At 43.6% G+C, this 72,089-nt stretch overlaps 1 protein-coding gene and 2 long non-coding RNA genes across 3 annotated transcripts; all 3 read right to left on the bottom strand.

Annotated features, from left to right (window-relative positions):
- Positions 1-37,200: 37,200 nt before the first annotated feature.
- On the bottom strand, positions 37,201-40,988 carry LOC123066435 (uncharacterized). Its single transcript, XR_006431337.1, has 3 exons — positions 38,272-40,988; positions 37,773-37,983; positions 37,201-37,683 (listed from the first exon to the last, which is right to left on the bottom strand). It is a non-coding gene; the product is annotated as an uncharacterized lncRNA (long non-coding RNA).
- A 20,496-nt stretch (positions 40,989-61,484) lies between these two features.
- LOC123067853 (imidazoleglycerol-phosphate dehydratase 3, chloroplastic-like) lies at positions 61,485-63,018 on the bottom strand. The gene is made up of 5 exons (XM_044490466.1): positions 62,900-63,018; positions 62,603-62,707; positions 62,287-62,379; positions 61,709-61,783; positions 61,485-61,514 (listed from the first exon to the last, which is right to left on the bottom strand). The coding sequence occupies exons 1-5, from the start codon at positions 62,939-62,941 to the stop codon at positions 61,485-61,487; spliced, it is 345 nt and encodes a 114-aa protein (XP_044346401.1). The 5' UTR covers positions 62,942-63,018.
- A 213-nt stretch (positions 63,019-63,231) lies between these two features.
- LOC123066434 (uncharacterized) lies at positions 63,232-65,531 on the bottom strand. Its single transcript, XR_006431336.1, has 4 exons — positions 65,076-65,531; positions 64,111-64,215; positions 63,795-63,887; positions 63,232-63,291 (listed from the first exon to the last, which is right to left on the bottom strand). It is a non-coding gene; the product is annotated as an uncharacterized lncRNA (long non-coding RNA).
- Between the last annotated feature and the right edge of the window lie 6,558 nt (positions 65,532-72,089).

The following is a 72,089-nucleotide window of genomic DNA, read 5'->3' as shown; positions in this document are numbered from 1 at the left end:
GTCACCTCCTCCCCGAGCCCACCACCGGAGCCCTTCCCGAGCGCGAGACCTAGGGTTCAAGCCGTCATTGCCGGCCCTCCGCCGTGGCGCGGCCAGCTGGCCGAACCCTCTGCGGCCCCCACCTACCCGAGCGCGGCAGCCACGCGTCACCACGGCCACCGACCGCCCCGTGCTCCTTCGTCGTGCCTAGGAGCTGCGCCAAGCTCCGCTACGCCGTCTTGGAGGATCCGTTCGAGCTGGAGATCCCCCGTCCCCGCCGACCTCGCGCTCTCCTCTCTCGGAGCCGATCCCGTGCCTGGACTGGGGCTTCCACCACCAGCCGGCCCGCTCCCCGCCGCCCCCGTCTTCCTCAACTCCGGCCACCTCAACTCTGGTCTCCGCTCCACCTCTGCTTGCTGTTGCGCCTCCCCGGTGAGCTCCGCCTCCTCTCCGATCCAATTTTTCTTTCTTGGTTTCTTTCTGGTGATCAATGCACCCTGGCTATGAATCAGCTGATGTGGACCATCATGGGCATCTAATGAGTTCTTCTCAACCCACTTTCTGAGATAGATAGATAGATCAAGCGGGCTGTGAAGAACAAATTTATACAGTATGTGATGATCGGTGACAGCGAGAGTAGAGCAACTAGGCAGGGATTTTAGAGGATTTTTAGCTTTGGTTTGTGCTGGAAAATTATTCTAGGATGGTTAAGTAGCGATCTAAAAAAATCTTATATTTCTTTACAGAGGGAGTATATATATATATTTGTTGATTTGATGGTGATATGTTCATGGGAAACATTTTTTACTTGCTGTAAGATTTCGATTTGGAGGTCATATGTAGCAGCACTCAAGTTGCAGTTGTTTGACATACAGACATACGGCCTCCTGCATCATCCACAATGCAACCCTCTGATAAAAATTATAGTACTTGAGAAAAAGAAGTGATAAAAATTATATTACTTGTTGTATTATTCCTCTGGCTAAACCTCTGTTTTGTTTCAACATAAGATATCCTTAGTTCTGTTATAAGTTGTAACAATGGCCGTCGATTTACTTGTAGTTGGTTAAATCTAGGGCTGCTAAATAGGAATTTGGAAATATTCTGCTACCTTTCTTGTATTGTTGCTCGTGCGAGACCTGTGCCAGTGAGATACTCCTCTGTCAATTTTAAATCATTATTTTAGGTTGTGTTCTAAAAGAAAAAATGTTCTAGTTCTGTGAACTACGTATTTTTATATAAATAATGTTTGGCTCTCTTCTAGAGGAAAATGATCTAGTGGTAGTAGTAGAAGTTCTGAGCATTTAGTTGTTTGTCTATTAAAAACAAGTTCAACTAAAAAGAAGTGCAAGCCACTTTGGTGCTAAAATGTGACATTGCCATGGCTGATTGTTCTGAATGGTTCACCCACACCCAATGGGCATGTTTAAATGCAATGCAAGTGCAAATTTGAAACTTTAAAGGAACTGCACTTTTTTGCAATAGAGAGATAGCACAAGAGAGAGATAACACCTTTTTTACATGTCTGATAGTAGTTGCTTCAAATTTTAATACAATTAGCCTGAAATCACAGGTAAGTTGCCCCCTATGGGTTTACTCTTTTCGGAAATAGCACGATCCATGGCTCATACATGCATGAACTATTTTTTATGGCTATATACTTGAAGTCTTGAAGTACATATGGCATAGTTTCTTTTTCAAGTTCTTACAGGAAATTGTGTCTTTTTCCCAACTGCTTATCTATGTGTGAAAGGAGCTAAACCAAGTTTTTACAAGTATCCCCAGTCATTTAGGGTCTGTTTGGAGTGTCCACACTGAATCATGTCTGGCTTGGAGCCTCCCTAAACTGTGCCTGGATAGTGTTTGGTTGCTGTCCTGCAAAAGTTGTTGCTAGCCTGGCCTGGTTACCTGACATTTTGCTTAGCTAGGAATTTGACCCAGACAGGTCTGCTTAGCCTGGACCAGGCGCTTAAAAAAGGATGCCTGGATAGCTACTTGGCACTGTTTCCCTGCCTCGTTAAGCGGAGAGGGGAGTGCAAGTTTTGTCACCTGTTTTTTGTTACATATACTGAACTGCACTTTAAAGGAACAACATCATCACAAGTTAGTTTGAATTGGCAACCCTTGTTTGTTCATGTCAAAAAAAAAGAGAGAAGGAAACTCTTGTTTGAAGGGGCATCACAATACTTGTGATGATGCTGTTGCTATTGTACTCACTGTATTCACTATTGCTGCTGTACTACTTGTGATGATGCTGCTGCTGTACTACTTGTGATGCTGCTGCTACTTGTGATTTTGTCAAGTGATGCTGCTGCTACTTTGTGATCTTCTGAAATGACCCCTTTCTCCTGAAGTGTTGATTAATTTCTGTTTCGGTTGAGAATGGGGCACTCTTAGGTCAAGAAAATTAGCAAAGGTCATGCCCAATTTTCTTGACCTAGAAGGTGCCCGATTCTCAACCGAAACAGGCCTTAGAAAGAGGCCTTGGAAAGCTACTCCTACTAGCTAGATGGAGATCTGTGCTCTGCTGTGGCACACACTAGTTAATTAATTAACCAAAACTAATCTCTGGTCAAAATGATGGGCTAATCATGATTAAATGATAGGAGAGGGATGCATGGCAGTGGCACCCATTGGAGCCATACATATATACAAAGCTATAAAAAGATTATACAATAGTAGTGATCTAGTGCTTTAGTGGTTGGATTAGTTTAGTATTTTTCCACACACTCAGACACCCTTGCTTGCCATGTGTGTGAGAGAGATAGTGAGAGGAGACAAGAAGAAGGGAGTTAGGAAGATGCTGCCTGCTCATCAAAGCTAACCATCTCCCCCTTTCACCCCTTTTCCTTTGTCTTTTGTGGGTTGCAAGGAAGCTACTGTCTTAGATAGCTTAGCATGTGCACAAATCCACTGCCACTGCCCTGATTAAATTATCTTAGACCTTGAGAACGTGGACTTGGACCTTAGCAACAACACACTAACAGGTTCCATCCCAAAACACCTAGGCAATATCACAAACATCTCTCAATTGTTCCTTGACAATAACCAACTTTTTGGCGACATTCCTCGAGAATTAGGTTTTTTACAATAACCAACTTTTTGACCAAACTTTTTTCCTGTTTAGAGCGAACATGGCCCACAACGATGAGGCCGGCGGTTCGGGCAAGGCATTCTGGGAGCTGTCCCAGGAGATGGAGGAAGAACCTCACCGCTATGAGGACGCCGCGGAAGACACCGATCCTGACTACACAACCCCTAGTGGCGTCGGGGATGACACCACTGATGGTGCCGCCGAGGATGCCACCACTGATGATGGCAGCGCACGCACAGATGGCAGCCAACCGAAGAGGCAACGGAAGGACCGGCGCCCAAACATGCTTGGCACCGTCAAGCAGGAATTTACTGAAGTGTCCTCCAGTGGTCATCCAACGGCGCCCAAAGAATTAGTCAGTGGGTACTCGGGACAACTCGGGTGCATTCTCCGGAGCACCATATCGATCAACACCGAGAACCTAAGGCATCGTGACCGAGGGAATTTGCGCAACCTCCTCTTCATGAAGCTGCACGAATGATACAAGTTCCCCGGTAACTTCGAAAACACACGCCTCTAAGGGAATAAAGTGAACAGTGCCGCCCTCACGGAGATGAGCACGGCCCTGGATACTTGGAGAGACGTAGTGAGAAGAAGGATTCTAAGAGGTGATAGTTATGAGAAGATCAAGGAGACAAATCCTTCGATCAACAAAGCTGACTACCGGGAGTTCAAGATCAAGTGCGAGAGCAACACAGCCGCAGAATCAAGTCAGTGGGGGAAAGATATGCGGGACTTGAACTTAGGGGTCCACAAACTCGGTCCCGGCGGTTACAGAGTGGCGGAATCTATATGGGACAAGGAGGACGCGGAGCGTGCCGAGCAAGGCCTACCGCCCCTCTTTGATAAATACCGTGACAAGCAGACCAGGAACTATGTCAGGGCCCGGTACAAGGTGGACCCGGTAACAAAGGAGCTTACCACGGATCCGAAGACCAATGTGCTTGAGCTTGTTCTGGTAAGGAATACACCCTCGCGTAATTAGATCCATATGGTTGCATTCTAATTAATGAAGCCAAATTTCTAAATGGTTCACGTTGCTTCCGTGGGACACTGAAAGCAGTAGCGTGTGGTCGTCTCAGAGCTCCCCTTGGGACACCACTTTAAATAGGGCGTTGAACATAATGAAACACAAGGATAAGTTCAGTAAGCCGTCGTCAGATGGTTGGGTGGCCGGCAAAGGCTTGTCCATGAAATGGTTGAAATACTATAACGTTGGGCGAAAGGAGAGAAAGACCAGCTCGGAAAGCCAGGAGCGCGAGGTTCAAGAACTCAAGGCACAAGTGGTGCCGATTTCGTATATAGTCCAAGAGGAAGTGCGAGACCAACTAGGAGCGACGATCACCGCCATTGTGCCTACCTTGATTGAGGGGCTGCAGGCGTTGATTGCGGGTGGCCAACAGGGGCCGCCCCCGATTCCCAGCTTCACGGGCAGCAACTCGCACAACGTGCCGGCGGTGCCATTGGTGTCTCCGGTGGAGGCGGTATTGGTGTCTCCGGCGCTGGCGCAGGCATTGGACCTTAATGCACATGGGTGTGGGAAGAATATGCCGGCCGGCACCTCGGCATCAAGCGGCCCCTCCATCACTTGCACGCACGCCGTTTGCGGTGCCTCGACATTAGCCGAGCTCGACGCCATCACGGTAACTAAGCCTCTCGGCCGATGACTTCATCTCCTTGCCTTTGACTGGGCATCCCAGACTGTTGGAAATATGCCCTAGAGGCAATAATAAAATGGTTATTATTATATTTCCTTGTTCATGATAATTGTCTATTGTTCATGCTATAATTGTATTAACTAGAAACTGTAATACATGTATGAATACATAGACCACAACATGTCCCTAGTGAGCCTCTAGTTGACTAGCTCGTTGATCAATAGATGGTCATGGTTTCCTGACCATGGACATTAGATGTCATTGATAGTGGGATCACCTCATTAGGAGAATGATGTGATGGACAAGACCCAATCCTAAGCGTAGCACAAAGATCGTGTAGTTCGTTTGCTAAAGCTTTTCTAATGTCAAGTATCATTTCCTTAGACCATGAGATTGTGCAACTCCCGGATACCGTAGGAATGCTTTGGGTGTACCAAACATCACAACATAACTGGGTGGCGATAAAGGTACACTACAGGCATCCCCGAAAGTGTCTGTTGGGTTGGCACGAATCGAGACTGGGATTTGTCACTCCGTGTGACGTAGAGGTATCTCTGGGCCCACTCGGTAACGCATCATCATAATGAGCTCAATGTGACTAAGTAGTTAGTCACGGGATCATGCATTACGGAGCGAGTAAAGTGACTTGCCGGTAACGAGATTGAACGGGGTATTGGGATACCGACGATCGAATCTCGGGCAAGTAACATACCGATTGACAAAGGGAATTATACACGGGACTGATTGAATCCCCGACATCGTGGTTCATCCGATGAGATCATCGTGGAACATGTGCGAGCCAACATGGGTATCCAGATTCCGTTGTTGGTTATTGGCCAGAGAACGTCTCAGTCATGTCTGCATGGTTCCCGAACCCGTAGGGTCTACACACTTAAGGTTCAGTGACGCTAGAGTTGTTATGGGAAATAGTATGTGGTTACCGAAGGTTGTTCGGAGTCCCAGATGAGATCCCGGACATGACGAGGAACTCCGGAATGGTCCGGAGGTGAAGATCGATATATTGGACGAAGGGTATTGGAGTCCTGAATTGTTCTGGGTGTACCGGGTGACGACCAGCGTGACCGAAAGGTGTTTCGGAGGCCCCGGCAAGCGTTGGGGGCCTTATGGGCCAAGGGGAGCGGGCACATCAGCCCACTAAGGGGTTGTGCGCCCCTCCCACCCCATCTCACGTAATGTGAAGAGGTGGGGGCGCCTCCCCTAGGGCAGCCACCCCTCCCGGCTTGGGGGGCAAGTTTCCTAGGGGTGGGGGCGCCCAAACCCATCTAGGGTTTCCCCCGTGGCTGCCACCCCTCCCCTAGGGAACCCTAGGGCGCCTCCTCCACCCCCCTTCCCCCTATATATAGTGAGGGAGAGAGAGGTCATCCGCACCCTTCCCCTAACACAGCCCCTCCCTCCTCCAACACCTCCTCCTCCTCCGTAGTGCTTGGCGAAGCCCTCCCGGAGAACCACGAGCTCCATCGCCACCACGCCGTCGTGCTGCTGGAGTTTTCCCTCAACTTCTTCTCTCCCCTTGCTAGATCAAGAAGGAGGAGACGTCCCCGGGCTATACGTGTGTTGAACACGGAGGCGCCGTCCATTCGGTGCTTAGATCGGAATCGACCGCGATCTGAATCGTTGTGTGTACGACTCCACCAACCGCGTTCTTGTAACGATTCCGCGTCGCAATCTTCAAGGGTATGAAGATCAACTCATCCTCTCCTTCTCTTTCTGCTAGAATCTCCATAGATTGATCTTGGTGATGCGTAGAAAATTTTCAATTATTTCTACATTCCCCAACAGTGGCATCATGAGCTAGGTCTATTGCGTAGATTCTATGCACGAGTAGAACACAAGTAGTTGTCGGTGTTGGTTTGTTCAATTTGCTTACCACTACTAGTCTTATCTTGTTTCGGCGGTATTGTGGGATGAAGCGGCCCGGACCGACCTTACACGTACGCTTGCGTGAGACATGTTCCACCGACTGACATGCACTTGTTGCATAAAGGTGGCTAGCGGGTGCCAATCTCTCCCACTTTAGTCGGATCGGATTCGATGAAAAGGGTCCTTATGAAGGATAAATAGCAATTGGCATATCACCGTTGTGGCTTTTGCGTAGGTAAGAAACGTTCTTGCTAGAAACCCATAGCAGACACGTAAAACATGCAACAACAATTAGAGGACGTCCAACTTGTTTTTGCAGGGTATGCTATGTGATGTGATATGGCCAAAAGAATGTGATGTATGAGATTGATCATGTTCTTGTAATAGGAATCATGACTTGCATGTCGATGAGTATGACAACCGGCAGGAGCCATAGGAGTTGTCTTAATTTATTGTATGACTTGCGTGTCATTGAATAATGCCGTTTAATTCCTTTACTTTATTGCTAAACTGTTAGCCATAGTAGTAGAAGTAATAGTTGGCGAGACAACTTCATGAAGACACGATGATGGAGATCATGGTGTCATGCCGGTGACGATGATGATCATGGTGCCCCGAAGATGGAGATCAAAAGGAGCAAAATGATATTGGCCCTATCATGTCACTATTTGATTGCATGAGATGTTTATCATGTTTTGGCATCTTATTTGCTTAGAATGACGGTAGCATAAATAATATGATACCTCATAAAATTTCAAGAAAGTATTCCCCCTAACTGTGCACCATTGCGAAGGTTCGTTGTTTCGAAGCACCACGTGATGATCGGGTGTGATAGATTCTAACGTTCGCATACAATGGGTGTAAGCCAGATTTACACATGCAAAACACTTAGGTTGACTCGACGAGCCTAGCATGTACAGACATGGCCTCGGAACACAAGAGACCGGAAGGTCGAACATGAGTCGTATAGCAGATGCGATCAGCATGAAGATGTTCACCGATGATGACTAGTCCGTCTCACGTGATGATCGGACACGGCCTAGTTGACTCGGATCATGTATCACTTAGATGACTAGAGGGATGTCTATCTCAGTGGGAGTTCATTAAATAATCAGAAGAACTTAATTATCATGAACATGGTCAAAAGGTCTTTGCAAATTATGTCGTAGCCTACGCTTTAGTTCTACTGTTTTAAGATATGTTCCTAGAGAAAATTTAGTTCAAAGTTGACAGTAGCAATTATGCGGACTGGGTCATATACTGAGGATTGTCCTCATTGCTGCACAGAAGGCTTATGTCCTTAATGCACCGCTCGGTGTGCTGAACCTCGAGCATCATTTGTGGATGTTGCGAACATCTGACATCCACATTTTGATGACTACGTGATAGTTCAGTGTGTAATGTTAAACGGTTTAGAATTAAGGCACCAAAGACATTTTTGAAACGTCACAGAACATATGAGATGTTCCAAGAGCTGAAATTAGGATTTCAGGCTCGTGCCCACATCAAGAGGTATGAGACCTCCGACAAGTTTCTTAATCTGCAAACTAAGGGAGAAAAGCTCAATCATTGAGCATGTGCTCAGATTGTGTGAGTACTACAATCACTTGAATCGAGTGGGAGTTAATCTTCCAGATGAGATAGTGATGGTTCTCCATGGTCACTGCCACCAAGCTATTAGAGCTTCGTGATGAACTATAACATATCAGGGATAGACATGATGATCCTTGAGCAATTCACGATGTTTGACACCGCAAAAGTAGAAATCGAGTAGGAGAATCAATTGTTGATGGTTAGTAAAACCACTAGTTTCAAGAAGGGCAAGGGCAAGAAGGGATACTTCATGAAACGGAAAATCAGTTGCTGCTCTAGTGAAGAAACCCAGGGTTGAACCCAAACCCGAGACTAAGTGCTTCTGTAATGAGGGAACGGTCATTGAAGCAGAACTACCCTAGATACTTGGTAGATGAGAAGGCTGGCAAGGTTGACAGAAGTATATTGGATATACATTGTATTAAATGTGTACTTTACTAGTACTCCTAGTGGCACCAGGGTATTAAGATACCGGTTCGGTTGCTAAGTGTTAGTAACTCGAAATAAAAGAGCTACGGAATAAACGGAGACTAGCTAAAGGTGAGATGACGATGTGTGTTGGAAGTGTTTCCAGGGTTGATGTGATCAAGCATCGCCTGCTCCCTCTACCATCGAGATTGGTGTTAAACCTAAATAATTGTTATTTGGTGTTTGTGTTGAGCATAGACATCATTGGATTATGTTTATCGCAATACGGTTATTCATTTAAGGAGAATAATGGTTACTCTGTTTATTTGAATAATACCTTCAGCGGTCTTGCACCTAAAATGAATGGTTTATTGAATCTCAATCGTAGTGATACACATGTTCATACCAAAATATATAAGATAGTAATGATATTACCACATACTTGTGGCACTGCCATTTGAGTCATACTGGTATAAAACGCATGAAGAAGCTCCATGTTGATGGATCTTTGGACTCACTCGTTTTGAAAAGATTGAGACATGCGAACCATGTCTATTGGTATATATGCATGAAGAAACTCCATACAAATGGACCGTTTGGACTCACTTGATTTTGAATCCCTTGAGACATGCAAATCATACCACATGGGCAAGATGACTGAAAGGCCTCGTTTTTCAGTGAGATGAAACAAGAGAGCAACTTGTTGGAAGTAATACATTTTATGTGTGCAATCCAATGAGTGCTGAGGCACGCAGTGAATGTCGTTATGCTCTTACTTCATAGATGATTTGAGTAGATTCTGAGTATATTTACTTGATGAAACACGAGTCTGAATTATTGAAAGGTTCAAGCAATTTCAGAGTGAAGTTGAAGATCATCATGGCAAGAGGATAAAATGTCTATGATATGATCATAGAGATGAATATCTGAGTTACGAGTTTGGTACACAATTAAGACCTTGTGGAAATTGTTTCATAACTAATACCACCTGGAACACGATAGTGTGATGGTGTTTCCGAACATCATAAATGCACCCTATTGGATATGGTGCATACCATGATGTCTCTCATCGAATTACCACTATCGTTTATGGGTTAGGCATTAGAGACAACCACATTCACTTTAAATAGTGCACCACGTAATTCCGTTGAGATGACACCGTATGAACTATGGTTTAGAGAAACCTAAGCTGTCATTTCTTAAAAAATTTGGGGCTGTGACGCTTATGTGAAAAGTTTTGCCTGATGAGCTCGAACCCAAAGCGGATAAAATGCATCTTCATAGGACACCCAAAAACAGTTGGGTATACATCCTAATTCAGATCCGGAAGCAAAAGTGATTGTTTCCAGAAACGGGTCCTTTCTCGAGGAAAAGTTTCTCTTGAAAGAATTGAGTGGGAGGATGGTGGAGACTTGATGAGGTTACTGAACCATCACTTCAACTAGTGTGTAGCAGCGCACGAGAAGTTGTTCCTATGGTGCCTACACCAATTGAAGTGGAAGCTGATGATAGTGATCATCAAACTTCAGATCAAGTCACTACCAAACCTCGTAGGTCGACAAGGATGCGTACTACTTCATAGTGGTACGTAATCCTGTCTTAGAGGTCATGTTGCTAGACAACAATGAACCTACGAGCTATGGAGAAGCGATGGTGGGCCCGGATTCCGACAAGTGGGTTCGAGAGAGGATCCATGTATGAAAACAAAGTATAGACTTTGGAAGAACTACCCGATGGTCGTAAGGCTGTTGAGTACATATGGATTTTAAAAGGAAGATGGACAATGATGGTAAGTGTCACCATTAAGAAAGCTCGACTTGTCGCTAAGATGTTTTCCGACAAGTTCAAGGAGTTGACTATGATGATACTTTCTCACTCATAGCGATGCTAAGATTCTGTTGCAATTATATTAGCAGTTACTGCAATATTTATGAAATCTTGTAGATAGGATGTCAAAACATTTTTTCCTCGACGATTTTCTTGAGGAAAGGTTGTATGTGATACAACCAGAAGGTTTTGTCAATCCTGAAAGATGCTAACAAGTATGCAAAGCTACAGTAATCCTTCTAAGGACTGGAGTAAGCATCTCGGAGATGGAATATACGCTTTGATGAGATGATCAAAGATTTTGGGTTTATACAAAGTTTATAAGAAACTTGTATTTCTAAAGAAGTGAGTGGGAGAACTATAAAATTTCTGATGAGTATATGTTGTTGACATATTGTTGATCGGAAATGACGTAAAATTTCTGGAAAGCATATAGGGTTGTTTGGAAGGTGCTTTTCAATGGAAAACCTGGATTAAGCTATTTGAACATTGAGCATCAAGATCTATAAGGATAGATCAAAAACGCTTAATAGTACTTTCAAATGAATACATACCGTGACAAGATTTTGAATGAGTTCAAATAGATCAGCAAAGAAGGAGTTCTTGGCTCTGTTATAAGGTGTAAGCATTAAGTAAGACTCAAGATCTGACCACGGCAGAAGAGAGAGAAAGGACGAAGGTCGTCCCCTATGCTTTAGATGTAGGCTCGATAGTATGCTATGTTGTGTACCGCACCTGAAGTGTGCCTTGCCATGAGTCAGTCAAGGGGTACAAGTGTGATCTAGGAATGGGTCACAGGACAGCAGTCAAGGTTATCCTTAGTAACTAGTTGACTAAGGAATTTTCTCGATTATTGAGGTGGTAAAAGAGTTCGTCATAAAGGGTTACGCCGATGCAAACTTTGACACTAATCCGGATGACTCTGAGTAGTAGACCGGATTCGTATAGTAGAGATGTTATTTGGAATGGTTCCAAATGGCGCGTGGTAGCTGCATATAGGAGATGACATAGAGATTTGTAAAGCACACACGAATCTGAGAGATTCAGACTCGTTGACTAATAACCTCTCTCACAAGCGAGATATGATCAAACCCAATGGGTGTTGCATTCATTACAATCACATAGTGATGTGAACTAGATTATTGACTCTAGTGCAAGTGGGATACTATTGGAAATATGCCCTAGAGGCAATAATAAGATGGTTATTATTATATTTCCTTGTTCATGATAATTGTCTATTGTTCATGCTATAATTGTATTAACTGGAAATCATAATACATGTGTGAATACATAGACCACAACATGTCCCTAGTGAGCCTCTAGTTGACTAGCTCGTTGATCAATAGATGGTCATGGTTTCCTGACCATGGACATTAGATGTCATTGATAGCGGGATCACATCATTAGGAGAATGATGTGATGGACAAGACCCAATCCTAAGCGTAGCACAAAGATCATGTAGTCCGTTTGCTAAAGCTTTTCTAATGTCAAGTATCATTTCCTTAGACCATGAGATTGTGCAACTCCCGGATACCGTAGGAATGCTTTGGGTGTACCAAACGTCCCAACATAACTGGGTGGCTATAAAGGTACACTACAGGCATCCCCGAAAGTGTCTGTTGGGTTGGCACGAATCGAGACTGGGATTTGTCACTCCGTATGATGGAGAGGTATCTCTGGGCCCACTCGGTAATGCATCATCATAATGAGCTCAATGTGACTAAGTAGTTAGTCACGGGATCATGCATTACGGAACGAGTAAAGTGACTTGCCGGTAACGAGATTGAACGAGGTATTGGGATACCGACAATCGAATCTCGGGCAAGTAACATACCGATTGACAAAGGGAATCGTATACGGGATTGATTGAATCCCCAACATCGTGGTTCATCCAATGAGATCATCGTGGAACATGTGGGAGCCAACATGGGTATCCAGATTCTGCTGTTGGTTATTGGACGGAGAACGTCTCAGTCATGTCTGCATGGTTCCCGAACCCGTAGGGTCTACACACTTAAGGTTCGGTGACGCTAGAGTTGTTATGGGAAATAATATGTGGTTACCGAAGGTTGTTTGGAGTCCCGGATGAGATCCCGGACATGACGAGGAACTCCGGAATGGTCCAGAGGTGAAGATCGATATATTGGACAAAGGGTATTGGAGTCTGAAATTGTTCTCGGTGTACCGGGTGACGACCAGCATGACCGAAAGGTGTTTCGGAGGCCCCGGCAAGCGTTGGGAGGCCTTATGGGCCAAGGGGAGGGGCACATCAACCCACTAAGGGGCTGTGCGTCCCTCCCACCCCATCTCACGTAACGTGGAGAGGTGGGGGCGCCTCCCCTAGGGCAGCCACCCCTCCCGGCTTGGGGGGCAAGTTTCCTAGGGGTGGGGGTGCCCAAACCCATCTAGGGTTTCCCCTGTGGCTGCCACCCCTCCCCTAGGGAACCCTAGGGCGCCTCCTCCACCCCCCTTCCCCCTATATATAGTGAGGGAGAGAGAGGGCAGCCGCACCCTTCCCCTAACGCAGCCCCTCCCTCCTCCAACACCTCCTCCGTAGTAGTAGTAGTGCTTGGCGAAGCCCTGCCGGAGAACCACGAGCTCCATCGCCACCACGTCGTCGTGCTGCTGGAGTTTTCCCTCAACTTCTCCTCTCCCCTTTCTGGATCAAGAAGGAGGAGACGTCCCCGGGCTGTATGTGTTGAACTCAGAGGCGCCGTCCGTTCGGCGCTTAGATCGGAATCGACCGCGGTCCGAATCGTTGTGTGTACGACTCCACCAACCGCGTTCTTGTAACACTTCTGCATCGCGATCTTCAAGGGTATGAAGATCAACTCATCCTATCCTTCTCTTGTTGCTAGAATCTCCATAGATTGATCTTGGTGATGCGTAGAAAATTTTGAATTATTGCTACGTTCCCCAACACTGACGCCCTACATGTTTTTGCAGGGCGCCGCTGATGTTCCATGCACTCTCCTGCACTTCGTGGGAGGCGAGTTGATCGATGTCGCCAAGGCCAGAATCATTCAACCGGGCAACCCCGTGTTCCACGGTAATCCGATGCCACCCACCGTGTATAGGGTTCAACTGGTCCGGGTGCTGCCGGGCTGCGACGACTTGTTACCTCCGTTTCGACCCCCTGGGGCCGACGAAGATGATGTGATGACCCTCAGCGCCTGCTTAAGCTGGCCCCTGCTTTGGCCGAAGAGCCAAATTCGTTTGGGGACGGGGGACACCACCCCACAGACAACACCGCCAGTCATGCAGGCGCCAAGCCATGGCAAGATCGCCGCTACGCTACCAGACATGTCGGACATGCATATGGCACAGGATCCAGACAACGACGATGACGACGGTACATTTACGAACGTCGATAAGTACTTCAACGAACATGGGTATGGTGAAGAATTCTTGGGGCCTCCTTCTCAAGAACCCAACCCTGCAAAAGACGATCGCGATCTAGCTGGTACCGCAGAGAAACCCAGTTGCAACAGGCGTCGTCTGGCGTTCACTTCTCAGGAGACGCCTCCAGCTTCCACCTTCACCGAGCCTCAGATAGCCGAGGTGTGAAATATTATCAGCCCCAACACACTCAAGAAGGCGGTCTCTAAGCAAAACTCGATCCCATTACAGCAGAAGAAGAAGGGACGGAAAAGAAAGAATAACAAGGGTGCGAGCCAGCCGGCACCAAGTACGATTCATGCTCAGGACGGGCCACCTTCACCTAAGGATATCTCGAGGAGGGTGCATGTGGTGGGTAGGCCGATGCTACCGACTAATCTTCTCAATGCTGCAACCGGTGCTATGCGGAGTCTGCATGACAGTGTTCTTTTTTTGGAGAAGCGGCGTCTCTCCGAGAATGATGTGGCATACCCGGATTTCGTGGCCAAGGTGCCAGAGGGCAAGGGCTTTGTCGATAGCACCATCGGGGGTATGATCGTCCTGCGGTTTGATGACATCTTCGCTATGTTTAACCTTCATCCGCTGCACTACACCTTCATTCGACTATTTTCGCTCAGTATGGAGATGCGGATCATTAGAGACAAGACCTCGAACATCGTGATAGTCGACCCCTTCTACATGCGTGCCAAGATCTTGGGCGGCACTAGGGACCGGCAAATCGCGAGTTCATACCTCGAAGGCGTCATTCTGGCGAACCCAGATAAGGATAACTTCCTCGTGCCTTACTTTCCCGAGTAAGTCATCCCCTCACCGCCCCGTAACATATGATTTCTTAGATTTTGATCGTTCTTTTTTTCTAACATTCTGTGTTTTGTGCAGTGACATACATTGCACACTCATCCTCTTAAGCCCGAAATATTCCATGGCCACGTATTTCGACTCGGACCATCAGTCGAAGAAAGACTACATAAATATCAAGAAAGTTCTTGATGAAGCTCTCCCCGGCTATGCCAGATCTGGAGGCACCTTCAGGAGGCCAATTTGTAGGTACGGCAAGCACGTGTCCACCCACAATACAATGTCCCCCTGCGTCCAGCAGCCGCCTGGCGGTCAGAAGGATGCCTACTACGCCCTCTATCACATGTGGGCGATCGTACGAGACCATAATCACCTTCTGCTACCAACTAATCTCAAAGATTGGGCCGCACGCTTGTCGGCAATCCAGGACGCAGACATCAGACAAGAATTCTTTCGCATCCAGTCAGAGTTCGGAAATCATCCATCAAGATGTCCTTCGTACCTCGGGGCAGTTCTACCTTAGATATCAACCGTCCAACAGTGAGATAGAAACAACGCTACAAATGCAGGCTGACAACGACCATGATTTCATGACCATCACGATAGACGGCGGCTTCATCCACGCTCCGGTCCCTGAGTCGAGTCGAAAGTAGTGATGCTATGTAGTTCTGAAATATCGATTAGCTCATGTTCTAATTAAACTTTAATGAACTTGTATGTCTCTTTAGTTTGGACAGTCGTTCAACTTATATGTAATCGATGCTATTTATTAGTAGGACCATGAATCGTGCTATTAATGTGTTGCTTTTCTCTTCTGATCCTTTTGTTGCATACTTATATATTGCTTATGTATTGTCTGTGAATTGCTACTAACATTTTGTTTGTCTAGTGCATAGAGATGCCGTTGTATGTTGTCTACAAGGGTAAGGTCCCCGGAGTCTACGACGACTGGGAGGAGTGTCGGAGACAGGTTCACCGTTTCTGCGGTAACAATTACAAAGGGTACACCACTAGGGCGGAGGCGGAAGCTAGATACATGTGCTATCTAGCGGGAGAGAGGAGGGAGCGTTGGAGGAACCGGATAAAGACCAGTTTCATCGCGATGATGCTCATCGCGATGACCGCAGCTCTCTTCTATGTGATGGTAGTTTATATGATCGATATCGACTTGTAATGTGAAGACAAACTCGCTACTCGCGGTCTCGAGACTTGTAATGTTCTAACTTTGTTCGGTATTTTGAATTCGGAGACTAATATGATGAATTGTATTTGGAGACTAATCTTCTATTATATTCGATAAATCTACTGTTTATATGTTGTGTTGTTTATATTCTGTGCAGTAATGTATTTTGTAACCTGTGCAAATATTAGAAAAGAAAAAAAATTCCTAATATTCATAGTAGTGGCGCACCATATTGCACTTTAGTGGCGCACTGAAATAAACACACCAGTGGCACATTATCTGAAAGTGCGCCATTAGTAACCCAGAGCACAAGGTAAATATGGCCCCCTGGGAGGCATAGTAATGGCGCACTGGTGGACATAGTAATGGCGCACTGTGTGGTGCGCCACTATTATCTGGGATACTAGTGGCGCACCAGAGGTGCGCCATTACTATTTGTTACTAGTGGCGTGTTAATAGTGGCGCACCTGTAGTGCGCCATTAATAGCAAAAACAGGTGCGCCACTAACAGCCCTTTTTCTAGTAGTGACATAGTGGATACTAGGGATCAAACCCTAACAAAACTAACTCGATTACATGATAAATCTCATCCAACTCAAGCCTACGATAGAATTACTCACGCACGGCAGCGAGCATCACAAAATTGGTGATGGAGGAAGGTTGGTGATGATGATGGCTACAAATCCCCCTCTTCGGAGCCCCGAACGGACTCCATATCAGCCCTCCCGATGAAGAACGGGAGGCGACGGCGGCTTCGTATCGTAAAATGCGATGAATCCTTCTCCCTGATTTTTTTTCTCTCCGAATAGGGTTATATGGAGTTGGAGTTGAGGTCGAAGGGGCTCCAGGGGCCCACAAGCCTGCAGGGCATGCGCCAAGGGGGTGGGCGCGCCCCCAGGGCTTGTGGCCTCTGGGTGCCCCCCCCCCCTTTGGATAATTCTTGTGCCAGTATTTTTTATTAATTCCAAAAATATTCTCCGTAAATTTTTAGGTCAATCCGAGAACTTTTATTTCCGCACAAAAATAACACCATGGCAATTCTGATGAAAACAATGTCAGTCCGGGTTAGTTGCATTCAAATCATGCAAGTTAGAGTCTAGAATAAGGGCAAAAGAGTTTGGAAAAGTAGATACGATGGAGACATATCAACGAGGTAGCCAACAAGCGGGAGCGGGTCGAGCCAGAACCGCAAGAGCCTTCGGCGAGCCTAGACTTCATCAGCAGTCTCCCCAACGAGACGTTGGTAACCATCATCCCCCTCCTCCCCATCAAATCTGGCATGCAGAAAACCGTCCTCTCCTGACGACAACGCCCCCTTTGGGACTCCACCCACTCGACGCCATCGACGACTACAAGATCTACCGTGGGGATTGCAAATGCTTGGATGCATTGTCCCAGATCCTCACCCACACCCTGGCCCAGTCATACGCCTTCCTATCGGCAAGTTCCATTCCAACTGCAAGGTCAAAGCCAAGTTTCATGAGTGGTTCCTATCCCCCGTCCTAGATCAGCTCAAGAAGCTCATCTTTCAAGCTGGACATCAGTGCTCGCTGCTGATGTCAGCTCTCCTCCTTGCGCCCACGTTGCACTGTGCTAGGTTCATGGACTGCTCTTTCCCCCGATTAATGTCACGCATGCTCTTCATCTCCCTCAACTGAAACAGCTCAAGCTCTTAGGTGTCGGCATCTCGAAGGAGGATATGAAGCACCTGCTCCACGGCTATACTACGCTCGAGTACCTTCATCTTTAGGTGATGGATGGGTTTAGTAGCCTCCACATCGCCTCAACGAATATCCCACGATTTATGTGCATTGTTGGTGCCTTAACAGGAGGTCAGTTGAGGTGTTTTACGATATGGTCATTGAGAATATGCCTTTTCTTGAGAGATTGCTTGGACTTGATAAAGAAGGTCCAACAAGAATCAGGGTCATTGATACACCGAAATAAACAGTGTTGGGCTAGTCGTGCACTAAATTCTCCGAACTTGTTAATGGATTCATATCCATTCGGGTACAACAGTCTTCTTCTTCATGTAAATCAAATTTTAACTGATTTTGTTGATCTATGTCCGGCTGTCATCCAGAAAAAGATTCCCACAAGCTTGACCCCGTCTCTACACACGGTAAAGGTCTTGGCACTAGAGTCGGCCTCGATCTAGATCAAGTTGTTAGATTCCTTAGATGCTTTCCGTGCATGGAGAAGCTATACATCGAGGTGATGATCCTTTCCTGTTAAATGTTAACCATAACGAAGTTCAATTTTTTGGTATTTTTACCCAAGATTACAATGACAAATGTACTAGGATTTATAAAGGAATTACAGAGGATTTCAATACATATATTTGGTGAGATGTTAATCATGTACGATTGAAGATAGCATCTCACTCTATTCGTGTTTTGGTTTGCAGATACAAACATGCCCGAAAGTGGCAAGTGTGGCGCAATATAACAATCACATCGAATGGCTAGATCTCCATCTCACATAAATTACTTAGAACGAGTACCAAGGCACCAAATCGAAAATTAAACTCGCTAGATTCTTTGTTTAGAAAGCAAGTGTGCTCAAGTAATGAGGTTTGCCCTATATTTAGTGCACCCAAATAAATGGTTTGCAGATCAGCGCAGGCGTCTATAGCTAAATGAAAAAAGCCTCTATAGAAGCTGAGTTTCATTTTGGAAGTTCAAGTGATAGACTATCCGGAAGTCATTGTGTCAACCCGATACATGACTTCTCAGTGATTGATCCCTTCGCGGAAATATTGGAATAAAGAAACTATTTGTAATATCAATTTGAACCTTTTTATATGTTATGACCAGCTGATCAGCCCGAACATCTAAGGCTGCATGACAAAGGTTCTGTAGAAACTGAATTTCATTTTTCATATCACTGTCGACTGAGGTGACTATTATCTCTCTCCTCCCTGTCTTTTCTCTCCTTACACGGATCTCGAAGAAAGGAGTGGATGGTTGTGATAACCTCGCCCTGGGCATTGCTTTATATGAGACATTTTACCTGTCTATATCATATATAATTTTTGTACCACATTACGAAACTAAAGTGAATTTTAAGATTATGTATTTTAAAATAATTTTATTAAGAATGTTTTCATTTGTGTTAAATTTATATTCGTGTAAATAAAAAATGTTCTACATTTTACCAACAAAATATAATAAAAAGTAAATCAAAATAAAGAAATAAAAATTTGGAAACATAAAAGGAAAATAAAAGCCAAAATGAATAAAAGAAATTGCTCATATATGGTAAATATATGTTCATGCAATTCTCAAAAAAATCATACATTTACCAGAAAAAAAGAAGGCAAAAAAGGTAAAAAAAAAACTAAAAACATGAAACATAAATGGAAAAAAGTAAAAAGTACAAACGGAAACCAAAAAAGGAAGTCCGAAACCCAAAAGAGAAAAACCTTGAACAAGACCCGGAAAGAAATGTGTCTGGGCCCCACCGACGAAGGACGGTAGTTCAACCGGTGGTTCTTTATACCCTGCTCTGCGTGGTATAGAGATTGGGGACCGCATAGCTGCAGATGGATGATTTTATCGATGGTCGTCGCATGGCTACAACAAAACTGCATGTTAACTGTTAAGATGGTAAATAGATACTCGCTTCCTCGTTGTTCTCATGCTTCTTTCGGTGGCCGCAATTTAATCGACAACAGATGATGGTCGAAAGGTCTGTTTATGGAATTTCCACCTAAATCCGGGCAAATAAAATCAACTTAGTTCTCATAGTTGGTCGAAATATTGGATTGTTTTTCATTCTATGCCCATTGTGAGCCATTAGTTGTCGCATTTTAGTTCAGTTTATTTATGTTGCTAAAAGTACATGTATCGACGGCTTCGTATTAAAATTATGAGTTGTTTGAACTACTGTCAATTTACCGTCCTCCAATAGAATTTCTGTACTTGTGAAATATGTATCCAAATACCTGATTGTGATTCTCGAAGTATTTGAGCTATCATGTGATCCACAATAGTTCAAACTTTTTTTCTCGTTTAAAACATTTGTTCTCATTGTTGTCAAAAAAGAAAAGCATGTGCTTTCATTTCCATTTAGAAAATTGTCATGCACGCCACAAATAATCATTTCTTTCTATAAGAAATTATACATCAGACCTTAAAATCATGAATTTCATGTTACTCTAAAATCTAAAACCTTGAAAGTTTCCCAAATTGAAAATGAGATTTTTTTTCTTCGACAAAGAACATTTCATTCAATTGATATATCGAGGTGATACAACCGCATTGAAGAATGCCCGGTCTCTGCATAGCGTGATGCGCACAGCCAACATATCCAACAAGCCTAAAAATAAATATCGTTTTACAGCAAAAATAAATCAGTCCAGCCTAGGATGGGGCAACGCCTATCCGGAGATTACACCGCCATCCATGTTGGGAGAAAACCTCCCTGGCTGTATGCTCCAGCCGTGTAGACGCCATCATAAAAAGGTCTCTGTCCTCCGGCCTCTGCAGGATAGACCACGTACGGAGCCATCGCGTACACGCATGAATAACCTGCACAGGAGATGAAACACATTTATTGTTAAAAATCACATCATTTCTGGTGAGCCACAGTGCCCAACATAAGGCAGCCGCTCCCACGAGTAGATGTGCAGAAAATTGTTTATCGATACCCCGCAACCAATTGCCGAACATGTTACGCGCACTACGTGGGGGATATAGATTTGAAGCTACTTGAACTATGGCCCAGACTACACGAGTAAACTTACACTCAAAAATAAGTGTTTGATGGACTCGTCATGTTGGCAAAAGACACATGTCTTGCTACCTTGCCAGTTGCGTCGTGCCAAGTTATCTCTAGTTAAGATGACCCCTCTGTTTAAAAACCAGAGGAATATCTTCACCGTTAGGGGAATTTTGAGCTTCCACAATTTCTTGTTATCAACCGGTACATCAGTGTGGGTCATTGCATCATACAAGGATTTGACTGAAAAGGTATCATTCTGATGCAAATTCCATCGGAACTTGTCTGGTTCGCCTGACAGCTGAATGGCCTCCAGACGATTGAGTAATTCATCCCATGCTACCAGACGAGGCCCAATAAGGTCCCTACGGAAAGAAATATCAGGGTTTTCTTGTCCCAATACTTGTTTGATCATGACTAATTTATGTCTGACGATCCTATACAAGCTAGGATATTGCACCATAAGAGGAGTGGCCCCAGCCAGGTGTCTTCCCAGAATCGAACCTGAGAACCATCCCTAACCGAGAAAGTACCAAATTGAAAAAAGAATTCCTTGGCCTTCATCACGCCACTCCAAAAATGTGAATCACCGGGTTTCCAATGAACTTGAGAAATGGCTTTAGACCCCACGTACTTGTTACGAATGATTTCCTGCCATACTCCATTCTCAGTGAGTAGTTTGTATACCCATTTACTCAAGAGAGCGATGTTTTTAATCTCAAGATCCTGAATTCCAAGGCCCCCTTGACTTTTAGGTCGGCATAATATACTCCACCTAGCCAGCCGATATTTCTTGGATTCATTATCACACTGCCAAAAAAATCTGGATCTAAAATAATCGAGACGTTGTAGAACCCCTTTAGGTAAGTGGAAGAATGACAACATGTATAGAACCATGTTGCTGAGGACGGAATTAATCAGAATCAACCGTCCCCCATACGACAAGAGTTTGGCCTTCCAGCTGGCTAGGCGTTTCTCAAGTCTTTCTTCCACTTGCTTCCACTCAGCGATAGTTAAACACCGATAGTGAATAGGAATACCTAGATACCTAATCGGGAACTGGCCGAGCTGACAGCCAAAAATCTCAGCATACTCAGATGCGGACTCTGCAGCATCGCCGAAGCAGAAAAGCTCGCTCTTATGGAAGTTAATTTTGAGACCAGAGAGCTCCTCAAATGCACATAAAAGTAATTTGAGGTTTCTAGCTTTATCTAGGTCATGATCTAGAAAAAGTATAGTGTCATCCGCATATTGTAGAATAGACAGTTCTTCTTCTACCAGATGAGGAATCACGCCGCTAAATTGACCGGCCACCTTAGCCCGCTCAACATGGATAGCTAACATATCAGCTACAATGTTGAACAAAATAGGAGAAGCAGGGTCCCCTTGGCGAAGCCCCTTCCTAGTCTGAAAGTAGTTGCCAACATCATCGTTGACTTTGATAGCCACACTACCTCCAGAAACAAAACTCTCTACCCATCGACACCATTTTGGTGAAAACCCCTTCATGCGCAAAGTTTGCAAAAGAAAGGGCCATTTGACTTTGTCATATGCTTTTTCAAAGTCTATTTTGAATATGACTCCATTCAACTTTTTACGGTGGAGCTCATGCACAGTTTCATGTAGCACAACAACTCCATCTAGTATGTTGCGTCCTTGCATAAACGTTGTTTGAGTGGGTTTGACCACGTGGTCAGCCACCTCGTTCAACCTATTAGTTGCCACCTTTGTGAATATCTTAAAGCTGACATTTAGAAGGCAAATCGGTCTATATTGTTGAATACGACTAGCCTCCTTTGTCTTGGGCAGAAGAATAATTTCCCGAAAGTTTAAACGGGCAATATCAAGGTTTTCAGCATGCAGTTGGTTAAACAACTAAACCAAATCCTCCTTAATCATATCCCAAAAACATTGATAGAACTCTGCCGGAAAACCATCTGGTCCCGGAGCCTTGTTGTGTTCCATTTGAAACACCGCGGCTCGAACATCCTCTTCAGAGAACGGAGAGGTTAAAAACTCATTTTCTACCTCTGAAACTTGAGGTATATCATGAGTAATAGACTCGTCGAGCGCAAAAGGGCTTTGAGGTGAAGGTCCAAAAAGCTCTTTGTAGTACTTAGTAATGAATTTTTTTAGCGGTGCATCCCCCTCTATACGGCCTTCGTCTTGGTCAACAGCGAAAATACGTTTCTTTCTATGTCTGCCATTGGCCAGCATTTGAAAGTACTTCGTATTATCATCACCTTGAACAATCGAGTCAGACTTGCAACGTTGGTACCATTTAATCTCTTCCTCACGTAAAAGGCGGGCAATTTGCTCATTTAGATGGCTTTTTTGCTCAATCTCGGTAGCAGAAAGAGGCCTCACCTCCGCAACTTTATCAAGGGTGTCGATTAAGGTAGATAGTCGCAGCTTTTCTTTTTTGTATACGCCGGCAGTGTGTTTAGCCCATCCACGAAGGAATCGTCGCAAGGCGCGAATTCGATTGTTCCATCGTTGAATGGGCGTGTTACCCCGAGGTTGACGCGCCCACACTTTCTTAACCAGGTCATGGAATCCGTCTCTAGTGAGCCATCCCAGTTCAAATTTAAACTATGGACGGTTGGAGCTTGGAGTTGTTTGTCCAAAATCGGTTAGCAAAGGAGCATGATCCGATAGGGCCTCGATTCTTTCTAGTGCGTGTACTGATGCAAGGGGATATTTATATTCCCAGTCAGTGGTCACTAGCACCCGGTCAAGTTTTTCATAAGTAGGGATTGATCGGTTATTGGCCCAGGTGTACTGACGACCAAACAAAGTGAGCTCCCGCAGGTCCAGGCTGTCAATAAAAGCATTGAAGAGGAAAGTTCACCTAGTGTCAAACCGGTCATTGTTTTTTTCCTGTTGATATCTAAGGATATTAAAATTCCCCCCGATTAACATGGGATGGGGATTGTCCCGACAGGTATTAACAAGCTCTTTAAGGAAAGTGGACTTAAACTCCTCTTGAGCAGCGCCATATACAGCCACTAGACTCCAAAGGAAGTTGTCGTACTTGTTTCGAAGGTGAAATTTGATGTGATATTCACCCTTCGAAGTGGATAAAAGTTCCAAGTATGTCGAGTGGATGCCAAGCAAGATTCCACCAGACCTTCCGGATGGGGGTAAAATGTGCCATTCATAATCATAACCACATGAAAAGTGGTCAAGAACACATGTCTGGAAATCACGTTTACCCGACTCAGTGATGGCCACAAAGTCCAAGGCATGATCCTTTACACAATCGGCAATATGTTTGTGTTTAGCCAAGTCACCAAGACCTCTGCTATTCCAAAACATACCTCTCATGATGAACCATTTTTATGCTTAGGACCTTTGCCCTCTTAGATGGGCGCCCTCTTTTCTTCTCTGAAGTAGACTTGTTTTTTCGTACCGACGCGACAAGCTCACATAGCATGTTGTCGCGTACAGTATCCTCCAAGTCTACTTTGGTTGTGTCTTTAACTAGATGGGAGAGAAGCTTGCCATCATGATCGGCATCAGCATCCACATCCTCCTCATCCGACACAAGAGGGTCAGAAAAAGTAGACAACCTAGGAGCAACCTTAAGCCGGTCGAACTCCATTTGCTTAAGGGCCCTAACAGAAACTTGTACCTCTTTCTCATTACGTCCTAACGAAACACCCAAGCTAGCAATATTTGCAGAAACTCTAGAGTTATCGAAGGACAAAAAAGATTTGTGGGAGGAAGTACCTTCATAGTCGAGGTTGCGAGCTGCCGTCCTACGCATGGCCTTGGTGAGAGAGTCCTCATCAGTGGCTGCCGTACCATCGACGCCAACGGAGTGGCAGCCGCTGTGTCTCAGCGGCGAGGGGGTGACGTCGGCAGTAGCAACATCCCCGGTGTCTTCGAGCGGCAGAGTAGGCAAAAGCAGCGAAGATGAAGAGGCCCCAGAGGGCTGCACCTCAACCTCTGCGACCTCTAGCGGAGGAGATGGTGTGGGCGGCGTCGAGGCCCTGGACACCGTCGCCTCTCCTGGCGATGATGGAGAACAAGACAGAGCACGCAGCTCTGCCATCGCCGAGTCACGATCCGCCCGAACCGCGGGAGAGAATACCACTCCCCGCCGCGGAATGAGTAGCGACGGCGTCGGTGATGAAGCGCGCGAGGAAGCGACTGCGGATGCCTCCTCCTGTAGGCGATAGGGTGTCGTCAGCGATGGCGTGGCTGGCATCGTCGAAGACCGTGCTGTCGAAGTCATCAAGGATGGCGGTGGCGTGGTGATCAAGGGCGCCCTGATTGGTGCGGCTGGTGGCGTCGTGGCCGTCGGGTAAGACATCGCAGATGGCAACGAAGACCTCCCAGAAGACATGGACAACTGCATGGGCATCACGTCGCCAGATGAAGGTGACACTGAAGACTCATTGGACGACGAGGTGGGTTTGGGCCTCTTACTTGGGTCCTTACCCCCTGCAGTGTCCTCCCTGTCATGACCCATATCGCCGCCTAGATCATCTCCGTGCTCCCAAACTCTAGGCACAAAATCAGCATCAACCCGAAAGTCCGATTCTTCCAGACTGTATCGAAACTCATACCCCATCCTCTGGACAACAACGTCAGACGAGAGAGAATTAATTGGGCTCCTCTTGAAGGTGTCAAGATTAAGCACCGCCACCTGAATGCGAACAATTCCTCGACGATGCAAATAGAGTAGGTCAACGTCCAGGGTAGCACCAATCACCGAGCCGACTGCCCAAAGACCCAGGAAGTGACGAAGAGCATGTGGCACACCGTGCACGTGCACCCAGATAGGCTGTAACTCAAAACGATGCGGTACCTCCTCCTTCCAAGGCTTGAATTCAATAGTTACATTATGAGACTTGATAAAAACTGCAAACCCGGTCACCCGCTGTAAAACTTCTTCACTTGGAAAGGACATGAGAAAAGCATCCTCGCCATGCGGTATAGCCTCCCAAGTCCACTGCTGCTGAAACTGAGCAATCTTGGCCACCTCTGCCTCCACGATATTGGGAGAAATAGAGCCGCCATAAATCGATACAAGTGCAATTGGTGAATCCTAAGGTGAGAGATCCTCCCTACAAATATTATCAGGCATCTGAAAAAAACCATGTTTTCAGTTCCATAGCCACAAAGCAACGCCGTCGGCTTCGGCAACTTGAGAGCCGGACACCGACGCATAGTCATAGGATGGTTCATCTTGTTACAAATAAAGCAATACTGTTTTTTTTTTTGAATTTTCACCGGGGGGAGAGTTTCCCCCACCTGAATATATTAACCAGAGGAGGCCCAGGGCCTCAGTGATTACAAGCATGGGACAGGACACACCACACTAGAGATTTTACAGAGGTGAACAGAGAGGGGGACGAAGGATCAAACACACACGCCTGGGACAGCCATACTACATCCTCATCCCAGAGCCTGCATCCATTCGTCGACGTGGACACGGCATGCCTCTTTCAGCCTCCCGCGCCACAACATGGCATCTTCCCTACACGAACCTAGCAATCGGGCGATCGAGGGACGCTGTGCCTGGAACACCATCGCGTTCCTGTGTTTCCACAAATGCCAGCAGCATAGCATAGTGAATTCGGGAGCAGAACCGACAGCCGATCTCACCGCAGAGGCCAGGTGAGCCAAGCAGTCCTCTCCCGCGCCCCCCACAGTGACGCCGATCCGCCTCCAGAAAGACTCCGCAAACGGACAGGAGAGGATCAGGTGATCCGCACTTTCCATCTCACGCTCGCACACGGGGCACCCCGCACCTTCAGGCACCACAATGTGCTTCTTCAGCAACACATCCCTTGTATGAATTCGTTTCTGCATCAGCAGCCAGAAGAAGAACTTGACACGCGACGGCGCCTTCGTGGCCCAGACAGACGCCGCGAAGGGGGCGACAAGGCCGCCAAACCGCAGCAACTTGTACACCCTGGCAGCTGAGAGCGAGCCGCACGGTTTTGCAATGTGGCGAAGCGACCGATCATCACCACCACTTCTCACAGGGTGGGAATCCATCATTGCCAGGACCACACCCAGTTTGCCCTCACCCACGCGCGTGAGGCGCGGCATGAGTACCCTGCGTAGGCCCGCCTCTCTAGCCTCCCAGACAGTCACCTCAGGAGTAGAAGCATGTGAGAAGAGGGCCGGGAAGGCAACTGAGAGCGCGCCGCAGGGCAGCCAGTTGTCGAACCAGAAGGAAACCGAGCGCCCGTCTCCCACTGCGACCGTGGTAAGAGACCGGTACAGAGGCAGCAGCCTAGCCAGAGCCTTTCCGTGTTCGCCCAGGGTCGAGGCATCTCGCGCCAGGAGCGAGCCCCCCTGAGCTGCACTCCACACCCAGGCAGCCCACCTCGCCCGCGGCTCACTGTGCAGACGATGGATCATCTTCAGTAGGAGGCAGTCGTTTTGGGTCTGAAGGTGGCGGACCCCGAGCCCTCCTTCAGATTTAGCACGATATACGTGATCCCAGGCGACCAGGCATTGAGCTCCCGACGCTCTTTCAGCCACGTTCCACAAGAAATCGCGCCTCATGGCATCCAGCGCATGGATCAGCTTGGGGGGGAGGAGCAGCGCAGCCATGGCATAAGTTGGCAGAGCATCCAGGACAGCGTTGATCAGCACCAGGTGCGCCGCGGGAGAGAGGAGGCACGCCGCCCAGCCCGCAAGATACTTGTCCACCTTCGCTATCATTGGCAGGAAATCTTCGAACCTCAGCTTCTCCCAGGATAGAGGCAGCCCCAAGTAAGTTTGTGGGAAGGACCCCACCATGCAGCCCAGCGCTTGGATGGTCGTCTCTTGGACCACGGATTCGATATGAATCGGGACCAGGGTGCTCTTGGTGAAGTTGATCCTTAGCCCTGTAGCCTCCGCGAACATGTCCAGTATCATCCGCAGACGAGCCGCCCCCTCGGCACACGCCCGCATGATGACTGAGGTATACTGTTGTGTGTCGCACTCATCAGATAAGTGTCCTGCCGACTGACATTTAGAACACCACAATTTTTTGGGTGCCACTGCAACCTCGGATGTACCAGAAGATGGAGCCGGTGGTTGATGAAACGGGGCAACCAAGTGCACAGGTGCACCCTGTCCATGACCCGCAACCACTGTTGATGAAGCGGTCGGGACGTACACAGGAGCCGGAGTTGGCATCGAAGGGCCCGTAGCAGCTTGCATGGGAGCAGCAGGTTGGTGAACTGGCCCCTGACGAATCTTTTGACGGCCACCCTTGCCTCCCTTTGGCTTGCGAGAGCATGCCGCGACAGGTCCGGCTGTCAAGGTGATAGCCGGCCCGGTGTTGAAGCTGGTGGTCGGCTGATGGAGGTGCTGCTGATTGGCGCCGGCGAGAGGCCCTTGCTGCTGCCCATAAGCGCTGGCAATCGGTTGATATGGAGCCATAGCTAGCTGATGTTGCTGATGTATGTAGCCCCCCGAGGGTTGAAGATGAACTGGTTGTTGCTGCATGTATGGTGTCGGGATTCCGACGAACTGGTGCGGGAACTGCCCCTGGTATACCTGCATCTGCGGCTGCTGTACCGGTGGCTGCTGCACCGGCGTGTACGAGGCCGACGGCGTGCAGGATGACGGGGCTTGAATCGGCTGGTAGACCCCCGGAGCAAATCCAGGTGCACCTCCCGCCGGAGAAGCCATGCGAGCAGCCGGCGGCTGGGCGGCGCTCGGAGAAGGTTGAGCCTGATTGCCGGTGGTACCCCCGGGCGGAGCGGAGGGATCACGTCGCGACATCTCTGGAGACTGGACGACGGCCGCGTATGATCGAGTGAGATTAGGGTTTCCTGCTGGGTGCACCCGTTTCCACAAGTGGCCTAGCCAACGCCCCAGATTGAGCATCCGAAGTGGACGCCCAGGATGCATCCGATCACGGGCCAGGCTTGGATCTGTCGAAGAAACCGGATCGAAGATTTGAACGAGGGCTGACGCAGCGGGCTGCACGGCCAGGTCCGACGTCAGCGGCGCAGCCCTGGACTCGGACGAGGCCGCCCCGTCACCGAGACACCGCGCTGGAAAATGAGATATGACCTCGTTTATGATTGGCAGATCCCATTCGAGGCTTGCTAGGGATCGCCTTATGTGGTAGACACGGTAACATTTCTTCCCTCCGAAGAAGACCGATAAGGGTAGGTCCGGCCATCCATTGATCAGCCAAGTTTCAATATGCAGACACAAAGTCATGTAAACATAGAATGAACCCAATGTTGTAGTCGGACTACGATTCTCCCTGATGTCCATGAAGAGAGTTGCTTTTTTAGAGCCATGGAGCATGTACTCCAATCCTGGATGTCCTCCATTTTTTAAGTGGACAACCCCATGATATGTGCCAAGAGGTAGTGAGCAGCATATTCGATTGGCCATGTAAATTGTTTGACAATATTTCTGTATAAAGTTAGCTTGGCCGAGTTAAATGACTATGTATGTTAAGGATCCAGATGCCAGATCGAATGATGTTAGCTTGGCCCAGTTAAATGACCAAGGTTCTCCCAAACTATTTTGATCCATTAAAACACATTAGGCCAGGATGCATGGAGATGGGCATATGGTGAGAGGTGGGTTATTGTCTTTCTATTGTTGGCCCTAAAGCAAGCACCTCTCGGAAGTGCAACCACCCACGTCTAGCGAGCTACGAGCCAGCAACGATCATTGCAAGCATCCCACAGAAAAAAGTTTGCCCTCAGGGAGCAGAAAATCTACTCGAGGTTCCAAGATCACGATGCCATTGGCAAGTGGAGGTGGAACTCAATTAACTATTCATCTGTAGTGAACTCCACCGTCTAATCCCTAAAATGTAGTTTGTGACACTTTTTACATCATTTAGCAGAAATTCCTTCAAAATACTCACATGAAGCAAGTTTGCCCAATTTTTATCTCTTTAATAGTTTTGCACCTTTCTATCGGGTGGATCACATTGATCGTCCTAATTGGTGAGCTGATAAACCTAAGTTTGGAGGCGCATTGATTCGAGGCGTCTCTAACACAAAACACGGTCCAGGACAACAAGGTTATGGCCGAACATGCCACACGACTCACCCCAAGTCAATGATGACCATCCTAGTTTCGCCATGTGGCGGTTCGGGAGCAGAGGTGAATTGCGGGGTGAGGAAAAGGACCCTAGCAAGGGTCTTATGTTGGCATGTAGTTTAGGGTTGCTTCAGCATCTACCGCTACCCTTTGCCAGTTCCTTCGAGGACAAGTCACTGCGGGCGGATCTTTCTGCTTCCAAATCCCTAACTAAGCCAGTCGAACCGCACTTGAGTCCCATCACCCTGCATCCCATCTACTATGTCATAAGCATCTCGGATGAGCATGCCACCGATGTGGCATCTAAGTCACCTCTCCACGTGAGACAGAGACTGAGTGATTGCCCCCGACAAAAAGAACGGAGCAAAACATCAAAAGGGGTAAACAGTGAACAAATTTGCTTAAATAGGGTATATCTGAAAAATACGTTCTTGATGAGGGTATACCGGGCCATGGGAAACCTGGCCCGTCCAGCCCAAAAAAGCTCAACCCGTCCTGAGCCTAAGATCTAGGCCCGATGGCCAAGCCGGGCGGGGCTTGTGCTTGTCATATTTGCGATTTAGGAAAGGGGCCAGCCCGAGGCTAGAGGGCTTTTCCACTGATGGGGCGGGCTTGGGACTGAGATCTAGGCCTGACGACTGGCCCAGGCCTGAGTTTTCTATTGCGGGCTTTGTTAGGCCCGGCCCAGCCGACATATGGCCAGGTATAGATGGGGGTAAAAGGTGTCATGAACTCAATATTATTAGAAAGTAGAAGTGAAGCGAACCAACTTGTGGTTGGATGGTTAGAGGGATTGTGGTATCCCCAGCCCACTAGGGTTCAAATCCTAGTGCTCGCACTTATCTTGGATTTATTTCAGGATTTCCGGCGATGCGCATTCAGTGGGAGGAGACGTTCCCGTCGACGACGAAGCGCCGACGGTGATTTTGTATATCTCAAGATGATATGCCGGCTCAGTCTTTCGGAAGCGCTCATAGGGGTAGGGTGTGTGTGCGTCCTTAGGGGTGGTGTATGCGCGTGTATATGAGCGCTTGTGTTTGTACTAATGTTAAAAAAAAGTAGAAGTGAAACTCGCTATCAATTAATTGTACATCTGTTGCCGCTGGAAAAGTTGAAGGCCACACGCACGCACGCACAGGAGAGAGGCAAATTCCGGATCCAAGTCGGCGTGTACCTTTTGCGGTGCATGTTAGCTTCCCATTTAATCAAAACGACTATGCATGGCAAATACATGATGCTCCGGGAGTTGCGTTGCCATCTTCCCAGTGCTCTTTGTTTACATCAGGACCGAAGGTCAGGTCAGGTCTGGTAGGAGTGAGACCTGACCTAATCGCGGTGAAGGACCCGATCAAGGTCGTACACAGAGAGCGAGTGGCTCTCGACGGAAGTGCTAGTTACGCGCGTACCAGGACCCAGTTTGACGTAGAGTAATCCCTACTTGCCGACTCAATCATGCATATACCCTGTTCAGTGCAAAAGTCGATCACATCCATACTCAGAAATCAGAATCATGTATGCTGAACAATGTGTGCTGAAACAGAGCAGTAAAAACAGAGTCCGGCATGGGATTTCTAGCAGTACCAGCAGTCATGCTTTTCGCCAGTGTCTAAATCAACCGAGGTTCAAATCAATTGCCAGGTGATGATGACAGTACGTACCACTGTATTGGAGCTACCAGCTACCAAAAAAAGCAGAAGAACACGCATTGACCAGACTTGTGATGTCAGTTAGTAGTTCACTAGTAACTTTTGAGAAGGTGGGTTGTAGTCTCTTGTAATTGGCCCTAAAACATTCACCTCGGGACAATGTTACGGCCCACATGGCGGCTAATTTTTTTAAATAATACATTTTTTTATTAATTTACAAAAATATTACGCTGATATAATATTTTTTGAAAATATTACCCAATCAGCCAGCAGCTGGCCGACTGAGCCTAGTCAGCCAGCAGCGGGCCAACAGGGCCTTCTCAGCCAACTGCAGGCCGACAGGTGGGCAATCGGCCACCTGTGGGCCGACTATTGGCCGGGCCACGTCGCACCGGAAGCTATCGACGCGGGCTGGGTCACGGGCGCCCCAGTCGGCCAGCTGTCGACCGATCGGCCAACTGCTGGCCGATAGGGAGCACTGCCTCTTTTCTCCTTCTCCTTCTCCTTTCCTTTCCCCACCACGCGCATCTCTCTGCTCATCTCTCTGTTCTTCGCTCCTCCTCTCTCTTACATGAAATAGCTCCAATTAATACACCAAAATCGCCCGGTTTTTTGCGGATTTGTCACCGTGAATGGGTTCTACATAGTTAGGGGAGCCAAAAGAGACCTCGATCTACTGATGGGGTAGCTTGTGGTGGTCGTGATGAGGATTTTGTTGGAGCATTTTTTCAGCTTATTGGTGGAGGTTGTGGCGGTGGTGGAGGTGGAGGTGGTGGTGGAGAAGCTGGGGCAGTGTGGTGGAGGTGAAGCTCCGGTAGTTCGGTGGATTTTTCGGCTCCGGTTCCGGTGATTGAAGGCCTCCGTTCGTCGTTCGCGCGCACGCTTCAAGGGTATATTTCAACAAATATTTTATTTTTTGAAGTTGCGTGCAATTATTGTTATTTGGTCCAGTAGTAAACGTAAATATTTAGGTGGTCGTGGTGAGCATTTTATTTTCCCGTTCCGGTTTCGATGAGCATTTTATTTTGATGTCAACTAATTAGTTGTGTAAAAATGTGTAGTTGCTCCGGTAAAATTCCGGACTATATATGGATGTGTAGTATTTAGGAATGTCAATATTTGTAGTTGCTCCTGTAAAATCCGTAATATAGGCAGTCCAGTCAAATATTAAAATCTATCAATATTTGTAGTTGCTCCGGCAAATATTCGTAATATACTTGTAGGTGTGTGAATTGTATTAGTTGCTCCGTTAATATTTTGTAATATATAGCTAGCTAATATATAGACATGTCTGATATTTGTTAGTGTGGGTATTTTAAGTTGTTGCTTAATAATTGTATTTCATTGTGAAAAAATAAATAGGTGAGCCAAGATGTCTGATGTAGTGAACTTCAGATTTTACTACGGTCTTGGTACTGTCCAAACAACTGAGATGAGAGCTGATCTGAGTGAATTTTACTACGGTCTTGATACTGAAACACACACCGTCGGTGTTCATGCATTGTGGACACGGTCAAGTACAATAATTTACTTTTATTTGAGGCCAATAGAGCGAGACTCTGATTGGGTGCGGTGGTTACAAGGTTGTGAACGAAGGGGATGCAATCCTATTGCTTTAGTGCTTCCCGTCGTGAAGGAGGTCACTGCACATGAAGGCCAAGGTGGCAACGATCCTGGGCAGAGCAGTGTAGGTAGGCGGTTATCTATGTCAAATGCTGGAGATGATGGTTACGAACAAGGACAGAGCAGTCAGGTAGAAGGAGGAAATGCTTATGGTTATGAACCAGGGCAGAATAGTCAGGTAGAAGGGGGAAATCCCTATGGTGAATACAATGGCGAGGTGGACGCTGACGAGGTAGATGGGCACATGCAGGACCAGATGGAAGAAGAAGACACTGATGTTGAAAGGGGTCATGCCGATGATTCTGACGAGTCAGATGAAGAAGAAAATGCAGAGGAGGTCCCGAATCCTGCATGGTGGAATCATGACTTCTCATCTGCAATGACCGTGAATGATGGACATGATTCAGCCTGGCAATATCATCAGAACAATAGTGCAACGGGTGCTATGTATCCGAACAAGCAAGCCTTGAAGGATGCAATAATTAATTGGGCAATGTCCACGCAAAGGGTTTTCACAGCTCAGGTGTCCAGACAGAAATTCCTGACAATGGTATGCAAGAACGCAGATTGTCCCGCTAGGGTGCACTGCTTTCTCCCTAAGTATGGCACAAGTTGGGTGATAAGTGACTTAGTTAATCACACTTGTCTTATTCCCTGCATCCCTCAAGATCATGCCAACCTTTCATCCACGCTTATTGCTCGGTTGTTTTACGATGAGATAGTGCAGGGCAAAGCTATGGAAGTGAAGGCAGTCCAGACAAAAGTCTTCGCCAGGTTCAAGTACTGAATTTCTTATGGAAAGGCTTGGAGGGCTAAGCATGCGGCGCTTGAGAGGAGATTTGGTTCTTATTTTGATGCATATGACTCTGTTGTCCAGCTCCTCCACACCCTGCAGCAGCGGAATCCAGGCACCTATATCAATATCCAAGACATGTTCATGCCAGAGTTCCCAACTGTGAGGGTGTTGCATCATCTCTTCTTCTCTTTCGGTGTATGCATCGAAGCTTTCAGGCATTGCCGACCGGTGATATGTGTTGACGATACTTTTCTCACAAGCAAGTACAAGGGTCAAATCCTGACAGCCATAGGTCAAGACGGCCAAAATCAAGTCGTTCCACTCGCATTTGCTTTTGTGGAGAGTGAGAACATTGAAAGTTGGACATGGTTCTTCAGGCAGTTGAAAATATCAGTTGTGAAGGAGAAGCCCAATGTGTGCATCCTTCATGACAAGCATGCAGGTATACTCAGTGTGATAAGGACACTGACAAACCCAGGCCCTGAGGAACAAGTATTTCAGAGATAGACGTCAAAAAGCAGAGCAGCATATCTTCAACAACCCGAATACACAGTATTGTGAAAGAGTCACAAAGTACATGGGCAACAAGATGCAAAAATCTAGGTCACACAGTGTAGTCGCCATCGGTAATCAAGAAAGAAGGTTTGAGGTCCGCTTAGCCAACAACAAATTTAGATGTGCAAATGAGTTGAGGACGCATGAGGTGAAAATTGGTAATGAAGTCTGGCCAACGTGTGAGTGCACATGCAACAAACCGAAATTGTTTCACCTACCATGCTCACATGTACTTGCTGCTTGCGGGCAGCTTGGAATGGACGCAATATCGTTTGTGTCTCCATTTTTTCTGAAAGAGTCTGTCCTCAATACCTGGACCGGTGAGCTGATGGGTTTTCGATCAATGGGTAATTTTAACACCGCCAACCCCGCTGAAAGGCCTTACATTCCAAACCCAGAGCATATGCGTACAAGTATAGGCCGACGACCAGGCCACCCCCTCCTGAACAACCTGGCAGTTCATCGTGGCAGCACCCACAACACTATGGTCCCACGTCGAGCTTCGTGTTTTCTCCACAGCCACAGCACCACGGTCCCTCATCGAGCTTTGTGTTTGAGCCAGAGCAGCCGTCACAGCCAGCAGGTGTGTGTCTTCATATTTATTGTTTTTAATATTAGTTCAGGCGGCATCAGACTTCATGACTTAAAGTTTCATCGTGCAGGAGCCTATGGATATCATGCGTCTATGTCGGCATCACATGATATGTGGAGGAGTGATCATCATCCCGAGGATCACATACAGGCTCCGATGTCACAGCACACCCACTGGATGAACATGTTTTCGACTCCTCCACCAGGCCCCACACAGGATACACAGCATGACCAGGGAGAGTCTGAGATTCCTCCGCGTCCCATTAGGGCACCTGACAGATGGGAATGGACGCCGATTCCAGATCCGACTCCCCGCCAGGCCAGACGTCGTCACTGACACTTCTATCTATCAGTACAGACATTACCATCTATTTATGTGTGAGACTTATGTCTATTCTATGTATGAGACAAATGACTATGTACTTATGTATGAGACATATGCCTACTCTATTTTAGTACTATGTTATCCAAACTACAACATCATATTTAGATAGAACAGAATGCTCGTACAACAAGACAGTACAAACAACTACATAGAACTACATCTAAATTAAATGGTACGTATGAGTGAACTTACAGCATACAACATAAAACTACATGAAGTCATCATCGTCATCCTCCATCGATGCAGAACTCTTGCCCTTCGACGATGAAGAACTCTTGCCCTTCGACGATGAAGAAACCTTGCCCTTCGACGATGAAGAACTCTTGCCCTTTGAAGATGCAGAACCCGGAAGCGGCGGCATGAAGATATCATCTTCGTCCTCGCTCTCCTCAATCCATAAAGATGGATTATTTGCTGAAATCCTTCTGAAAGTTTCACTCTTCGGCACCACCACCTTCTTCCACCTTTCATGCAACCTAAGAAGTTCGTTCTTTACGTACCTCCTCATAGGTCCTTTTAGGCCACCCAGACCTACATAATTGGTGAGCCAACTCATTCATTATGGTGTCACTACCGGTGAGTTCGTCCCATGGAACTATCCTATTGTCCATCCTGAAATCGGTAGGTAGGCTCAGAAGAGTCCTGCTCATCCCAGGGTGAAAACTACGATCGAAAGGATAATGGGACATCTCAACTATACTACACTGGAATGTTTATCCAACTCCGTCTGAAGAGGGTTTTATAGGTGGCGGGAAAGAGTTGGCGGGAACATATGGCGGGAAACGGGTGGCAGGACAAAGTTGGCGGGAACATATGGCGGGAAACGCGTGGCGGGAACATATGGCAGGAAACGGGTGGCGGAAAAGAGTTGGCGGAACATATGGCGGGAAACGGGTGGCGGAAACATATGGCGGGAAAGCGTTGGCGGGCAAACATATGGCGGGGAAAGGGTTGCGCGAAAAAACATCATAGTTTTAAAAACAAATCTGTAATATTGTACGGGACAAAAAAAATTGTAATATGGGATGCATGCACCAGTCGGCCCACAGCAGGCCGACTGGACCCTGTCGGCCCACAGTTGGCCGACTGGGCTTGAGCTGACGGCCGACAGGCCACTCGGCCGGCAGCAAGCAGATAGGATGCCAGTCGGCCTGCTGTGGGCCGACTAGATCCAGTCAGCCTGCTGTGGGCCAACGGTGTATTATTTTTAAAAATAATTTTTTGGACATAATATTTGTGAAAATTAATTAAAAATGTATTATTTAAAAAAATTAGCCCACATGGCCGCATCTAGAGAGCCTCTGTCATTCATGCAAGCAAGCAATGCAGAAGAAAAACTCCACCCGTGGGGGTGGGATCCCAAGATCTTGACGCCATTGCAAGTGGAACCGGAAAGCTCGCCTGTTAGGCAGGTCCTGTTGCCAATCCCAAATAGCGATCTGGGTCAGCCTCGGGTTCGGAGGCACATTCATGTGAGGTGTCTCCGACGCGACACACAACGTGGAGCAACATGGTTCAGCACCACCAGGTCGGTCACCTGACTCGGCCCAAGCAATCGCCCTCTTTCTTGTTTCCCCATGTTGGGCGAGTCTCAGAGCAGAGGCAAACAGTTGGGCGGGCAGAGGGCGCAGCGTGTGGGTGATCGCTAGTGATGGATGGTCCAAGAACACCAACGATAATATAAGAGCGTTTTGACAGAGGGAGCACTAAGATAAATCCTTCGCCTACTTCCCACTATCACGTGTCCCGTGAGGCTGTGATGTCCTGTAGTTTAAGGTTGCTTCATCACCAACCGATAGCATTGCCGCTTCCTCCAATGTCACGCTACTTTCGCCTCCAAATCCCTCGCTTATTTCTACTCTTAATGGAGCAGTTGGTAGTCTTCGCCGGTCAATTTTCGTCCCACCTTTCCTGGTTTTTTTGTACTTCGTCCCACCTCCCGCTACCCACAGTTCCCCCGCATCTCACCTCCGGACCGACAAAAAAAACACCCAGTTACAGCAACGCCCTTTCTGAACCGGGAAGGTTCACAGCTGGAAAAACGACCTAAAACGATTTAACACGGTTAACCTACGAAATTACATCTGATCGTACTGAAACAGAACCTCTAAGACCGGGAAATCGTCGTGCCCTCGATGCCATTGCGAGTCGCCGCCGCCAAACCCTTTCTACACGCATCTTCCGTCCCCGCCGTTCAAACCCTTGGTCGCCGTCACGAACGCTGAAACCGTAGACCTCCTTCACGGCCTGTTAAAACCGGCGACGCCGCCGTCCGAGTGCAAAGATATTTGTTCAGCGGATCCGTCGCTGGTCAGCGGATCCAATCGCCGCCGGACACTATCTGGACCGGCGGTTGCAAATTTAGGTCGGGCGTTTATGTATTCTAACCTTTTCAATTTCTACTGCTAACTTCTACAACTCTTGATCTCTGATCTGTACCGTGGTCATACTGAACAAAAACTGACATTGTGATCTCGGATCAGGACCATGGTCGTACTGTGCAAGATTTGAGAACCTGAAATCAAAAAGTACATGTTGCGTCACCATTCAATGACTTTGACATTGTTAAATTACACCAACATGTCTAATATGCCGAGGCCATACCTGTTGTTCTCATTTTGTCAGCCCCTAATTCTTGCAGGCGGTGAATCATCTCATTGCCGGTGTCAGTATAAGCATCAAGTGGCAAAGGTCATTTTTTTTACGTGCACATAACTGACAGGGAGGTGGGGCTGGTGACGGCCCTCCGGGACGGTGTCATCAGCAGCAGCATCTGGCAAGTGCATCGAGTTTGCAGCTCACAACTTCAGAGGATCTCCAGTTTCCAGCCCCAAAACAGCATCACATGCAAACAGTGACACAAACATAAGGTAGTTATGACACTTGAATCCAATAGTTTCCATGCAACTGTTAAGGATCTTATGCCAACAGTAAATAGTCAATGTTTCTATTCCAGGTGATGTGAAACATGGTTGAAATTGATTGAGTCGAACTACAGTCTGACTATATACAATAACAAGGTGAAAAAACTTGACCCTCCCAGATGAACCACCGTTTTGAATTGGAAATAAAACCATTCATCAATGTATCAACGTAGACGCACCTGTTTTTCTCACTTTGTCAGCCCCTAATTCGTGCAGGTGGTGAATCATCTCATTGCCAGTGTCAGTATAAGCATCAAGTGGCAACAGTCATTTAAGTTTGGGGCTGGTGACGGCCCTCGAGTACGGTGTCATCAGCAGCAGCATCTGGCAAGTGCATCGAGTTTGCAGCTCACAACTTCAGAGGATCTCCAGTTTCCAGCCCCGAAACAGCATCACATGCAAAAAGTGACACAAACATAAGGTAGTTATGACACTTGCCCGATAGTTTCCATGCAACGGTTAAGGTTTCTATGCCAACAGGAAATAGTCATGTTTGTATGCCAGATGTTCATCAGATGGTTGAAATTGATTCAGTCCACCTACAGTCTGACCATAAACAATAATAAGGTGAAAAAACTTGATCCTACCAAATGAACCACCATTTTGAATGGGAAATAAAACTTGGCCTGACATTGCAGACGTACCAACTACCAACTATATTGTTCTCATACTCTTTAGACAATGCACACTACCTGTTCAGTAATTACAATGCTCTGGTGGCAATTGCTATGCTGAGAACACAATGATTCTATAGACTCATGCCAGCACACCATAAATGATTACCATATTGTCATTGCCACTACAGCAGTTAAATGATATAGAACATCAGTAATCCCTATATTTTATTTTGAGGACGGCTACTATATTGTCAACGCACGAGCAGTCAAATGAATCCTCATCCTTACTTCACAGCAGGCAGAGGTCATTAATTGTAAGTTGTGTGTAATTGCATAGGTCCTTATGGGTAATTCAAGAAGCAAGGCGGTTGATCAGCAACCAGAAGAGGGCGTTACTACGGGTATGCTGCATTTCTATGTTATTCGCAAGCTTTTATTATCATCTTTTGCAGGCCTTAAAAGCTTGATAACTGTTGAAGTTAATTATACGGGCATGCTTCTAGCTATCATAATGTGCTACACATGAGTTCTGTGCATTTCTGATATTCACAAAACTACATCATAATGCTTTTCAGGCCTTACAAGCTCTACAATAGTTGAAGATAACAATGCAAGCATCTTACCCATAGTTCAAAATGGTGGGGATATTGCTTGTGTGAATATTGTTGGTAATGTTGCCATGTAGATACGACGTTTATATCATTGTCCTTATATTCATGATGGTTATTACTCTACAGATTTAACATTGTCGTTTCCGGATGGAGAGCATAATGAGGCTTTATTCACCGATCCGAACATAAAGAATTTGGATTTTAGTATAAATGAAGGTGGTACTCGCTCAGCCGCATTACAAATACCTTAATATATTTGATTTACTTTTTTTACTGGGTACAACTCTACAGGTGGCACAAGTTCGCAACGGATTAAAGACCATCATGATGATTCATTGTTGGGTTCCAAATATCCAAGTCTTGATTGGCGCACGAATGTAGCTGGCAGAAATACTATTGGTACCAACTCATACTTATTTAAATTTCCAATAGTGCACTTAATAAAGGTCAGTTTCATTTACAACATGTATCAATTTTGTCATATTGGTAACCTATAGGCGGTGAACCTCCAAACGAAGATAACGATGGTCTGACAAAGCTAACTGGTATTACCCATGGATGCTTATCTAACATCGATTCTGACCTGATATACAGGTGGTGCGACAAACATTATGGTCTTTGTGTTTAATGATTTTGACATGTTGCAGACGACATCAGATCCATCGATCTAAGTCATATATCAAAGGAACCTGACCAAACACAAAGTCGTGCAGCTAAGCATATGAAAAAAATCCAAGACATTGTGTTAGATATAGAGGTTCAACAGCCCTGCTTGTCGAAATCTGGTAATTTGTTTACCTACATGTTGATGAATAATATTTGCGGCATTTAACTTGTGGAACTGTTTTCTTATATTTTGTGCCAATGTCATCTCCATGAGTTGTAGACAAAATTTTGCCACATGCAGTGGCTGTTGATATTCACTAACTACCATATGTTGAATTCATTTTGTAGACCATAGGGAACTTAATAACGCGTGGAGGCGTGAATCTTATCGCATTAGCAAGACACCAGTTTTGAAAAAAAAAACTAGTCGATGGACACACGGTTGAACGCCGTGCCCTAGGTGATATCACGAATGTTCGTCAACCTAGACTTGTGATCTCGGGTACATGATTTACTCATTGTTTATCACTATTCATGCGTGGCATCCCCTTGGTATAATACTGACCTATCATTTTCAATCAGATGACCTGAATGTCACCAAAGATAATGCCGCAACAATGAAAGAAGATCATAAAAGAGCTCATGCAAACGCCCTTAGGAGAGCTTCTTGTCGTAGTAAAAAAGAGCGTGCTCTCGAAGAAGATAAACTCCGCGCCACTATTGTATCTGGTAAGAATCAAATGTTCTAACCATTATCAATATTATCTTCAAGTCATTTCTTAACTATTAATTTTTGGTTATATTTTATTAACCATGTTTAACCAGACAACCCAACTAGCTCCGCCTATACAACATTAGCGCATTCTGACTCAGCATTTAATGATACATCTACGGAGACATCTTGGCTGGTTAATGACAATGATCAAAATGGTAATCGACTTGTGAATAATGTTGTCATCAATGTGGTCAGATTACGTTTTACTCACTACATGTAAACTTGGTATGTCATAATATAATACTGACCTATCATTTTGAGTCAGATGACCAGAATGTCACCAAAGATAATGCCGCAATGACGGACGAAGATCATAAAAGAGCTCATAGAAACGCCCTTAGGAGAGCTTCTTATCGTAGGAAAAAAGAGCGTGGTCTCGAAGAAGATGGACTCCACGCCGTTAATTTATCTGGTAAGAATCAGCTGTTCTAACCATTACCATTGTTGTCTTCAATTCATTTCTTAGCAATTAAATTTTGTTTATATTTTATTAATCATGTTTAACCAGACAACCCAACTAGCTCCGCCTATACAACATTAGCGCATTCTGATTCAGCATTTACTGCTACATCTACTGAGACATCTGGTCTGGTTATTGACAATGATCAAAATGGTAATCGACTTGTGAATAATATTGTCATCAAAGTGGTCAGTTCATTTTTTTCTCACTACAATTAAACTATGTCCTCAATGACACCAGACGTTGACGAGAGTATACTTGAAGAAACGTGTCATATAACCGAGGAAGATCGCAAGAGAGATCATGTAAATGCACTTAGGAGAGCAGCTTATCGGAGGAAAAAGGATAATTTAATGGCAGATGAAAATCTATGGCGACTATCTAATTCAGGTAAATATGGTTGTTATTCATTTATATAACATACCTTCTCATACCAACATTTGCTTTACTTTCACCTTGACTGACAAATAACCATTGCCGTAGACACGACTTAATTTAATTGATGCAAATAGTCATATGCTTGATCTTAATGCAAATTAATTATTTTTGAGTACGAGAAGAATGTTCTGATATTCATTACTCACTAAAACATTATTTTCACATGACAACATTACCCCCTCGCTAATGATGCTTGCACACCTTCTTTTAAAAAGCCACCGCTGATAGCCCTAACTATACAGACTCATTCCATGATGATGCAACATTATTGTCTCCATCATTAGACGCCTCCGGTGTTACCCATGACACTGACTGAGCTAAAAGGATACAGAGAAACTCTCATAGCCGAGCATGTTATCAGAAGAAAAATATGGAACTAACAGTTGATGATAGAGATGTTTTGAATGAAAAGTTACGAGGGTCACGCGTGCAGCGCCGCAAAAGCATGTCCGAGATTCAGAAGGGGCAGTCAAGTGCTCAAAGGAAGGCCTCTTATGCTAAAAGGAAAAACACCCCGTGCAAAGAATCTCTCGCACTCCCACGTCCAGACATTACCATGTCAACTTCTGATAGTCTCGTAGTCCCCCTCTCTCGAGCTGGCGATGATGATTCATCGGATGGCGACCCTCCCGCGGTCATGCCGAATTACGGTGTTTGCACCAATGGTATGTAAGATATTTTCTTTGGTTCTGTTGCAACTTCTCATCAACCTTGTTCTGACATAATGCGGTCTTTGTCACATTCTCAACAACTATACCGCAGACGACATCGATGTGTTCCTAGAGCCCATCATGGGCGATGAGCCGACACCAGCCGAATTGATGGATGAAGAGTACTACATGTATCGCGACCAAGGTATGGTCTAAGTCAGATTTTGGAAGGCTAGGATCTTCATTGTAGCTGTAGTACTATGTGAGTATTATTTTCATGATCATGTTTCAATGAATGCCTGTAGGATCCGATAATGACACATTCTAGGATGAAGATGAAGCTAGCATGTCGTCTTTTATACCTATCGAGGTTGATCCATTTGACTGTGTGTACACAAACATACCAGACAGCACCCACGTCCTGAAGATCGACGCAAACTGCAAACACTGCAAAGCCAGAAAGTTTGTTTCTGAGACTGACGGATTCTGCTGTCGCAATGGACAGATCGAGCTTAAACAACCGGAACCAATCCCAGAGCTTATGAGGCTATGGTCCAGCATGGATGCAGATTCCAGACATTTTCGTGAGAACATACGGTTTTTCAATGGGCATTTCGCCTTCACAACCCTGGGCGTCAGCCTTGATGAGAACTACACAAACATGAAGTCTGGGGTGTACACATTCCAGGTACACGGAACCATCTATCACAATGTGCATTCGTTCGGGCCTAGCTCACGTCCAGAACATCTGCAGTTGTACTTCTATGATGACGACCCAACCATAACCCATCATAAGGCGGCCACAAAGCAATTAGACCAAGATGTCGTGAAGAAGATAGTAGACATACTTAAAGAAAATCCATACTCCCAGCAATTTAGGAGTTTGGGTGCACACAAGGACAACCTTGATGATTATAGGATAGACCTAAACACCGATAAGAGGCTTGACCAAAGAACATATAATAGACCATTGTCATCTGAGGTTGCTGCAATTTGGGTTGAGGGCAGCGACCTGGCAAAAAGGTTTGACCGCAGGATAACACTTTATGGTAACAACAATGAAAGGCATAGTATACGCGTGTCATCCGGAGCATATGACCCGTTGTCTTATCCCCTATTTTATCCAAGGGGCGAACTAGGTTGTCATCCGAAACTACCTAAACGTAATGTTCCTTGGGAGGCTGTACTACATCCTCAACTTGTCGATGATGATGATGAGGATGCAGATATGACATCTGTGTCCCTTTTTGATTCAATACATAAATTATTTTTCACATACGTCATGCCTTTGATGCTATACCATCGTGTGCAGAGGGAAATAGTAGGTTGTGCGTCTCCGTCAGAGACTACTACTGTTATATGCTGCAGACACGGCCTGCAATCTTCAATTCCATACTCTGTGGAGCACGACTGCTGCAGCAATGGGTTGTCGACATGTACGTTAAGATTGAAAGCTGTCGGTTGAGGTGGTACAGGAAGAACCAGACGCAGATTCGTGCCGACTTGTATAAAGGAGTGGTTGATGCCATCACTTCGGGGGAGACGCGAGCAAGCGCTGTTGGGGTTAGAATAGTGCTCCCTGGAACATACCCTGGTGGCGAACGCGACATGAAGAAGAGACATATGGATGCCATGGCAATTGTCCATACATACGGGAAGCCAGACATCTTCCTCACCATGACTTGCAATCCTAAATGGGAAGAGATAACAAATGAGTTGATGCCTGGTCAGACGGCGCAAGACCGACCTGATATTGTGGCTCGTGTGTTCTATGGAAAACTAGAGCACATGAAATACATGTTGTTCAAGAAGCATATCCTGGGAGTTGTAGTCGCTTATGTATACGTAGTCGAGTTCCAAAAAAGGGGCCTCCCCCATGCACATTTTTTGTTGATCATGGACTCAACATATAAGCTTATCGTCCCGGAGCAGTATGACCGACTCATTTCCGCGGAGCTCCCAGACAAGCATAAGTATCCGGATTTGTATGCAATGGTGGTAAAACATATGATGCACGGACCATGCGGTGCTCTCAACCCGAAGAATGTTTTCATGCAAGAAAATGGTTGCAAGTGCAGATATCCACGGCCATTCAATGAGAACACAGCACAGGGGAAGGACTCATACCCAGTTTATCGACGGAGAGACGATGGAAGACGTGCTAAAGTCCGAGGGAAGATGCTAGACAACAGATGGGTTGTGCCTTATAACCCATACCTACTGCGGATGTTCAATTGCCACATCAACGTTGAGGTCTGCTCTAGCATAAAGGCCGTGAAATATCTTTACAAGTACATTTACAAGGGCCATGATAAGGCTTCTTTCAGCATCGATCAGCCCGACGCCGATGGTAACATTGATGAGATCAAGAGATACGTTGATGCAAGGTGGGTCACCCCTCCGGAGGCTATGTGGAGGATATTTAGATTCCCACTTTGCGCCAATTACCCGCCTGTCTTGCAGTTGCCTCTTCATCTCCCAAATATGCACAGGGTTGCATTCAATGCGCATGCTGATTTGAAGAATGTTGTCGCATCCGAAAATGCTTCAAAATCCATGTTAACTGAGTATGTCAAAGCTAACCAGGAACACCCTTGGGCTAGACATATATTGGACAAGAATTTTCCCGGAAGCTTTACGTGGCACAAGAAAAAGAAGTATTGGAAGCCGCGTGTCGAGCGTTTTCAAATTGGCCGCATTGTGTCTGCCAATCCTGCCGAGGGGGAGCGATACTACCTGCGTGTGTTGCTTAACCATGTTACTGGCAAAACATCCTTCAATGACTTGCTCATCGTGGACGGCGTGCTATGTGGGAGCTTTCGAGAGGCTGCTGAAAGGTTGGGACTCATCGAGGCAGACAACACGCTCGACGACTGTCTTAATGAGGTTGAGCATTGGGCGATGCCATGTTCACTTAGGAGGCTTTTCGCAACCATCTTGGTGCACTGCGAGCCAGGCGACGTGCGTGGTCTATGGGATCGGCACTTCGAGCCTATGTCAGATGACTATCGTCGATCACGCACGTCCCCTGACGAGGTTGAATAGATGGTGTTGCTTGACATTAGGGGTATGTTGCAGTCCATGGGTAAAGACATTGTTGATTTTGCTCTTCCAATCATAGATGATGCGTTTGACCCAACAGAAGGCGAGGCAAGAGAGGTTATCGAGGAATCAACCGTTGAGTTTGACGTGGATGACACAAAATTTTCATCTTCACTGAACATGGAGCAGAGGGTCGCATACGATGAGATACTAGGGGCTGTTGAACGCGGTGATGGGGGTGTATTCTTCGTTGATGGCCCTGGAGGTACAGGGAAGACCTTCCTATATAGGGCGATGCTTGCCACTGTGAGGAGCCAGGGCAAGATTGGTATCGCTACCGCGACGTCCGGCGTCGCCGCTTCTATCATGCCTGGCGGCAGGACTGCCCACTCAAGGTTCAAGATCCCATTGAGTTGCGATGATGGAGCCTCGTGCAGCTTCACCAAGCAGAGTGGGACCGCCAAGCTGCTACGGATGGCCTCATTGATAATATGGGACGAGGCCAGGATGACAAAGCGACAAGCGGTTGAGGCATTGGATAATAGCATGCGCGACATCATGGGAGTACGCGACCGACCCATTGGAGGAAAGACTGTTGTTTTTGGTGGCGACTTTAGGCAGGTTCTTCCGGTCGTCAGAAGGGGGTCGCGGGGCCAGATAATTGATGCAACCCTCCGAAGTTCTCATCTATGGAAGGGTATGCGACAGCTTCGGCTCATCACCAACATGAGGGCTCATAATGACACGTGGTTTGTCGATTACTTGCTAAGGGTCGGCAATGGCACTGAGGATGTCGACGATCAAGGCAACATAGTACTCCCTAAAGATGTTTGTCTGCCGTCTACTGGCGAGGTTGACGACCTGGAGAAGCTTATTGACCACGTATTTCCTAGTCTAGACGACAACATGGCTGATTCAAAATACATGACATCTCGAGCAATCCTTTCCACAACCAATGACAATGTAGACAATATAAACATCCGCATGATAGAGCATTTTCATGGAGATGAAGTAATCTACCATAGCTTTGATAGTGCGGAGGATGACCCATATGGCTACTATGCTCAGGAGTTTCTGAATGGATTGACTCCTAATGGTCTTCCTCCGCATGCTCTCAAACTAAAGTTGAACTGTCCTGTCATACTTCTAAGAAACATTGATCCAGCTAATGGACTGTGTAATGGCACTAGGCTTGTTGTTAGAGGTTTTGAGAAGAACACCATTGATGCAGAAATCGTGATTGGACAACACGCTGGCAGGAGGGTCTTCCTTCCTCGAATACCTCTCTGCCCATCTGAAAATGACATGTTTCCGTTCAAGTTTAAGAGGAAGCAATTTCCTATAAGGCTTAGCTTTGCTATGACCATTAACAAGGTTCAAGGGCGGACCATCCCGATTGTTGGTGTCTACCTACCCAATCCCGTGTTCTCACATGGTCAGCTCTATGTTGCTTTGTCTCTAGCCACCGCGAAGAGAAACATAAAGATACTCATTCAGAAGGAGAAGCCGAAGGAGAAGACCAAAAAGCAAAAGGACAATCCAAAGAAGCGAAAAAGAACGACCGTGTCCTTACTGACCTCGATGAAGAACATCGTCTGCAAGGAAGTCCTTACAGGCTGAAGACCGACTACCATCGCAAGGCAGGTTTTGTAATGACATGTTGATTACTCTTGCGATTGTCAAGACATGTTGTAATTCGTTTTTGTACAGCTATCTTTTTTTCCGTTTTTTGGATAGCTGGATGTCTACTCGATCAACTTGAGCTACGCACTGCAGTTCAATAATCAGTCGTCGTAATGGCACCATCATCGCTGTTATGGTTTTTCTACTATAGTTGTTTTTATTGCAAAATGCACATGCTGATAGAAGCGTCTTTTTTTGTGTGTAATATGTGATCCAGATTTAATTATTGGCCTGCTAAATACCTTGGACAGTCAATGAACTTTTTGAAATTAGCCAAGTTATCACACCCGTTCTTATTTATTTTGGTAATTTGATATTATAGTTTACTGTAGACTTATTGGCGTCCTTATTATATATCTATTATTCTGTTATGTTAGAACTAAAAGATTCAGATTTTTTTGAATTAGAAGTACAACACACGCATCAGATCAGTTTGTGCAACTTTTGAAATAGTATTTTGCATATGTACTTTTAATAAATAATAAAATGCGTGTAATGCATACATTCTAAATAATATATATAGAGAGCTCATTATATATAGAGCTCCAAGTCCATTCTAAATAATCTAACCGTAGCAACATGAATTTATAAAGGAAATTACTATAGATATATAACTCCTAAAATTTAAGCTTGGATGACTTTTGATATATTCAGCCACAGAGATTGTTTAGGTTGCTAATCCTTATTGACCTGGCCGTTTGTGACAGTGTTGTCATGTGGTAGTTGCCATAGTGCCCAGAGGTGTGTCTGGAACATAATACTGCATCCAACATTGAAGTGCAATTGGCTAAAAAATATATTCATGTGGACCGGCAGTTATTTTTGACATCCTACCCGGATAAAAAAACTGGTATAACCATATCTGTACTTCTGTGAAAATGGTAGTTGAACATTTTTTCTACTGCATTTGTATTACTAATGAGATGTGTTTCATGTTTTTTTCTGTTCTTAAAATACATTTGTAGATGCCTGTTAGGATGCCCGTGCGTTGCAACGGGGCCATCTCAACCTATCATTATGTGATGACTTAACATTTCAACCCATCTTCACAATTTGAACAGACGGTTTCATCAATAGTATTTGAAGAATTTGGTGTGAAACTTGGAGCAGAAGTTGGATATACAAAAGGATTTGAGGATGAAACAAACTCCGTATGATATAAGTTTTGATTAGAGATTAACATTTTTTCCTACCACTTAGCATGCAGGTTATTTTTTTAATGGCATGTTTAAAACATAACCTCAAACAAAAATTAAAAAGTACTTAATTTTACAAAATGCAGAGTTATTAATATATATCCGAAATATAAGATGTCAATATACAGATGTAATATCCGGAAACAAATAATATATTATCGGCATACTTAGTATTGATTACGGCATGTGATCATATCCGGTGTTTACATAATGGCATGTTTGGTGTTTTTCATTGAAATATACTACTGGGTTGATCACGCCGAATCACAACTTTGATCCCATTGAATAATTTGTGATTGTGATCAACTGAGTTGATTCATTTTCCGATTTTGTAATTATTGTTTCCTCTTAAACATCTATAAAATGCTACACCCTTCTACCAGCCATACCCAAACCAGACCGCTCTAGCACCCTTGCCACTACAGCTTAATTTGACATGTCGTCTTCCAACAGCATCGATGGGGCTGATGATAATCATGAAGAAGAAGAAGAAACGAGGGAGCTACACCCTGATGATCTTGGTCAGCTGGAACAAGATGAGGAAGAACCGAGCCGAGATGGGAATGTTGGGGAGGGATCTGCACCGAGATGTAAGAAACTAAATATGCATGAACGTAAACTTCCTGTTCAATTCCCATCCATGCTTTCGTCGAACCATTTTGATAACCTAATCCGACATCGTGAGGTGCATCACATCCCTCGTGCACATGTCCCCTCAGGCTAGGATATCCAGTGTGACACGGGGTCAAGTGCATCGAGGAAAGACGTTTGGCAGGCCAACAACTATGAGATGTTGTAGGCACAAAAGCATACCAACATGTTGGTGCAGGTTTTGATTGAACACATAAATCATTTGACGAAGGTGGTCGAGAAGCATATTCAAGCATGTGACAAGAAGCCACCACCAGCTGATAATGACGAAGCATAAGGAGATCTACAATAATGTTGAGATGATATATTGTATTTTTTTCATCCAGTGTAACCGTTTGGACTTGAACAATAATAAAGTTTGATTTTTCAGTTAACATGGATGTTACCATGCTACCTGTGTAATAAATATGCTCAATGACAATCTGATCTCCCCTTATATAGATTATTTATTTCCCTGATTACGCTCTAATTTGTTAAACTAATTCTAGCGTCACCAAAAAAACAGCTTAATATGACAATATAATTTGTCACCCTAATTCTTAGCCGAAAGTCCTCATTGCAGGCATTCACAGGATCTCGGTCATATCTCTATGTGCACCTTCTGCATACTAGGGTCTCTCGCTGCCGTCCAGCTGTCTCCTGGTGACGCCACGCCGTTGATCTCCTCCGCCAATCCACTACGATCCTATACTAATCCGTGTTACAGGTTCGTTCATGTGGCCTCCAATGTTTTACTCAAATCGAGCAGAACATAGTGGCTTTTGTGCCTCTAGGTTTTCAGGCAGAGGCAGCCACGCCGGCTAGGGATTGTCAATTTATGCTGCTCTGTATGGCAGAGAGAGCGCGTGTTTGTGAGAAAGGCTTAAGGGCCAGAGCAGCTCTATCCATATGTGTAATTTTGATGCCGACGAGCAGCAGCAACCAGGCCTAACGCGTTGAGAGAGATATAGAGATTAGCTATAATTTTTACGTTCAGAATGATCCCGGTGTTCTGTTGCTTGTGCTATAATGCATACTCAGAGAGCATTTGCCTAATAACGTTGATGCTAATGCATTCGCATAAATGGGCGTGTTCTACTATTGTTTGAGTGTTGTATGTATGTGTGTCATTAAGACAGTCGTAAAATTATGTGTTAGGCATGATATATGTGAAAACACAAAAATTGTCTATTGTCCCATAGCTACGCACGGGCATTTACCTATATCATAATTTTATATATCATCAAGGTAATGGAAAATTCAAATATAATATAATTAATGTGAATATCAGAAAGTTTAATAAATATCCATAAAAAAGAAAGAATGTTATTCAAAGGCAAGTGATAATCAGATGCGTTTTCACAGGCAAGTGATCATTTAACGATTTTGGTATGTACGTTTCCTTGATTAATAATCAATATTTAATAGGTTGCCGAATATTACATATCTGAATATAGATATATCACCCACGGGGCCTATCCAGCCAAAAACAAATTTTGGTCACTATTTAATTTTCCCGCCGCCCACTATCCTTATATATATAAATAATCACCGCTGCCCACAAATTTTCTACATTGTAACTAGCATCTCCTCCACGACGACCATGGTGATCTCATACGGATGATCACATCTAAGAGGGTGGTGGCGCCGCCGCCAGCTGCTGTCGTCATTCAACTCATCTCCCCTCCGTTGAACAGGCAAGATAAAATAATCTTTTAGTACGTCTATTTGCCATCACTATATAACGGGTTTTTTTCTTGAAATAATCATCATTGTTTTGCACATTGGATACACTAGAACATAGTAATAGGCTTGGCGACCAAATCATTTATTGTCGGCTTGTTTTCATCTTGTATATTAGTTAAAACCAGATGCACAGTGAGTCTGAATTACATAATCTTTTATTTTCATCGTGTACAAACCAGATGTAGCAGGCACTAACACAATCACCTGATTATATTACTATTAGATTAGCATTCATTTATATATTTTTTAAGCTGATAGATTGATGGTCTGGCTGTAATCTCGTTTGGGTTGTTTTTGGTAAGCATTGGGTACTGCATGTTTTCAAAAACATTTTTATCCCATATGCAATAGATCTTTTTGCAAGAAGAAAACAAATAAGCAGAACATTAATAATATGTATTAATTTGGCATGATTTGTATTGGGCCACTAGAATGTTATGCTCGTTGGCTGCTAAATTTTATGCTCCTTGGCATGAATTGTTTTTTTATATGCACAGGAACATGAATTTTCATCGCGTCCAAATGGAACACATATATCATGATTGCTGGATTATTCAAGCTAGAGTCATGTGGAAGGCTCACATCAAAGAGAATGGCATGGGAAACTTGTACTTTCAGTGCATACTACTCGATCGGCATGTAAGAATACTTTTTAGCCCACATTTTTTTAAATAATGTTGATATACATGTTTTTTTTGCTCAATGTTGTTATGTTTCATGTAAATATATTAGGGAACAAAGATGGAAGCGATTGCATGCAACAACCAGGCAATCCGTTTCAACAGCGTGCTAGAAACCGGTAGGACCTATGATTTCAATCGTGTCGGGTTCAACCCCACAGAAATGCCAGATGGACATATCTGTTACCTATCCATGGACTTTGTGATCACGCTAAGTTCTACGACCGAGGTTACAATGTCGGCGCAGCAGATAACGTCGATAATTTGCCCACCGTCCTTCCCACAATTTGGAGAAATCTTTGAGCTACGAGACAAAACCATAACGGGTGCATTATTTAGTTAGTTGTTTTTGCATATTACTCTGTACAACTCAGAGTCTCATTGTGATTTCATATTTGCAGATGTGGTTGCTATCCTTGCCTATGTTGGTCAGATAGAATTTAAGTGGGATACGATATATATGCGCCGCGTCCCTTCCCTCGAGATTGGCCTCATGAACTTTCAGTAAGCGCCAATTATAATATGAGATAACCATATGCTTCTTTTTGTAATTCTATTGTTGCAATGATAGAAACATTTGTATTTGTTTGTAGATGGCAGATTATTTTCTTACGTGTACGTGGAGAGCATGTTGGGCCTCAGTTTTGGCGTTTGCAATGCACTGACAATCTGTTCGAGAAGTTTGCTGTAACTTACGTACAGGTAAATCAGAGGCAGTGTTGCTTGCAAACTATGAGGGAGAGCACATTCTTCTTCACTCCCAATATTAATGATGATCATCATTATCTACAAGGTAGGGGCTGCGTTATGTTTTAAATTTGTTTTCAATATATTTTTTCTGTAATATAATTTCACTACTATATAACAATGATTGTTATTGTAGATATCCATGAAGCCAGCCTGACTACACTTGATGAAACACGTGCGTACGTCAATCGTGTTGTTCAAGGAAGGAACAATGGACGTCAGAAGTATCATAGAATAAATTAGAGCATCCTCGTGAGATCCCAACACAGGCATGATCCTTGGATAAGAATGCGCATGCTTGCCCCCATCCGCTTGAGTTCTCTGGTCCATGTTCTCCCTCTCTTATCCCCCCTCCATTTATGCTTTATTAATCCTAACATGATGGTGCGCGCATGGCGCGCATGTAAGGATTAAGTTCCAGTTGGAATATAAAGCAAACAATATTTGCTTCATTTTTTCCTTTACGACTTCTATTTTTCTTAAGGCTATGAGCATTACAAACTCTTACTTGATCTTTAAAGATTTGCGCGAATAAAAGGCCAACGTGAGGTGTTTCATGCACTATTATATTATGACAATACTCACTACTGTTGTATTTTAGTGATCAAGAAAACTATAGACATGTTTGGCGGGAATATTCAGATCCAAAAGGCGTCCTATGTGTCTTAGTTATTCCACATTGATATGAGGCACTCAAACATAAAAATAAATATTAAAGCTACCCACGCCAATTACATGTGATTTAGATGCACAATACTACTTAAAGCACATGTAGACGTGCATCAGCAAAAACGTATTTTATAACTCAAATTTTTCTCTCCATCGAGATATACCCGTGCGTTAAGAATATCGAACAATACATGTAAAAGAAGTGGGCTGTAGTTGCATAATTCAATTAACGGTAAAGTTATAGATTTTTCCACATGGGATAGGTTATATTATGTTATATAGGTGTTGAACCACTGAAAATATATATATACCCCGTTGCAACGTACAGGCGCCTATGGATTATATCGTCATGTCTATAGTTTTTGTTATGGCAACTTATAATTATGGAAGGATATGGGCCACCTCCCGAGTACATGACAACGATTCATTAAAGTCATTTCCTTCCAATACGATGTAGTATCCTACCATACGTTCACTGGGTTTCCCAGTTTGGCCATTAATTTTCCCTTAGAATGTTTTGCTTATAAGGAAAGTTAAATCCTCCTGCTTCCGATCTGGAAAGGGGGACGTCTATAATAGAATTATATTCGGCGTTTATATATTTGCCTATTGTAGTATGGGATAAAAATATAAGCTTGTCCGTTTTTTAGGAAGGTTTTGTAATGGATACATGCGCGGATGGAATGATATGGGCACCTCCCAATCCATACAACATGCTAATGCCTCACCGACCGGGCGGAAGGACAATTCCCCTCCGACTATCATATATATGGCCCGTCTGTGAGTCCACCATTGTCTAATGCCCCCTCGCTCGCTCATCCTGGTGCTAAGACGACTTTCTGTCCGCGGTAATGGCTGCTATGCCCATTTTTTATGGAGTGGACGACGCAGTCGAGTACATCTACAACTACGTCATGGTGTCCTCAGACGAGGAGGAATTAGAGTTTGTTCTGGCAGCCCTAAACTCCATCTATACTTTAATTGCAATTGTTAGCTGCAGATCACTGCCATTATAGTTTGTATTATTGTCTTATTATTTTAAAACCGAGTAAAAACCTGTTCTTTCACCTAATCCAGGGCGATTAGTTGGCCACGTTCATATTTTATTGCATGCATTTACTGGCTAGGATCATGCTATCATTTGTAAATAAGGTTTTATGATCTAACGTAGAGGTTGCAAAAAAATGGCCATGTTCTAATATTATCCTTTTACATTACCCCATGATAGTACCATCCACACCACGTTAGCTTAAACTACCATGTGCCATCTACAGATTTGTAAGCCACGGTAGAATATTGCAACGGGTCCTGGTGTATGATACATGTGCCATCTACAGATTTGTTCATAACTGTCATAATAGATTTGTTTATCTCAATGAATAGTACTTCTCTCCTGTTTTTGACACTACAATTCCATTTAGAAGATACATACATTCCAGACCAGTCCAAAGTTTGGAAAAAATGTACTACTGCTAGCCCACTAATTGAAGTATTACATTATTTTGGTAGCCTTATTTTTCTAACAGCTTTGCTATCATGCTGTTTTGTTTGCAGCACAAATGGATAAGGAGCCCTCGTCCATTCGTGATCGAATTAAGCCTACGGACTATCCAAGACACCATGCGAGTTGATACATGGGTCAATTCGAACTGCTTCGATCTTGCAGTGCGTAAGCTTACTAGTGACGCGATACGGAGGAATGCAGGATCAGACTTTGTTGGCTCCACGCATATGTTTGATTTGCGATTCCATCGCCTAGCACGGGTGCTGATTCAGACTGGCTTAGGCCAAGCTGAACGCACCAATTTGTTGATTAACAATGTCATTGTACGGCCTTTGCCGAAATACGACGTGCTCATGACCCCGTCCATTGTAAGGATTTTCATTCTTAACAATTGGTTTGTATACAATTTGTTCACCATTAACTTTGTATACCTATCGCAGTACCTATTGCCGTTGTATTTGGTGGATTCCTCCTACGGCCTCGTTGCAGTTAATATTGAAAGTAGGAGGACTCTCATGATTGATCATTCCAATGAGTCATTCTTAGGCTCAGAGGACTTTCATGACAAGGAACTTAAAAAGGAAGCACGTATAGTTTTGCAAGAATTTGGTAGTGTGTTGCAACAGGGGAGGCCTGGTTTGAATCCCCATCTCGTTGATTGGCCACAAGATCATACATTTATTACAGCCCCACGGTAATTGTTTAAATTGGTCGTGCATATTATAGCCACACAGCTATAGGTTCTAATATATGTAGACTTTTGTTCACAGCCTAGATTCTGGATTGAAAGTCCTACAGGAGATGGCTCACCAAGATGATACTCGCGGGCATAACATGTCCAGGACTTCGGTACGTGCATATATAACAAGTTTATGTCTTCCATAACATTGTTAATTATAAATTTATGTTCTTCCTATCACGTATGCCTGTTGTGCAATTAATTTTTCAACAAGTTATTAATTTTTTGTTTATGTTTTCTAGGATTCAATACAGCTCAGAAAGCAATTGTTGGTCCAGATGCTGATGATCAAAGGCAACGAAGCAGGTGGAAACATTCCAGCTGAAATTACAGCGTCCTTGAGGTTTTTGGACGAATGACTCTGTATTGATGCATAGTCAAATGTCGCAAATATAATAAGCTAATAGAACTTTGGTAGGGATCAAATAGAGATTTATCCTTTTGGCAATATGAATAATGTATTGGATGCCATATATATGCAAGGAATAAAGGATTTTATGGATCCCTCTAGCTTCCTATTCGCTTCAATGTTGTCTGCTCGTTTTGGTTCTATCTATTAATTTTGACTTCTATGTATGTTTTGTGCTATAATACCCGTGCAGTCAGGAGCAGGTTTGTTGCTCCAGGTGAATAGGATGCATTTTGTAATGGACCATGGCAGGTTCAGCCGGCAAGTGAGGTTTACAGCCATGCCTCACATCATATACTAACTCGTATCGTGTAACTCCATTCATACACGCACTGCTACATGATACGAGGTTTATTTTGACGGCCATCCTCACATGCAATCTATGGAATAGCCAAATTAAAAACATGCTGGATATAATGCACGTACCTTCAATTGCCTTTGATCTTCAAGTTCGCACATGGTCCACATATCTCTGTCATGCTCATGATGTACATATCTCTGTCATGCTCATGATGTCTCTGATAACCAGCTGATTATATTGTATGTGTTCCTGATTAGAGTAACCAACATAAGCCCCCATCAAAGTGTATTCTTAGTTATTACTATATAAAGTACAAGAAGGTGTCAGCATTTTTCCACAAACTTTATACGTTACCAACATTTTCAAATTTGAGGGGGGCGTGGGTAGGAAGAAAACATTTGTGTTGTACGGATGAACATTCTCTAAACATAATAGCCACATATACATACCTATGATGTTAAATAACAATAAAATAAAGGAGGCACTAATGACTGCTTCAGAGGACGGAAAAATAGGCATATGCATCTCAATAGGTATTACACATTAAATGCAATAAATAGTTGTAAGCTGATCTCAATAGGTTTATTTTTAATTATTTCCCTAATTCATACTTATTTTTTGATGTCCTCTTTCCTGTTTGAACAATGAAATGTAAGAAAATATTACAGCTGTCACCAATTTGAATGAAGTGTTCATGCATTTGAAGAAAACACCGTTCAACATAAATTTCAGAATTTGTCGTGTATTAGTAAATTTTAGAAGTATTTATTATAAATGTACGTCATGCACTCTAAATATAGTAAGAAAAATATAAAACCAATCTACATGCATTACAATAAATAATGTGTAATAATATTCTAACAAATATATAAACACGCTTGCCATGTCTTAACATATTTTTTCTTATTATTTGGCTTTCAACATTGGAAGTTGCCGTGATATTTTGAAGGCACTAAAGTCTATATGATGCAGCTGCCAAACAGTATCTGATCGTGCCATATAACCGACGAGGAGCTCCTGTTTAAACACCCACCCCAGGTTTCACCAATTTTCGATCACTCACTACTCTCATCAATGGTGGTTGTGCACGAGCCAGTGGATGTTCAGCTCGCACCACATGAGGCTTTGCCTGCCCCTCAGGAGGCTGCGGGCAACGTGAATGCCCTAGAAGATGCCATTGAATACATTTTTTAACTTATCATTGTTGTCCAGGACGATGAGGCACTACAGTAAGATATGTTGCTCTTCATATTACTCTCGTACACAGCAGGCTAGATATAAGTTGGGCAACACAGCAGGCTAGACATAATTTACCATGGTAGTCCACTACATTATGTTTGGTTGTGTATGTGTTATATATTTTAGTGTATATATTTTTTGAACTGTTACACCGTTGTTTATTTTATTTCCTTTTCTGTTGCATTTACAAAATAAGTGCCTGAAATAATTGAATCGGGAAAATATTATCTGATACTGGGAGAAAGATCATATCCGTCCACAAGAAAAAATATTTTATACATGGAAATGAATAACTGATTTAATTAAACGACGTTGATCATTTGGAAGGCAATATCAACTCTCCAATGTAAACTCCGTCTGCCTACTATTTATGAACCCACCCAAGTTCACATATATCCCATCAGCAAATTACAATCGAGAACTAATTTTCTATCCCATGGTGGAGATCATTGGAAACGCTGCGCACGCACCCCAAGAGGGTGCGCCTGCGGCCCAGGAGGATGTTCTCGGGCCCCATGAGGATGTGCCTGCGCCCATGGTTCTTTTGCCCCCACCAATGCATGCCGTGGAAGATGCACTTGAATACACATTTGACTTTATCATGGGCATTCGAGACCAAGATACATTAAAGTAAGTTGTCTTATTATAAATTCTTTTGCTATATACAAATCATGTTGTAACACTCTTTTACACAGCAAGGAAAGATAGCCAATCTAAACATGAATTCGGTTTATAGGTTAGTATAGACAATGTTAAACTAGAAGATGACCATTGAGGTCTTTTCCTAAATGTTGTTGGGCATTTTTTTCCAGCTCAATATGGATAAGAAGCTCCCGGCCGTACCAGATCGACATCAGCCTCCGAATGATCCAGGACACCCTTTTTTTTCATACAAAATTTCATCCCGAATGCTTCAACCTTGTTGTATGTAAGCTTGCGAGCGGTGAAGTAGAGAGGACCGCAGGCACCAACTGGGTTGGGAGCAAACATTATTTTGACTTGCAGTTTCATGCTCAGTCACAGGCCCTGAGGTACTCCTGGATGACTCAAGGAGAGCGCATCAGGACGCTTATTAACTATGTTGTGCTCCAGCCTGTTTCTAAATATGATGTGTTCAACTCACTAATTGTAAGAGACGCTCATTCTTTAAGTTAGTTTTACTTATTATAATACCAATTGACATGTGTCGACCTGAAACAGTATCTACTACCGTTGAAACTTTTGGATTCGTCGTACGGATTACTTGTAGTCAACCGGCTGAGGAGGAGGGTTGTCGTGATGGATCCATCCTTCAACACGTTTGATCCTGAAGATAGCGCTCATAACATATTGATGAGGAAGGAAATCACACTGCTGAAGGAAGAATTCAACACTGTGTTGCAGACTAGGATCACTTATTGGAATACCCAAATCATGGATTGGAAACAAGATACCATGTCCTGTGCTGCTCGTCGGTAAGCTACTAAATTGGTCGCATACATAAGATGCAGACCGTTATAATGTTTAATTTTTTTTGTCGTAGCAAACACTCCGGCTTCTTTGTGCTACAGGAGATGGCCCACCAGAATGGTCCTTTGCGTAGCATGGGCTGGATGAACACTACCGTAAGTACATAAATGATGAGTTGATGTGTGCTACTTATTATCCAACCAGTTTATTAAATGATTGAGTTTTTGCACCTTTCATAGGATCCAATACAGCTCAAACGCCAAGTTACGGTCCAGATGCTAATGTTCAAAGACAATGAAGCTGCTGCAAACATCCCGCCAGAGATTAGAGCGGCCCTGAGGGTTTTAACCAACTGAAGATGGACTAATGCATGCAGATATGCCAATAATATTTTCCTATACTTCAGATTTGTTAGGGATCGATTTGATAATTATTTATTTTTGATAAGAATACTTCGATACTAACTTTACGGGGTCTTCTATAGACGTATGTTCAAAAAATTGAGGATGTTTTGGTATTATCAAACTATTCAAACATTTTGTGGTTTTGGTATTATTGAAGTTTGGTTTTACTACCATATTGTTGGATTATTAATTGATTTTGTTGCAACGTCATGAACGAATCATTCGGTTGTGTGCCATGGATGATTAGTGAGCCCCATTTCAGAAGCTGTACAGGGGTAATATGGCATGACGCTAGAGGAGATGAGGCGCCAGGGTTTAATGGTTTCCATAAAATAGCCAAATGCATGTGTGTGCACAGGATATTTACATCCTTCGGCGGCAGCAATGTTCCTCCAACGGTTTCTGCACCTACTGTCATTTTCCTCTAAGAGGTACAGAGCGGAAATCGTCACATTTATCAATGCCTGCATCCAGCTCAAAACCCCCTGTCATTTCCTCTACCATTTAATTTTAGACACGCTATCATCGTGTAGAACATTCAAATAATATTAAGAAAACAATGGATGCACACATTAGTAAGTTAATATCTATACTACTATTAACCAAAATAGAATTTTCTTTTGTATAACCACCCCATTTTGTGTACCAAGATTAATTGGTGCCATCAGATTATCCCACTTAATGATATCTAACGGCCTAAAGCGGAGGTTAGGATTGCACGTAGCAATTAATTGACGGTCTATACTCTGCCGGCCGGACGAATATTCACCCGCCGTGCCCCGCTCCAATCACGTAAAATTATGCCGAGGATCACTCCCATTGCGGACGTGGGTTAGCTATGGTTCATGAGCGTCTTGGACGCTGATGAGCGGTCGTTGATGGCGCATAAGGAGTTCTCCTTCTTCCTCCATCATCCTATTCCACTAGTTTGTCGGCACCATCGTGAGACCTCGCCCTCTGCTCTGACCTCTGCCACGCTAGGAATTTGGGATGAGCAGGAATACTCTAAGGAAGAAGAGGACGAGCAAGAAGCTGAGGTAGTGGGTACGGCATCCGGGTCGAGAGTAGGTCGCAGCCACGCTTCATGGTTCAGGTGAAGATTAATTCAGCCATTGCCTCGGACAGGTTTCGTTTCGGTGGCGGAGCGGTCAAAGAGCAGATGGCATGAGTGCGCGGCCGGCCTGGTGTACGCAGTTGGTGCCTTGGTGGGCAGGGGCACGACTACACCCGAGCATGGAGAGGGGTTTCCTGTAAGTGCGTGAAGCAGGCGTGTTGTCGGCTGTGCTCTGCTCTGCTCTCGGAGAATGCAGAGGGGTTGGCGGCTTGGCGCTGGGAAGAGGAAGCTGGTTGTGCTCTCTCATGTGGTTCATCCGACGATTACTCTGTAGCATGTACTATTCCTCTATGTCTTCTTCCCCGCTAATTCCTCTGTCTATGTCAGTTAATTTCTGACTATTTTTGTGCACAGGTCGGAATCACAATAGCAAGGAAAACTTGGAGTATGTGGGACCATTATTAAACTCGATCTGTTTATTACACTTGGAATATGGGGTAGCTAATGTTGATGTGTAGTGATTAATCATACATTTGATTGAAAGTTCAGGTGGTCTTGGGGCTCTCTAGGTGGCAGAAGATAGATTTTTGAGAGCAATTTTGTTGCAAATATTTATATCTTTCTAGGTAGGCCAAGAGTTCTCAAAATTCTGCAATATTCAATTGTTGTATGTTGTCTTAGGTTCACACCAAAGGCTGAATTATAGCAGTGAATGTAAGTTGTATTACTACCATAGTACGCAGTAGATTAATAGCTTACTATGCTTCTATAAATCATACAACTCCCGTATTAATGCACGAACCATAAAGTCCTGACATATATTTGGCAAAAAGAACTATACATAAATACCACGTCAATGCCTACTGATCAACATCAGCGCTAGACTGTACAAGTGAAAGTTGATTTCATGCATCCAGAATTAGTATTGGTTACCTTTGGCATTTGGAAACCTTGGAGAAACTGGAATTGAACGCATTCATCGAACTTGTGTGGTCTCTGATATATTACAACTGCAAATAGTACATTTAGACTGTACATTACTACCAAAGTATGGAATTATAAGTATTAGTACAATCTGTTAAATCATACAGAATAAGCTAATCAGGAAAATGACTAGTGTGCATGCCGTGAATTAATTAATACAATAATTTAAATATTTTTAGTAAGTTATGATTTTTTTACATCTTTTTTAATTTATTAACAGGTATGCATTAGATAGAAAAAGGAAATATATCTGCACCATCCACAATGGTATATATGGTAGAAAACAATGTTATATATGGTAGAACTAGATTCATCCATGATCTGCTACCCAGTTATTCTCCGTGTGGCCTACCTATATATGTTATTCTCCTCTATCATCCGTCCTCCCTCTCCTTGCTCTTCCTTCGGCCATCACAACAGCAGACCTGGAGGAAAATTTCCCAAGGAGTACCTTGTGTAAGCACGGAGCATCAAGAAGGCGAGTTCCTCTAGGTACTAACAATTCTGGATATTTATCTTCTCTATAAAAGTGTAATATTTGTTATATTAGGATCATGTATGGTTGATGCATAGTATCAGAAGTATGTTTTATCTTGCATTTTTATGTATGTCGTGCTAAAATCAAGTGAACAGTCAAAAGTTTAACATAAAGTTAAGCAAGCAGAACAATTTACCAGAGCAATCTGTCCATTTGAGGACCTCATGGTTTTATCCATGCCTGTCTTGTAAGTTCATCTTAGTGATTCCATCAAGGAGCTCTCAGCGAGAATATTTAGGGTTGGGAAAGATCTGTCATGAGAAACGTAAAACAGTTAAGGTATGTGCATAACTACAGGTAATAGATGATAACATCTAAAAAGTTTTCATTTTGAAAACTTTAAAATATGGTGAATATTTACAAGGTTTTTATCTATAACAAAATCATATTCCCAAGAGATTCTTCATGGTGATGCACATGGGACATAGGGAACAACAAATACTACCTGTGTATCATATGTGCCAACTCTTTCGGTAGGAATACTTAAGCCGCAGCTCAAATGAGGTCGACCAGATAGACCCTGTATACAGGAGGAAAAAGAATGACTAGCAAACATGTAAGCTCAACAAGGCAGAGTTTAATTATTCAGTAGATATTTGTATATTCACAAAATGTCAGAAATGTTGAGCAAAAAATAGGTAACCCAAAATTAAGATAGAGTAAAATAATTACATCTTGATTGCTATCATTCAATATTTCAGCCTATGTTAGATGGATGAGTCAGAATAACTATGACAAAAATAAAGCCAAAGGACTAGCATTCTTGATAATAGTCCTCAACAGTCAAAATCTTCATACATACCAATCTATCATAACATGAGAAATCATCTATTAAGAAAACATGGCATTTTAATGCCTTGTCATTATCCAAGTTAAGAACCAGACAGATGGAAGTTGTAATTTATTTATGTGTTAGCAAAGGTTGAGAGCTTCATAAGCTCATAAATGCCCAACATAGACATGCACCCTCCTCAATGGAGGTTGTAGGCATAGTATCTAAATGCAGAAGATGGTCCTGCATACCAGTATATCCTCAACTGCTGCCTCATCAAGTGGTGCTGTAAAATGCCCAAACCTGTTAATCCCTTTTTTGTCACCAAGTGCTTGAAGTAATGCCTAAAAGAAAATTCCAAAACAAGTCACCACAGTAAGTTCCAAAGATAGCAGGACATTAAACTTAGGATAGTTCAGAATCAGGTAAAGAACAGAAATATAGCATGCAAAATTTAGCAGTGAGGTAAAGATGGATATCCCAACTTCTGGTAAACAATAATCCATATAACTGTTTCTAGAAGTACTAATGCCAAGTTAGAAAATAATGGTAGAAAAAAAACGCTACCATTCCAATTGCTAAAGCAATATCCTCATTCGAGTGATGATCATCAATGTGTGTTTCACCCATCGCCTTCACATATACATCAAACAATCCATGAGATGCCAGTTGCTGTAAGTTGCAAACTGAAAGTTAATGCCTAGCTTTGACCAGAAGAAAAAACACTCACACGGCAAGTTATTAGGATCCTTCTACTGTCAAGCAGAAGATATACACAGAACATAATACTGGACCATTCAGAGTGCATCAATCTGAAAATGTATCAAAAGTTTAACATAAAGTTAAGCAAGCAGAACAATTTACCCGAGCAATCTGTCCATTTGAGGACCTCATGGTTTTATCCATGCCTGTCTTGTAAGTTCATCTTAGTGATTCCATCAAGGAGCTCTCAGCGAGAATATCTAGGGTTGGGAAAGATCTGTCATGAGAAACGTAAAACAGTTAAGGTATGTGCATAACTACAGGTAATAGACGATAACATCTAAAAAGTCTTCATTTTGAAATCTTTAAAATATGGTGAATATTTACAATCAAAGACTATTTTTATCTATAACGAAATCATATTCCCAAGAGATTCTTCATGGTGATGCACATGGGACATAGGGAACAACAAATACTACCTGTGTATCATATGTGCCAACTCTCTCGGTAGGAATACTTAAGCCGCAGCTCAAATGAGGTCGACCATATAGACCCTGTATACAGGAGGAAAAAGAATGACTAGCAAACATGTAAGCTCAACAAGGCAGAGTTTAATTATTCAGTAGATATTTGTATATTCACAAACTGTCAGAAATGTTGAGCAAAAAATAGGTAACCCAAAATTAAGATAGAGTAAAATAAATACATCTTGATTGCTATCATTCAAGTTTTCAGCCTATGTTAGATGGATGAGTCAGAATAACTATGACAAAAATAAAGCCAAAGGACTAGCATTCTTGATAATAGTCCTCAACAGTCAAAATCTTCATACATACCAATCTATCATAACATGAGAAATCATCTATTAAGAGAACATGGCATTTTAATGCCTTGTCATTATCCAAGTTAAGAACCAGACAGATGGAAGTTGTAATTTAGTTATGTGTTAGCAAAGGTTGAGAGCTTCATAAGCTCATAAATTCCCAACATAGACATGCACCCTCCTGAATGGAGGTTGTAGGCATAGTATCTAAATGCAGAAGATGGTCCTGCATACCAGTATATCCTCAACTGCTGCCTCATCAAGTGGTGTTGTAAAATGCCCAAACCTGTTAATCCCTTTTCTGTCACCAAGTGCTTGAAGTAATGCCTAAAAGAAAATTCCAAAACAAGTCACCACAGTAAGTTCCAAAGATAGCAGGACATTAAACTTAGGATAGTTCAGAATCAGGTAAAGAACAGAAATATAGCATGCAAAATTTAGCAGTGAGGTAAAGATGGATATCCCAACTTCTGGTAAACAATAATCCGTATAACTGTTTCTAGAAGTACTAATGCGAAGTTAGAAAATAATGGTAGAAAAAAAACATTACCGTTCCAATTGCTAAAGCAATATCCTCATTTGAGTGATGATCATCAATGTGTGTGTCACCCATCGCCTTGACATATACATCAAACAGTCCATGAGATGCCAGTTGCTGTAAGTTGCAAACTGAAAGTTAATGCCTAGCTTTGACCAGAAGAAAAAACACTCACACGGCAAGTTATTAAGATCCTTCTACTGTCAAGCAGAAGATATACACTGAACATAATATTGGACCATTCATAGTGCATCAATCTAAAAACAGAAATACTTCTCAATATTTTTTTTCTCTACTTGTGTTGGTTTTTGCTACGCTAGCACATTACTGCAGTTGCATTTCACGTATTGATTTCAGATGTAAGTGCTTGTCATCCACATTGGTCATTGTTGTCAGTTTGTCACTGATGTGGAATAACAAAAGCCTTACATTTCACACATACAAACATTAGTTAATATAAAGGGAGTAACAATCTATGCATGTATCACATCACCCTAGGGAAAGAGAAATCAAATAAGAATTCCCATCCTAATTGCTCAGTCTCCTGGAACACGTGGAACTCACAAGGAATCAGACTTTTCTACAGCAAGGACCCCTTCAGGCTAAGTCATGTATACATCACTTCCTCCTAATAATAACAGGATTGTACTAATCATGCTCTTAAACATCTGAAGTTAGCATGCCCTCTATGTAGGCTTTGACCAACACAAATTCAGAACGCTACTTGCCATTTTTGACCAACAGAAAGCTAATTATATGCCACAGCACATTCTTTTATAGTTTAACCTCTATTGGTTCGGGACTTGTTTTCTGAACATCTGAGGGTATTTGATAACATTGTTTTTAGAGAACGTGCAAGAGCTTTGCCGAAAGAGCTTTAATCCGAAAGCATTGCCGATGATAAGAAACCGACCAAGAAAGGGTTTTTCACTCAGAAAGGTAAGGAGGGGGCGGATCTGCCATGGGGAGTGGTGTACCGGAGCTGTTGCGTTGCAGATCGGGATGCGTCGCCTCGGATCCACCTGCTACATCGCTGGAGAGGAGCGCCATCGTGGATCCGTGATTAGTGCTTGTGCATGTCATCCCTCCTTGCCGAGGGCGGCGGCGTTGGCAAACAGTCATCATCCTCGCCGTGCATGTGAGGTTTGCTCATGGTGCCGCGGCACAGAGAGAAGAGAGAAGGAGTTCAGTGATTAAGAAGACGAGGAGGGGGCGGATCTGAGCAGCCCGCGTTGAATCGATTTGTCAGGCATAGGTAGTGGCTTACCGGAGTAGTGTCGTTGCAGATAGTGACGCGTCGATGCGGATCCAGCTGCGACATCGCCGCAGAGTAGGGCCGCCGCGGATCCTACCAGAACGGCACCGCATGCATCACCCGCAGGTGCTCCAGGAAGCGCGCCCCATCCGTCCCGCTCTGTCGCGCAGCCCACACCAGGCAGACCCAAGGTCAGTGGATGCTATGATTCGATGCGGTGGCCGGCGGGCGGGAGAGTGGGGATTCCTGCTCGTCGACGCGGGCGGCGATGCGGCGGGGGGGGGGGGGGGGGGGGAGAGAGCGAGAGGGTTTGTGTGAGTGAGACGAGAGGAGATGAGAGAGTGAGCGAGACCAGAGGATAAGGTAGAATGCGGCGGGGGGAGGGGAACGGGCGGCGCCGCGTCGCTTTAGTTCTGGTGCCGCCCTAGAGGCCTGCGTGCCAGGTGGGCCGTGGTGGCGGGCCGCACAACAGGCCCGTCGTGGCAGGCCTGGCTTTTTTTTGTTTTTTTCTTTTCATTTTTCTCTTCATTTGTTTGGGTTTCTGTTTATATTTTATTTCCCTTACTTTTTTATTCTTTTGTTACATTGCTTTGTTTTATTATAATATACAGCGTTCGTTGCATGTCACAGAAGTGTTCAATAGTATCAATGAAATGTTCGTGTTTCTTTTCAACAGTTCATCATCCATTACAAAATTGTTCAACAGTTATAAAATGTTCAATGAATATATAATCACTATGTTTTTTAAATTTGTTAACTTTATATTACAAAAATTTCAAATATGTATTAAAACATAGTTCAACTTATATTACAAAAATATATAATCATTGTGTTTTTTTGTTTATTTTATTTTCCTTTATCTCTTTTGTTATTTGTTTTATGTTCATATTATTTTCCAATACTCTTTTATTCTTTATTTATAATGTTTGGTTTTTATTACAATATACGGAGTTCAATGCATGTCACGAAAATGTTCAACGGTATTAAGGAAATGTTCATGTTTTTTTGAAAACCTCATCGTCCATTACAAAATTGTTCAACATTTATTATAAAATGTTAAATGAAGATATAATCACTGTTTTGTTAAAATTTGTTAATTGTATATTAGAAAAAATTGAAATATATATTACAAAATTGTTCAACTTATATTACATAAATATACAATTGTTGTGTTTTTTGTTTATTTTCTTTTCCTTTTTCTCTGTTTTTTTCTGTTTATATTTTTTCTATAATTTTTTATTCTTTATTTATATTGTTTCATATTTTTATAATATACAGAGTTCATTGCATGTCACAACAGTGTTGAACTTATTTCAAAAACATGCCCGTGGCTTTTTACAATAGTTCATAATCCATTACAAATTTGCTCCTTATATTTTTTCTAATATATATTACATGTTGTTAGTTTTTAGCCAGTTTTCTACACGGCTGGAGCTCGTTACATCCAAATGGTCCAGCCCAGTCGCCCCCTGCCTTCAGCGAAGGCTCCCGTGTTTTGCCTAGCGCATGTTAACCTGGCCAGAGTGTGATTATTGTTATTACATATACTAAGAGGATCAAAAACATATAAAAAACACCTATCCTTGGTTAATGTTGTTTAGTTAGCATGTTCTTTTTTGTTTCTCGTATTTCAGTAGCATATGTAATTAATTTAAAATCATTTAAGCAATTTCAGATGACCACTTACTTATATATGAAAATTATAGTTTGTTGTGTCCTTAAATTGATGTATTAGTAAAATGTTTTGAACTGTATGTTTTTCTAATATAATCAAAATCATTTTTTATCACATATAAAACAGTTGTGTTAGTTTCACATTATATGATGCAAAAAAAATCCTATTTATATTTCAGCATAGATATAAAGTGATGGGTTCCGACATACTCACTGATGTAACGATGACAGTCCGCACTGACACACGGTGCATATAGCTAACCTTACTTTACATGTATATTATAGATCATAATATGAATGGTCTATTTATATTCTTGTTTAATCAGAATATAGGAGACATGGATATGGACTTTGGAGATGCACAGAAAGAATACATGGAGGTTTCAGATGCAATGTCGCTGCAAGGGGCCGAATATTCATAACATAATAACGTCGAAGAGGTTATATCTCATAACAAACCAAAAAAGGATGCTAATTTGCGTGTTATCCCACAAGGTATATGTTTATATTATTATTGATCTTAAAAAGAACTTGCCTTTTGTATTCAACTAAGTTGGCTCATTTTTTTTGTTACTAAGTTGTCTCACTTTTTATGAATTTCACAGAATATGTTTGTATCCCTAGAGATATTATAGTTATTGAATCAATAAAGTCTGCCCCCAAGAATACCCAGTTCGTGGACATTGGAGATGCCTTGTTAGCAACTGACGACTTAAAATGCCTTATAAAAAATGATATGTTCTTACATGACGGTGTAAGACCAATTGCACAAACTTTGTAATCAATAATATGAAGAATATATAATATCATAAAATATTAATATATTCTAAATGTTGTTTACAGGTGATAAATGCTTACATATATTGCATGCTTGCTCACGACCATCTACAGGACAGAGCGGGTGAAAAGGTACACATTATTAGCACGAGTTTGTATCTGGCCAGATAAAAGAAGACGGTGAAAGAGACATCGACCCATCAAAATGTCATCGCATCGTGCGTCATGTTAATACTTATCTACAGCAAGATATGGTTAGTTGTTGTCTTGTTATCCATGCATATAATTATGGATTGTTTTTATTTAGTTCATATGTCTAATGATTTGTTAATAATTATATCTAATTGTGATTGTGATTTGTATGATATTTACACCAGTTATTCATTCCGATCAACATGCCGGGCTACCATTGGTATCTAGCAGTCGCCAATGCCAAAAAACGAGAGATCCAAGTATGGGACTCACTTGATGAGAATGTCAAACGCAATGACCTTGCTACTACGGTAACTATCTATTTTTTACTAATCTTAACATTTGTTTTGTTTGACTTCAACCCTAACATTTCTCATATGATAGTTACGGGGGCTCGAGAAATGGCTGAAACTTTCAGAGCAGAGTCCGGAGTTTATCAGAGGTGATAAGTAGCCCGATCTCAATGTTACAAAATGGACGGTTGAAGAGCAAGTTCAGGAGGCAATACAAACCGATGGGTAAGCAATTGTTAAAATGGTTTGTTTATTTGATTCATCTGTGTGATATTCTAAAGCATTATTTTATAATATTATAGCGTATCATGTGGATTGTTTATGCTAAATTATATGGAATATTGGACATCACATGGACTGTCAGACCAGTTCACCCAGGTATTTCATTTTTATACATTATCTCATTATTTTATCTAAAAATATTATATATATTTTTTGTATATCATTTTTGTAGGAGGATATGAAACATTTTCGTCAAAAATTAGCAGTCATTTTGCTTGATTCAGATCTTAATAAGCTAAGAGGATGTCCCATATACCATCAACCTGTCAGCGAAGAAACTTTAGCTAATTCTGGTATCGAGATCCTGGATAATCCTTCTGACAAAGTCGAAGAAAAACGTCCTGCCCCAGTCACTATCATTCCCACGGACCAACGTCAAATACTTGCCGACCTCTGCAAGTACATCATGTCGATCGATGATGCCGGGTGTTTGGAGTAAGTATCATGTATCAATATTTAATGTGTGGATGTATATTATTGTTCTCCTTACCAACCAAGTTACAGGAAGGTATGGGTCCGGAGCTGCACACCCGATCCAATGAGCTTAAGTCTTAAGAAACTTCAGTGCATACTTAAGATGGAGCAGGCTATGGACAATGATTGCTTCAACACTGCCGTGCATATGCTGGCATGTGATGAGGGAGTATTGTTCATAGACCCTCCTATACACTACATGGATCTATGATTTTATGTAAGTTATCGTAACTCTTCATTATACGTGTCATTTGTATCAACATGTTTATACAATATTTCTTCTTTTACTTAGGTCATGATGCTAGAGTCAACATGAGGTCAGAAGTTTTGTGAGAAGGAAATTATCCAGACGTTGACAACATTATTTGATAGCTGGCCCGGGATGGAGAACGAAATCTCATCTTGCAATAAGGTAAATAAAATATTTTGTACATCGTTATAATGGTTGGTTGTTGTTTCTAATAACTCCATTTGTAGATTTATCTTCCCTATGCATCCATCGGCCGATACATCTTGTATGTCATCGATAAAGAGGCACGTCATTTATATATTATGGATCCTATTCAAACATCACAATCGTCAGAGGATAAAAACTTGAGGCATTCACTGAAATTAAAAAGTTTTGCAAGGGATTTCAAAGAAGCACTCGAAATAAAGATGCCTGGTTGGAATTATGATATATCTAAATGGCAACGTTTATTTCCATCTTGTGTTCCAACGAGTGTAGACGGGTAATGAATTCATAACAATAATATTTACTTTTGTTATCACTATATTTTTTATATTATTAATTTAAATTTTTGCAGGAATGTGTCTGGCTATTTTATTTTTCATTTTCTGCTCTGGTGGAACGGTAAAGAATTGGTGAAGCCGATTTGCGCGGTGAGTATTGTGCGTTACATCTTTAAAGACCTTCGGCGGGAAATTGTCATACTAACTACACGTCTTGTTTCTGCAGGATGGGTATGAATTGAGAAAGCATTTTTTATTGTACTTGCTAAAACATCGTGGGAATGAAGCTAGAGGAAACTTTCCTGATATTGTGAAAGAATTTCTTAAGCGCATCATCTAGATATTAATAGTTTTATAATAGATGTTCAGCTCGAACATCACTCAGTTTGTTACATGGACATGTCGTTATTTTTTCTTTTATGTTATCCAATTACATTGCAATAATGGACTTCAGTTATTAAATAATTGTGTTTGTGTTATATTGTTTGTATGTGTGAAATAATTCAAGAGCCCGTTGCAACGCACGGGCATTTTACTAGTTTGAGATAGGGCAACTCGGGTGTCTACCAGGTCGCCCAGCTGCGTCCCATCTGGTGCGTCGGATGCCGCTCGGAGGAATGCGACACCGATGCGGCATTTGACTCACAGCTCCATGGGACAATGACAGTTGACCTCCACCCGACAGAACGATACAAACCTTTCAAAAGGGAAAAGCAGAATTAATCTGCTAAATGGGTAGAAAGTAAGGTTGTCAGAATCGTGATTCTGTTATATGATTCTACGACTTTACACGACCCAAGCTAACCCCTTTGATTCTACGATTTTACTTCATAGAATCTACGCTCTACGATTCTGATAGTGAAGATTCTATGATTTGCGATCCTACCATCGGGGCTTCGATCCGATTCAAAATCGTGATTCTGACAACCTTAGTAGAAAGTGTCACCAACTTAATCTAGAGGGTAAAGTGGAATTCACTATCAATTAACCTACAATTGCTTATGGTATTTGAGGAAAAAAATTGTACAATTAAAAAGCAGAAATGTTTGGGAGGGTTTTTTTCGGGTACAAATTAAAAAGCAGAAATGTTTGGGAGGTTTTTTTTTGGGTAACTTGGGGGAGGGGGTGGTGACTCATGATGAAACTAGATTATGTTATGTGCGCTGCCTAGGGAACCATGTGGAAACAAATGCATAAATATGTGCTTACCAAAATTAAAACTAGTAGAAAAACAAATTTAGGAGTGTTCTAAATTTATATTTTAAAAACAATAAAATCTAGACAGTATGTAACCGAATGATGAATAAAAAGAGAACAACTATTGAACTAAACTTAACGTGACACCATGTTTTAAACAAAATGTGAAGTATGAATTATAAGTATATATTTGCTTCAAGACTATACCACCCGCTATCACAGAAAAATAAACCCAAGAAAATTAAATCTCACTCTCTACCACCCTCATTTGAATTATTATTTTTGATAGAAATTACACCATACCAGGCTCTATGCCGGTGACCGGCCACACCCTGGTTAGAACCAATGTGGAAAACTCCTGCACCCTTGAAGATTAAGATTTTCGTGTGGCAGCTCATGCGCAATCGCTTCCCCTCGGGGACTGGGGTACTTAAGCGACACGGCCCAGAGAATGGCATGTGTCCCCTCTGCGTGGTACCGGAGATGGAAACCCACATCCTATTCTCCTATACGGCGGCGAGGGTGATGTGGACGTTCGTACACGAGGCGTCGGGGCCCGATTGAGAGGCCTTGAACCTTGTGGACTTCCTCCAACTTAGGGCTACTCGGCCATCGCGACATCGCCGCATTTTTTGGCTCATTTTTGCAGCGATGTCGTGGACTCTATGGACGACTCGTAATAAAATGGTGATTGAGAAGGTCCTCCCGCAGAAGGCTTCTGACTCATACTTCAAATTCCTCGCTTTTCTCTGCAGCACTGGCACCCATTATCGAGGCAGCGTGACCGCGACCGGCTCGGCACCATGCTGGAGGCGCTCCTTGCTACGGTCGTCGACTTTCTTCATCACAGTGCCGCATGGCGGCTGCCACTAGGTGGCTTTCTTTTTCCTAATTTCTTTTGTGTTTTCTTGGGCATGCTTGTGCTGTGGCCCCAGCCGTTGTTTCACGTTTCAGACTTGGATGCTTGTATGGACCTATGCTTTATCTATAAAGCGGGGCGAAAGCCTATTTCGGGAGAGCTTAACAAAACATAGTTAAAACAAAAAATAAATAAATGCAAGCACCAGGACTTAGAACCATGATGGACCGGGGATATCAATATTCATCTAACCATC

Source organism: Triticum aestivum, chromosome 3B (genome assembly GCF_018294505.1).
Source record: "Triticum aestivum cultivar Chinese Spring chromosome 3B, IWGSC CS RefSeq v2.1, whole genome shotgun sequence".
Lineage (NCBI taxonomy): Eukaryota > Viridiplantae > Streptophyta > Magnoliopsida > Poales > Poaceae > Triticum > Triticum aestivum.
Note: the sequence above shows the minus strand (reverse complement) of the source record. Positions and strands in the feature narration are given on the sequence as shown.

Coding starts and splice junctions, on each gene's coding strand:
- LOC123067853 (XM_044490466.1), bottom strand. CDS start 62,941: ATGGATAAAACCATGAGGTCCTCAAATGGACAGATTGCTCGG. Junction 62,708..62,899: donor CAAATGGACAGATTGCTCGG/GTAAATTGTTCT, acceptor TGCAACTTACAG/CAACTGGCATCTCATGGATT. Junction 61,515..61,708: donor TTGGCACATATGATACACAG/GTAGTATTTGTT, acceptor TTCTCATGACAG/ATCTTTCCCAACCCTAAATA.